The following is a 72,089-nucleotide window of genomic DNA, read 5'->3' on the forward strand; positions in this document are numbered from 1 at the left end:
GAAAATTAAATTTTATCATTGTCATCATCAACACAATAATACAAATTTTCCAAAAGTTTACCAACAAAATACATGTATTATAAATAGTTATGCCCCCTATTAGCCCTAACATTTTTGCTAAATATAATTATGTGACAGGCAAAAAAAAAAGGATTATTAGATTTAACATTGAACAAATTTATGTTATACCAAACATTTTGATTACATTTTTATATTCAATATTGTACATAAACATCATTAACATGTACATCGTACGATGCATGTCAGATATAATGAAATTGTAAGAGGTATTATTTTGTTAGTTTCAGGGGATACATGTATAAGCTTTCAAATGGGTGGGTGATTGGTTAATTTCGTTTTGTAAATTTCTCTGATAAATTTCAGAGATATGAATTCAGAGGATGGCTATTTAATTTGATTTATTTGATTTATTTTTTTTTTTGGGGGGGGGGGGGGGGGGGGGGGTCACGGGGTATTAGGGTAATGCATATTCTGGTCTGGTACATGTAATCATAGTAATAACTGAACATAATCTAAACATTGCTCAAGAGTGCTGATACAGGACGAAATGAATATTCTGTCCAATAAAATGCAGGAAATAATTGTCTAATTTGTGTACGGATTGAAAATAAATGTACGTGTAGCCAGGCGAACTTAATAAGCCATACTAGCAATATCAGAAAATGAATAGCATGTCCCCTTGAATTCGAAGGTTTTGACCACCTAAAATTTCAAAGGACTAACATAATTATGGAAATTTGCAATAGAAATAATAGTGAAGACCAGAAGACTTTCATCAAGGACCAACAGGGAAAAAATTATTTTGAGAACTCTGCCTGCCCCAACCCCAGAAATCCCTTAGTTATCTCTTTCCCTTTGTATTTTATATCAAGTTTAATTTTTAATTTAACTTTTCTATTGCCTTTATGGAAGTTTTTATAAATTTTGGGGTATACATGTATGAACTGGGACAAATATATTTATATTAGACCAGGTATAAAGAGGTCAACAGTTAAAGTGAATAGGTTTTACATTCTCATGAATTGGTACATGGTTCGAGTTGAACCTGAGACGTTCAGCAAATTAAAAAGTAACAAATCGCCTGTGGTCATTATATTTAGGGCAAAATGCCCCTCCCCCTTTTGGAGAACTTACATGTCTGCCTGAGACGTGAACACTCATGCATTCAAATTTGATTCATTTTGGTCGGTATTTGCTGTTTGATGTTTACAAGAATGTACTATTACCTGAGCACAAAGTGATAGCGGTCAGGGAGAATGTGAAAAACAATTTGAACTGTTTGAAAACGGATGTTGACAACTTGTGTGGGTATAATATTTCCGGAGACAATGGCGGATATCTCAGGCCGAAATCCGAATTTAATTAACCAACGTTGGGTGTAAATAGTGGATTCACTATATGAATGGGAAATGATGATGAATGGTATTTCATATTTAAAATAAATTTACACTTTATTTTTGCCGTTTAAATAATTTCCTGAAAGCACACTTATTTGAAAATAATTATCTGAATATCTGAAATGTGCCTTTACCTTGTATGTTGTGTAGCATAAAGATAAAGCATCCAAGAATGTCATAAATCCAACTTTACATCGTGATATACTAAAACCGACGTCAAACAATGGCCGCCATTACGTGTTGACAACGTCGTCTAGTGAACCGTATCACTGAGTACCGAAATCCTGACTTAGACGCTTCCGGTTGTCCTACTGAATTGAGAATACGTAGAAAAAGATATATAACTCTTTTCATTTTCTACTTTATTTCCATTTAAAGTCCATGGTCAATGAAATATAAAGAATAACTAACCCGAGAATTCAAATATTCATCTTGTGACCGAACAACACCGATAATTAACTCATAAATTTTTAGGTTGTTCGGTCACTCGTTGGATATTTTTCAATATTTAAATCTTGGACTAGTTATTCTAATGTGAAGTGCCGTCACAGTTGGTATAAAGAAAATAGGGATATTATATTATTTAAATTTTCTTATAAATTTTGAAAATAATCTTAAACTAAGAATTTTTTCTCCCTTATACAAAGCTTTGATTTCTTGTCCGAGTTTAACTTTACATTTGTACCTTTCTGTGTTTGATAGCGCTACAACGTTTTTTATAAGGTTTTTGGAGTTTCTGTTATTTTGACAACTAGCATCAATGACGAGACATTAATTGTCGAAATGCTAATCTTTTACCGTTAATGTTATAAAATAATTTTGCAGATATAGGTCTTGTGTTTTAACTGAAATAGTTTAGTTTTACCTCCTTATGATACGTCATCCTGATAATAAAAGAGTGTACAACATTATGCTTTATTTTACTGAAGATAACATAAAAAATTACAAAGATGTAACTAATGTTTATTTTTGAACTAATTTGTCTTTTGTGTCTTTGTTAGCTGTTTTTTCTTTTATGTGTAGCTTTGTATTGAAAACCACTGCAAGCACTAAGTTCAACACTTAGTATATGCCTCTCCCAATCTAAGAGAGCTGAGGACAATTGTTTGAAATATATTGTTGGATACAAAACTAAAACCAATTAGCAAATACATTTGTTTGTGCAGCTCAATGATTATTCGTTTATGTTGAATTTTTTCTGTATGATTCTGTTTTATCTTATCAATAAGAAGCGTTTAAATAGCTCATTCTAAATTTGGAAGCGCTATCTTGCCTTCAACAAAAGTATACGTACGACGTCAAATGACGTCAAATGACGTCAAATTGTATATATCGCAATGATGACGTTTTATGAAAAAGAAGAGTAAAGGGAAAAAAATAGCAAAAAATAATAAGCAAATTATGATTCAAATATATGAAATGTGCATAATGAATGAAGGAATGGGTATTTTTTAGAAATATTAAGAAAGGATAAAAAAAAAACTATTTTGTTACACAAATGACATATATGGCATTTCCGCAGTTAGCCAGGGGAAGACACAAATGTCCCTCCCACAGTAAGAGGGTTAACCCGCTTAAGAAGATTTGAAATTGTACAGCATTCACTTCAACGCAGATTTGATTTTTCTAACGATATTACCCGTATTAAATGGAGAAAAAAAACGTAACTTCTTTTGAAACACAAATGAAAAACTTTTGAAACACAAATGATAAAAAAACTCATCAAAGATATCAGGCTTATAATTTTGTGCATGCACGACAGACGCGCATTTCGTCTACTAACGCTCGAATGAAGATAGTGAAAAGGCCTAATGAAGTACGATGTATAAAGGATTTAACAGGTATAAAATTTGTATTTGAAACATTTAAGTCGCAACGAAATTATTCCACGTTTTAATTATTGGAACCTGACACATATTGATATGGATAAAAGTTTGTGATATCTACATAGATATTATTATCGTCGTCTATCCCTATTCATAGGAGACCCAATTCCAACTATGGCTTCTAAAGAAGATAGAAAAAGCTAGCATCATCACTCACCTTTACTTAAATTATTGATGCTCTTTTTACTGAATAATTAGATAGATGTGGTAGCTAACAAACTCATCAAAGATACCAGGATTAAAATTGTGCACGCCAGACGCGCGTTTTGTCTACAGAAGACCAATCAGCGACGCTCCGATCAAAAAAGTTAAAACAGCAAAAAATAAAGTACGAATTTGAAGAGCATGCTAATCTATGCGATGATATATTTTCAAATAGTCCTCATTTCATATTTATTTTCATATTTTTATAGAAATTCTCAAGCAAAACCGTTATTAAACAGTATATATTCCAGATTTGACAAGCTTTTTCAGAGCATGCAATTCCTTTCAGGATTTATTTAGGCTTGATCTTTACAAGAAAATTGCTGAACCAAGCATTCTTCAATGTAAGTTGAAGTCCTTTCTTCGAAAATTTCACTTTGCTAATCGTAGTCACAATTGCATCATCCGATCCTCGTTTTTGAACATGCCGCCTTAATTTATAATATACAAGAATATAACTATTTTTGTTTATCTCATGACAAACACCAGGGTTGCCTCTTGAAGATCCGTACTTGGTTAAACCTCTTTTGTTTGGTATTATTCATGTTGCTAAATTAATAGTCTTTTTAATTTGTAGTCTTTTATGGAATATTGTTTCGTATCTTTGATGAGGTTTTGACGTATGGCCATGGTTTTGTCATTTATTCTTGGATTATGAGTTTTATTGCCCAGATGTATCTCCTTAGTACTTTTTGTTAAATAGTTTTTATATGGAATTATGGAATATTTGATATTGTATATATACAATGACAATGCCCTTTCAACTCAAAATATGGATGCAATGTATACATGTGTTTTGTTTTCTTTTATTCTAAATATTTAAATAAATACCTAAATAAAATGGAAAGAGATAAGGACGATTTCAATAAACAAATACAAAATAGAATTATTTCAAAACCGGCGTTATTGTCTAAGGTGACCAGTTCTCAGCATCTTTGAATTGTATTAAACAGATAAGTTATAATGTATTTTAAATTATTGGGTAATGATATGTTATACAAAATTGTGCATTTGTATCATCTCATCAATCAGGTAATTATATCCCTTTGTATTGTTCTTTTGTGCTTGTTTTATTGTGTTATTGTTTATGGTATGTTGTCCCATGTGTGCGTATCGAATTGAAATATAATAGCCTTCTTCTTCTTGTTGACGCATTCTCGTAAAGATTTTGAATGTGATAAATATATTCCGTTCTTACTGTATTGTAGATTTTTTTAAAGGTTATCAGATCTTAATTAGGGCTTTAATGTTAACATAATATGTAATGCAAGATGATATGACTTTTTTTATTTCATGGACGACGAAGACATCAACGTGCCAAAATTTCAAAAAGAAGTATGGCTAGGACAGTTTTACATTATAAGAACGAAATATATTGGTCACATGAAATGGAATAAAAAAACTCAACCTTACAAAACTTTACAACTGATTTCTGTTTGACATTAAGTGACCCTCTTATTACTATAACTGTTTAAATGCGCACTTTATTAATTTTATTATTTTTATCTTCATAGTGATCACAATGTCTTCAATTTCTTCAGAATTTTAGCCTCGTCTAACAAACAAACCTATTTACGAACTTGATTGTCCCGAAAGTAGCGTGCTCTCCTTGATAGCTGGTGGTCGGTCGATTATAAACTCTGACTATTTATCCAGAATGTTTGTAAATCAATAATAAGCAAAGTGGATATAACATATCTATATTAATATTTATTTTATAATCCGTCATTTACAAACAAAGAATTTATCATAATCACAACATCCTTTCATTTGTCATTAACAGTACCACTCATTAAAACGCAAATGATAGACATGGCCTCCTTTTAACATCTAAATCATATTGGAAAGAATGGTGAACCAACAACCTGACCTGCGGTTCCCTCTCTCTATAACCTTTTGTTTACCCAGTTAATCATTTTTCTAATATGATACCTAATTCATTGAGAGTATGAAAAAACTTGTACGTATTCTGAATTACCAAAATACTCTCCAAAATAAACAGGTTTTTCAAAAAAATCTCATTTTTATCATGTATTTTTGAAGATTTATGTAACTCTAACGGACTATGATGGTTACTTAACATTACTACAGTTATTTTTTTACATTATTATTTTAGAAGGTGATCATATCAAAATGGTTACTTAAGACAACGGTTTGTTTATCAGAGTGAAATTGCTATTCTAATGTAAACTGTGCCATGCATTTGTTTCCCGATGCAGCTTCTATCACAGTCAAACTAAGTTCAGTGTTTCCAAAAATAAACCCAACTTCTAAAACTTGGCATCTCGACGAATCCGATACATCAATGCCAATATTACCAAGAGAAAAGCAATCATCATCAGATGTATGAACTGGATTATGATGTTCGCTTGCAAATACTTTAAGCCATATTTTATTCACATTAATTTTTGTGTTATACTTTCTCTGTATTACAGTTCCAATTGGAATTACCGAATCCTTTTCTAATATTTTATCAAAAGCATGTTTACATCGCCAAACCCCATCTGATAAATAACGATATTTTTCATCATGAATAGCTGTGTCAAATTTTGGATTAAACGAAATTCCATATGTAAATCTACTAATCCTAGATGAAATGACGTCTGATTTATGACCAAACAGAACAGCACCTTGTAAGACAGACAAACCCGGATCGAACGGTATTATTACTCTACAGTTTGGAAATGCTCGTCTCACAGCTTCTTGAACAAGAACGCAGTTCGAAAATCCACCAACAAGGATTATTTTATTTAAGGATCGCGCACTTTCCATTTGAAATATTTCTTTAATAAGCAATATAATATTTGCAATTGTTTTGTCGAACAGTTTCCTTAAAACATTAGCATCTATACGCACTTTATCGCCATAAATAACAATGGAATCTGAATATGGTGATGATGCTATGACGCTTCGAAAACTTTCTTCTAGTTGTTTCTCACAAAGTGTGTTCAGTGTTGAAAATGGTATAGCCATGGTGACCTTTTTTGTGTCTGGATTAATTGTTCTCTTTTTTGTTTCAAAATCTCGTATTAAGTCTAGGTATGATTCAAGATATTTTTGCTTCATAATTTTAAGGACAGGTGCACCTACAATCTTTATCATTAATTGAATGTATTCTGCATCAACACAAGTTCCGCCACAGTTGCCACCAGTAGCTCGACATAATTCCTTCAAACGGCCACCCAACATTTTTTCGTGTACCGTGATGTCTGCTGTTCCACCTAAAATTATTAAGGTTTATTAAAAATCGGTTTAGTTATTATCACTCATACATGTAATTGAAACAAAAAATCTTGTTGTTCGGAAACATTGACAAATTTATTTTTCGAATTGTTATTAACAGTGATGTATAAATTTAATCAAAGTATTCGGTGTAGAGGCTTCTGTTTAAAGTTTTAAAGTATCAATTAGATCATTCTAACAACATGGAGTAGTGTAAGATATTAAGAACAGCAACTAACTTTAGTGTAAAAATAAAAATTAAATGTATTTCTTTTAAGGGTTTGGTACATGGATATAAAGAAGTGTTTGCAGTACTACTGTTGTCTAAGCTGATGTCATCGTTACTCGGTTGATCAAAATGAATTGATGGCCACTTGTCGTAGCCACAATGCTGTTACAGGTGTATATAAAAACACCGAAAGCTACGTCGAACTGACTTTGTTCTTGCCCTCAGCAAGACGGTTGACAGTAGGGTTGCAGGAGCTTCTTACTCTTATTGATCTTCTGCGTTCATCGTTTTGGTGTGTTCACTTGTTCATTATTCAATCTTGTTTGTAGTGTTGTAGTGTTGTTTTGTTAGTTTGGGGTTTTTTTTTTTTGCAATGGCTTTGTCTTTCGGTTTCCAATATTACACTTGGTATCTTGTTTACTTTTTAAAATCTTGCTTTCAGAAATGTTTGTTCTTCCCTCAACGGGATTCGAACCCTTGCTTCTGTGACATCGTGGCAACTCCGCCTGCGCTGTGTTCAGCGCAAATCTCAAGATCTAACATTGTCACTAACTAGAAATTATGGTTTGTTATGCATTTTTGGTAGACAATACACAGTCGGGACCTTGAAATAATCAAAGCAGGCCTTAAACTTTCTGACATGTACGGTTAAGAAATGTAGCATAAGACCCTGTACCTGATCCGCAGGAAATTGTTAACCCTTTACAACACTGTCAAAGGTTTAATCAGTGAACTCTAGCATTGGTGAACCTTATAGTCAAATTCACATTGGTTTTAATGATGTGTCATAACTTTATTGGAAAGAATAACGGAGAATTTAATGGAGTCTTAGGCCATTTAGATCAACCACATATAGCTTGTATAAAAACAAATAGTGAAATATAATAAGTACCTCCAAGATCTACAATCATATACTTAGTCCCTGGTTTTGCCATTGTGAATCCCGTTTCTATACCAACCAGTTTGTCTGTAGGTAGGTATTGGCAATATATGGAAGCAGCTTCTGGTTCTAAGCACAGGAGAAGATTATTCTTTGATATACCAACCTGTCAAAAAAAATCAATATTTGCTTTATAATATCCTTTTACTTCAATATAAAGAAATATCATTCAGAAACTGTACAGTTATTTGTAATATAAGATGATATGATAAGAGCAAATTCCTAGATCCGGAAATTCACAAACCAGTAGCATTCCAACATCCTTTCATAATCATTCGAATTTTATGCATACCACTTGATATCAAATCTCGTTATTTAATTTCATTAATATGTTGAAATTATGCAACTCGAGTTGATATCAAATATCTCACGAGTTATGAATCCTACGTTTATCTATAACCAGTGGTGTAGGAGTGGACTGAAGAGTGGGGTCAAAGTTTGAAAGTAACAAGCAAAAAAATAAGATTTGTATAGTCTAATAGTCTAGGAATTAGTCTGTTAAATTTTTAATATTTTTTTATTTTTCTAAAATTTTGTGATGGCTCCTACGCCAGTGTATATAACGAATGGTCATTATACTTGAATAAACATAAGAACATTGCATAGTTATATGCTTATTATAAGTAAAACATATACATAATTACATACTGTTTTACCTTTACTGCACTTTCTCTCATAAATTGTTTTGAAATATCTGTCCAAATTGCAAGGACAGACAAAACCCATCTAATATCTTTCAATTCTACTTCGGTGCCTTGCGTTTTCAAATATGACATCAGATGATTCTTCAGGGCCTTTATAGATAATGCAAACACATCAATTGTTGGCATTGATTTCCCTGTTATGTCCTCTATTAACAGTTCCATTGAGACATCCTAAAACCAAAAAAATGAAACTCCAAAGAAAATTTAAAAAGGGGGGAGTCCACAAAATCAAACATTATCAATCAATGGAACGAGGGAAAACAATTTTCATATCCATGACTTTGTGCCGGTATTTTCTTAAGGAAACCACATATATATATTTGATTTTCTTATAAATTTGAAAGCAAGTTCTTGTAAAATAAATAATTTAACTAATATAGATTAAATTAAAAAGAATTGAATATAATACAAATACTACATACATGTATTCAAGTACAGTAATGAAATAATCCCACAATTACTAGTACGTATGAATTCATACAATCAGAAAAGAATAAAATATTTTTAATTTTAATTCAATTTGCTTTTACCCCATTTGCCTATCATCGACGTGCATAATTTCTTGCTTCATGAAATTGATCCCTATTTGAAGTTTAAAATTAATAAATGCCGGATAAAAAATGACGAATCAACTAAATGGTGTTATGTTGAATCACGAAAAAATCACTTTCGTGTTAATAATTTTTATAAAGACATGTTTTTTTTTCTATATAACAATTCAGGTTGTTTGTAGATCATTAAGGTTGAAATTATTTCATAGAGTGTCAATTTCTCATATGAATCATTCTGTCTATATTATGAGAAATTGTAAGTCTTGATTGTCTGACAGAAATAAGAAAAAAATCCTTCGTAATGTCTAGCACTGACGACAGAAATTTAATCGAGTAACGCTAGAGAAAAAGCCAGTAAGCAATGTAGATGACTACTCCATCTGAGATATCTTCAGACAACAAATTCTTTGAGTATGTCTGATGGATGAATACTTATATTTCCAAACCAACACCTAGACCACCTTAGGTATGGTTGATCTTTAGATTCAATATATTTTGTAGGTCCATTAACCTCTGAAATTTTTACAGGATCTTGTTTGCACATGCAAAGGCAAAAATATATTTGTACCAAATCTTGCGTTGGCCACGATCAGAATTTGTCATGTACAAACATTCAGTTTCCTCAGGGGTATATTGAAAGTAGAAAAACAGCTAACTCGTATCGAATATTGTATAAGCATCTCATACCATAATATCAAAACCGATGCAAAATAAATTCAGTTTTCCGTTTCATTTTCAAATTGATGATCAAGTGTTAGGAATATAAACATAGACAGCTACAGTTAACGATATTTTTAAATTTAAATTTAATTGAAACTTGGATAGGGTGTTTGTATAACTTTACCCTTTCCTTTTTTTCTTTGTTATGCATTGGATGTTACCAAACTTTTCTGAGAATATCTATATATGTTGTCAAATATTATTGCATATCTAAGCCGAAATTTGAATATTTTAATAGGGTGAAAGTTTCCATTAATGAAGAAAGATGTCATTATCTCACATGTTTGAAACGGTTGTATAAGTCACCAATCTAAGGCAATCACGTATCTAATGTAACAAACTGAATTAAAACAACAAGTCAAGAGCACGATTTCATGGAAGTCTTAAATTTATCATGAATAATCTGAAGCATTGTCCAAAATGTTAAAAAGTCTTACCTTTGACCACATTTTAAAAAGATTCGCACAACCATAGAAATTTACAACAGATTTTCGTGCAATGACATCGTAATTATCTTCAAAATAAGGTCAAAATCAGCCTAGAGGTAGGTCAGTCCATTATTTATTTTCTTTATTTACGCTGCTTGTCATCGTACCATATGTTCATTCACTCATATGTCTATCTTTTACACAATGAACATTTTCCTATACATTGACTATTATAAAGTACATGTAACTTAGTTCTCTAATCTCCTCATCGTCTAATACATTTTACATTTACCTTATTTTTGTGCAAACACATCTTAAATCTGTGGAAATAATAATAATCGTCTTGTTCGTTATCCATCACAATATCTGCATACTTGTTTTCAGCTTCGTATCCAAATGAAAGAAACTGTTTGTTAGAATCTAATAACAAACATGTTGGTGTTTTTAAGGACAGCAGTTGTTTTGACCCAGCATTCCAACACTGATTGGCATGAATTGTCATTGGTTGATTTTTAAACTCGTGTCTCATCGAAAATGCATAGCCAGAATACGTTGTACCAAAGTCAATAGCGGCTACAAGAAGGTAATTTTGATTCATGGCCATTTTCATTGGATTATCTGATAAATAGAAATATAAAACGGATAGTATATTAAATGCCAATAGTATCGAAAGAAGTAATATGGCAGTGTATATATATGTTTGTGTCAAAATACTGGGAACTAAAATCAGGAAAATATTGTGTGAGTGTTACAATACACACAAGACGCCGTTGAACAAATTCCTTGATTCATAATTTTAGAAATAATTTAGAAATGACAAACGTTCACGATTTTCCTTTCGAAACAGTTATTTATATAGAGTCTAGTGTGTGTTTGTTGACTTAAAAGGATAGAAACACGATAAAAAGTATAACTTGGTTAATTAATGGAATGTTCGAATATGCACCTTATGAGAGCTGCCAGTTTATATATGTTTCCTTGTTATCTAAATAATATCTGTGTCAATGCATCGTAAGCCAAAAGAATTAGAAACCCGCTAAGACGTTTCTTAACAATACTTACAGAATATTTATCGTCAATCCTTCCTAAACATAAATTTAATAAAATAAAAACAGTCACTGTTGTCCTTAATTTAAACATTGGCAAATTTAAATTTAATTAAAAAAAGCATCGAAGCGAATACATCATTCAGAAAATCTAAAACGTGTTTGTAAATAATCCTATCAAAAGGCATAGACAAAATATATTTTTTAATTATCTGTCACTTTTGTCTTATTTATTTAGTGGGACATATCTATATAGGAGAAACATTTATTACTATAATTATCTTGATTTTTTATGTTTGTTTACGCAGTATATTTTTGGATGACACTGACTAATATCATTTTTGTCGTGCGGTATCGTACTATAGTTTTGGCAGAGCCAGCAATTTGTGATATTCGATAATGAGTCAAATCCAATTTAGAAGATTAGAGATAAAAGAGAAATATTATCTCATTTATTTTGGCATTTTCATCTTTTCATGGTCAACAAATCTTTAAATTATACCATAAAACGTCTTCATATATTATCGTTATGTTCACTGAAAAACAATCAGCATTGAAAAAAGTCACAAAGAATTGATTTAAAATTATGCTAGTTCATCTTAATTTGTTTTTGTTTTTCAAAGACCAACTTTAAAGTGCACCGAAGCTGCATTGATAGAGAGATAGGAACACCATACATTTTTTCTTATTCTTTTAATGACTTGACTTATTAATCAATTGAACCAAGATGATCTTTAAAAAACTTTGTTATAAGCTGCTAATGATTTGAAATAATGAAAAGAATTACAGATTAAATTTGAAATCATCTTTTTCGAAAAATATATGTTTTACCTGTATGAACATTTACTTGAAGAAAAGGAGCTGTAGGGTATACGTTGATGTGTTCGTCCAATGAGTGCATACATTTTATTGACCGAGAAAAAGCCAATAAATCCACAAAAGATGAATAGTCTTTGCCTTTGAAAGGACTTCTAAAAATGCTGTCATTGTAAGCATTCAATGTCTCTTTTGCAAGAAACAGTAACATTCATGTATTTTTTTAAAGTTTTATATTAACATCAATAATTTTCATACAACAACGTCATAAACGATAGGAGTAACGATCGTTTGCAATTCCAAAACTTAATCTGTGCACAAATATATCAAATATTTGAAGAAAACATTAGAACACCATGTGATGCTACATCACTATCTTAATTAGATTTCTCACCAAAGTTTTACTTACGATGAGCAATACGATGGATGCCACATGTGAAGTTGAATCTGTCTATTATGCCAGAGCATATGAAAACAACCCTAGTTTTGGTTGGGTTAGTGTTGGTCAGTCTTTAGATGATTATGTTGTAGACTTAACTTTCTGTGTTTTCGCTGTTTTCCTGGTTTATTTGTCATGGGCTTGTCGGTTTCTCTTCGACTTTTAATTTTTTAATTGTCCGTTGGTATATTCTGTCTCTTTTGTATCAAATTAATTAACTCATCATAGATGTTTATAGTAAATGTAAAAAAACATACAAAAAGTCCTAGCTTGTGAACTTTAGTTGAAGTTCGGAGCAAAAATGTGTTATCGTATATCGAAACAGATTGACAAGGGTAAAACAATAAGTGAAAACGATTTTAGTTTTTTAGCATTATACATGTAGTTCATGGTTCTAAACAATTTAATAAGAATTGAATCTTTCACTACAATTGATACTAGCATTAGCTGTCTGATTGTTTTCTATTTAGAATTCTGGTTATATCATTTCTATTGTCTCCTCGCATTTTTTATGAGTTGCTGTTTCCTTGATTTTAACTCTAATTTCAGTTTCTCCGAAAATCAATTCGACTTTGATTTTGTCAGCTGTACCAGTGCCTGTAAGCTGCACTGTTATTGTTCCTAAGACCGAACAACCATCTTCGTCGGTGTACATTGGATTATCCTTTTCTGTTTGATAGATACGAAGTGTAAACAATCCATTGTCCTCTTGTTTACATTTTGCTACGGAAGTAACTTTTTTGCCTAACGGTAGTATTTCATTGCGTTTCACTATTGGATCGAATACACGACTGCATTTCTCTTCTCCGTTTACTATTTCTAAATGGCTACTGTCATACTTCAGTGGATCAAACTTTTTACGTTTACTGAATCCATAGGTATACTTAGCAATTCTTTCAGAAATGGCATTGGGCTGATGACCAAATATTACGGCTCCTTTCAAAACCGCCATCTCACTATCTGTTGGAACAATTACATTTTGATCGGGAAAAGTAGATTGTACTGCTTTTTGAAGAAGGACACATTCTGCAAAACCTCCGACAAGAATAATTTGTGAAAGTCCATCAACACCTTCTCTTTTCAAAATTTCATCAATTATTTCGATTACGCCGGCAATAGTTGGCTGGAATGAGGAAAGAAAAGTGTCTTCCCTTATACGTATCTTGTCAGAAATTATCGAAATATCTGAATTAAACCTGGACGACTCGATAGCGGATTCAAAATTTTTATTCAAGTGTTCTTTACAAAGATCGTCCAAAACTGTAAACGGGATCGTCATGTTAATTGTCCCAGATTTTCCAACACGAAGACTTCTTTTTCTGCTTTCAAACTCTCTGGATAAGTCGAGGTATGAGTCCAGACTTTCTCTTTTGAAAGCTTTCATCGCTTCGGTACCAGTGATGTTCTCTATCATTTTCATGAACTCCCGGTCAACACTTGTTCCACCATAATCACCACCTGAGGCACGACAAATCTCTTTTAGGCTTTCGTCGTTTCTTTTTTCGTGAACTGTAATATCGACCGTCCCTCCTGAAATAGTATCGTAATATAATCATTTTGTTTTTAAATTGGACGTTTTTTTCCTTCTAAATCTATATAAATGGAACATATATCTTAAGTATCAATTTCAATGTTCAAAGTGTATTTAAGCTTTTGATTTTGCCATTTGTTAAGGGACTTTTCGTTTTGAATTTTCCTTGGAGTTTGTTATTTTTGTTATTTTACTTTTTTCAACAATTTCGACAATTTATAGTGCCAAAAAGCATAACGATTTTAACAAAAAGTCATTGTAAGACTATTAGATCTTTGATATGATAATGTTTTTTTTTGGAATAACATAGTCCATTCAACCACAGAGTTCCCTAGATAGAAATACTGATTAATTATTAAGAGTTGGTTGACCCTTATGGGATATCTGTTTTACAGATAACAACGGATATGTTCCAATTGTCGCAACCACAATCACATCCCCTTTTCTTTGAATGTGACCTACCAAATTAGACTTATCACCGGGTTTGTTACACATATGAGCAACACGACGGGTGCCAGATGTTGAGCAAGACCTTTTTACCTACCCTTCCGGAGCACCTGAGATCACCCCCGGTTTTTGATGGGGTTCATGTTGTTCAGTCTTTAGTTTTTTATGTTGTGTTTTGTGTACTGTTGTTTGTCTTTTCATCATTTTTCGTTTTTTTGCCATGGCATTGTCATTTTGTGTTGGACCTTTTGAGTTTGAATATTCCTTCGATATCTTTCTCCTCTCTTTTACAAAGTGTTGGCCATTAGTGTGTAATACTAAATAGAAGAAGATTAATACGCCAGATATATCTGTAATGAGTTATATTTTCTTTAAAATCACCATTGCCAAAGAATCACACATGAACTTTTATATATAAAGATCCTAAAAGTCATACATGTACATATTTTAGGACGGAGTGACATAATGTTTTCATCAAACATTAATCACAGGGAGATTACTATAACAAAACTCCTTCACATATGGACAAAAAAAAGGTAATCAATATAACCAAATGAAATCTACATTTTGCAATAGACAAGGAACTAAATGAACGATAAGCTAGCCCATGTACCATCATGAACCAATATCCATACCCAAGCCCATTTCTTTATTATTCGAGGAGCCAGGAACCCTATCATTGGAGCCTTGACCTGTTTTATTTAAGCCTGTTTCCTAATGCGAAGTGGACTTTTAATTGGGAGCTTGGAGATCAACAATAATATTTGGATGGCGATATTTATAATCTGTATAATTATTCGCATATGCATCATACTAATGAATATGAAGGATAGCTCTTTCAAGTGCAATTATAAAATCACTAAAGTGGTTAATTCATTGAAATGCACTTTCAAGAAACGGTAACTAAAACACTGAGAATGAACAAATATAAAATACAAAATGAATAAACATGGTAACTGTGACAAATATTGCATAATTACAATAAACTGAACACCCTTCAAGTTTAACCATTATATCCACTGTTTAATTCCGAAAAAATACAATTATTTCTACACGAGTTACCTCCTAAATCAACAACCATATATTTTGTTCCAACGGTAGCGACTGCAAATCCTTTTGCTCCTTCCAATTTTTCTGTAGGCAAATGTTGACAGTATATTGATGCTGCTTCGGGTTCAAGGGCTATTCGTAATTTATTCGATGATATCCCCGCCTGCAAATTTATTTAATAGTATATATAGTTAGCATCCTTATAAATATAATTATGATCATATTTTCGATTAGGAATCTTTGCTTTACAAGCTGCACAAATCCAACGAAATATAATTTCACACATAGATCTTTCTTTTAAAATTTTATTTAAGTGAAGAATTATCATGATAGTAAAAAGCTTTTTATAACCTAAATACAATTATAAAAAAAAAACACCACCAGTTTTTGGTTGGATTCGTTTTGCTCAGTCTTTAGTATTCTATTAAGTGCGTTGTGAACGTATTGTCTTTTCGTCGCCTTTCGGGTTTTTTTTTTACCATTACGTTGTCAGTTTCTCTCGACTGATATCCCCTTGGTATCCTCTGCCTTTCGTTTTTTAAAAATCAAACATCAAATTATATGACTTTTAAAATGTGATATTCGTGAACAAATACCAGAATTATAATGTTACAATTTAACTTCATATATCTGTTTACCATAAAAGTGAGGTAATTGTTCATGATAATAAAAAGAAAGAGGACATCTTAAAAAAAATAAATCTGCTTTGTGCTACTTTTGGAATTATACAATATTTGATTTAAGCATGATACAAGCAGCCAAAGAACATAATTATTCTACAGGCAACGTCAAATAACTTTGTCTGCCAAATGCTCCAGTAAACCTCTTAACCTATTATTTACATCTAGTCCATCATTTAACAACAATTGCCATCACAAGTAAATTCATCTGAATGTGAAATTAAAGGATTTTGCTTGATGCTTTTTCTTCTGGTCTTTTCCATTGATTTCTGCTTTATATTAGTACACAAACAAGTCGGCGACCATGATAGCGTACTTAGTTCTCATTGGAATACCAAATATCAGTTTGATATCAATACTTTCAACATATATGTAACTTACAATCTTTGTAAACAACAGCTTACATTTTTTTAATGTATTAATGAAGCTTAACGAATCAATCAAAAGATTTCCAACTTAGTTAATATAATAAAACACTTTAACAAAACATTACTGTCATATCATTAGTCTAGTTTTTAGTTTTCTATGTCTTTAGCTCAGTCTTTAGTTTTCAATGTTGTGTTTTGTGTACTGTTTTTTGTCTGTTTCTCTTTTTCTTTTTTTAGCCATGGCTTGTCTGTTTATTTTCGACTTATGAGTTTGAATATCTCTTAGGAATCCTTTGCCTCTCTTATAATCGACTTATATGCTCGTGCATAAGCAAAAATTAAAAAAACACACAAACCTGATATAAAATGTGTTTATGTAAAAACCTTAATAGTTATACTTAAACAAATATGATATTCATAATACCATTTCAGCGCTCCTTCTCATGAACTGCTTAGCACCATCAGACCATATGGCGGGAACAGTAAGAACCCAACGAATATCATCAATTTGTATATCAACAAGTTGTTGTCTAATAGAATTTAGTAAATGGTCTTTTAGAGCTTTTATAGACAAAGAGAATATGTCTAATGCTGAGGCGCTCTTTCCAGTTATATCTTCTATGATCAATTCCTTGCTTACTTTCTGTCAAATATAAAAATATATATTATATGAATATAAATCAAAGTAAGTATGAAAGATTACGAGTAGTCTATTTTGTTTGACCATCATTTTTACGACAACAATAAAAGGAAAATACCTTCAGAACTTTGATGACTTGGTACAGGCATTTCATTATCTAGTAAGAGTATTAAGGAATATTCGACAGTGAACAAACATTGCTCATTGTTTAGTGGTGATTTCATAGCGTTTTTTTTCTTATTTTGTAAGAGTAACTTTTAGATGGTTAAAATACTGACTGTATTCCTTCCTGTAATAAAGTGTTAATTGCTATCACAACACCTATTGTATTTTGTTTGCAGTCATAAGTAACATACAAACTTCTAATGTTGGCATATGCTGAAGACATGTCTATCTTAATAAGTTGTTCCTCATCAGTGTGTCATATCATATTAACGATAAATATCAACTTATTGATTGCCATTATCATTTATAAATAAGATACTATCAGAGTATCAAATGTCGTTGTACAGTTAACTTATATACTGAGTAAAATATGTTTAGCAACATATTTTTTAATTAAAAAATAGCAAGTTTCCGAAGTAAAGGACATAAAATGATAGGAATAATTCTTTTCGAGTGAGAATTACTTATTTCTTTGTCACAATGGTTTAACTATTTTTGTTTTGTTTAGTTTCTTTTAATATATAATTTAAAGTAACCGTTTCTACACTTTTATTTAACTAACTCTATATTTAATTTGTTCACGTGTGTGTGTATATTGCATCAAATTACGTTATAATTTTGGTTTCAGGTTTACAATTAGTAAGGTAAATTACTTTAACTTCCAAATACCTTTGCATTGTAAAGTCTCATCTTGAATCTGTGGAAATAATAATAATCATGATGCTCTTCATCCATTACAAGTTCGGCATATTTATTTTCTGCTTCATATCCAAATGCTACCATATTCTTATCCGAATCTAGCAAAAGACAAGTTGGTGCTTTTAACGACATGAGTTGTCTGCTTCCGGCATTCCACGCATGATTAGCTTGTATCTGTAGAGGATTTTTCTTGAAGTCACTTCGAGTCGAAAAGGCATACCCAGAATAGGTAGTTCCAAAGTCTATTGCAGCTACAATTAGGTAGTTGTCGTCTTCAGTAGTATTTTGCGCCATATTGTTGTGTGTTATATATCTCTTAGTATAACAGTTTTGCTAATATCACAAAATCCCATTAAAGTTGAATTTGAATTTTCCGCTTTATCTATATTACTGTGTTTTCGATATTTCTTCTATGCTGACAAAGACAAAAAATAATGCATACTATTTTACTTTCGGTTTAAATTCAAAGGAATTTGTCTGATGACACCGCTACTGCGACGCTTTAAATCAACGTTATTTACCTATAAATTTAAATAGATATAAATATCTATATTTAGAACTGGGTCGAAAGAAAAGAACAGGTTTTACCTGTACACTCCATAGTTTTCCCAGGAATACAATGTTTTCAAGGATTCATATGAATATATTATTTAATCCGTTTCAGATCTTGGTCCAAATAGTATTGGCGACAATAAGTTTGAAGTTAATGAGATCATCCCCATTTTGTTTTTTTTTTTTTTAGGGGGGTGGGGGAGGGGGTTGTGTTGCTCAGTCGTTAGTTTTATTTGACGTGTTTGTAGCCTCGTTTTTTTTTCCGTACATCTTTGTTTTTTTGTTGTGTTTATTTTTTGCCATGGCGTTGTCAGTTTTCCTTCGACTTATCATCTCTGATGTTCCCTTGGTATCTTTCGACTCTTTTTTTTCAATTTAAGATTTTATAACCACCAAAATGCAAATGGCGTATATTACACTCGGGGAAGGGGGCACTTCCTATATACAAGGTGATAGGACGTGCCGCTGTAATAGGTTACATTTTCCAGCTTGAAAATATGTGAATAGGTGGGGAAAAATATCAGAAATATATGATAAGATCAATAAAGATCCCATTACTTGATATATGAAAAGCCCTGTATTTTTTTTTTTGACAGCCGAAAGTCTCGCCTTAATTAAACATTACATGAGGAATCTGAGCCTCAGATCTGAGCTTCGAGCAAAGGTGATATTTTCTCGATTTCACAAAATCATACCAATATGGGGAAAGGTGATATTTTTACCTACGCAATATACACCCTCTATCAATTAAGTATTGAAGTGCCCCTCTCCCACCCCACCCATTCCACGAGATATTACAGTATGGAAATGCTAATACTTAAACACAACCACTATATTTAAACCTTATCACATCATCATGTAACTCATCAATATTTTAACAGGAGTTACATTGAGGGTGTTACTAGTCCAACAACAAATACTGATCCTTCTGTAGTACCTGAGTTCACCCTCGGTTTTGGTGAGATTATTAGGTTGTCTATTTAACTTCAATTAATGCTTCTTAACCCCTTATTATCTTCTCCCAATTTTTATTATATCAGATGTTCCACTAAAAATATAATTAAGAGTTGTTTTCAATAAAACAAAACACGATTTTGGAATAATGCAATGGCATTATGCTTTAAATCATTTTGTTCCAATTTACCATTAAACATTTAGATAGCTTTACTGTTTTACTGTTTCTGCAAAGCTCATATGGATTTTGGACCATTGTCAACCAGAGCACTCAATGCCCCTATTAAAGTATATTCAATCTCTTTAAGTTCAGAGGCAATTAACCATTTCGAAATTGATCGGAATTGAGAAGTACCTCTTGCTTTATTATGAGTGCCGTGTGTTTAATCTGACTTAATGAAATCAGTATCATAAATGTATTATTTATTTAAATTATGTAGCTTCTCCACATGTTATTTTAGATTTTCTTTTTAAAGTTTCATTGGTTGTTAGCATGAGTTACCAACAACCACTGAAACATAATTGTAATGAAGATGATAATACAATTAACCAAAATTTATAATAAGGCGATCCTGCATTCTATTTGTCAAGGTAGAAGTTCATGCCATTTGAATTCGAAAGTCAAAAAGTATAAGAAGACATTAGTCTATCAAACATCCGTATAAATATTTGAATTTTCATATTTGCATTAGAGATAAACTTTTTGCATCTGGTTGAAAACTTTAGAAAGTGCAAAAACAGTCTCATTTTTAGATATTGTCGTTCAGACTTAGCTTTAGGACAAGACAATACCCATTATAAATTTTTACAACATATTTTTCACAAAAATGTTATATATTAGTAATTAACGTGTAAAATATCGGTTTTGTTTGGTAAGGCCTTCGTTTATATCTATTTTTTCCCTAACCTACGCGTTAAATTATCATTTTAGTTCAAATAGATCAATTTAGACACATAATAGGAACAGCACAAGTAATACTTTTACAACAACTCCAGTGATTTCCAAGGAGAATTATTGATTGATTTATTGTTGGTGTTTAACTCCTCTTTTATCACTATTTGCTATATCTTGGTGGTCAGCTTTTATTGGTGGAGGAACCCCAGAGACCCATCGATCTTCGGTAGGAAAACTGACCATCCTAGTCTATCAAGATTAGAGTCGATCGCACCTGCTACGTGCTTGGTTCGAACTCACTATCCTGGTGTTGACAGGCTAGTGATACAGCAGATGAACTACTTATACCTCTCGGTCACCAATCCCCTCTTTCCAAATAGAAGGTTACCGAAAAGAATACGACAGACGATAGACAACAAGTGATGATATGCTTGAATTGAGCTTAAAAGGGAAAATATTTACAAAGAAAATGGATAAATGCTAGTATCTTTAAGAATAATGATTAAAAACCTAAAGTATTTACAACATGAAAGTGGCGGCATTTAGATATATGAATTTTCCTCACAAAATGAAATAAAGATCTGATAAATCCAACAGAGCATACATTTTAAACAGACGTCAGAAAAGGGATAGTTAGGGCGGATGAACTATCCTGTAATTTATACATGTTATATAACACAAACAGAGATCCTTTAATCAAATAACATAATGGTGATTCTCATAAAAATACATATTTAGAAAGCGATGTATTCCAACGATAACGTCTGTGAAAAATTTGCTCTTATAAAGTTGGGTTGATGATTAGAAGGCATGTGAGGCGCTCTGGAAATTATGAAGCTATAATGTATGTGTACATTTATTTGGTCTGTGAGTTTAATTAAGGTGCTTCTTGTTTACACAAATCTCTAGATGATTCATAACAATTGTAGGTCAAAACCATTTATGAATCCAATCGCACACCTTTCATACCAAACTGAAGTATTGATTCTTTCTGACAGTTTTCTTTAACAACCATAACACGAGAGAAAAATATTACATACTGGTAGCTTAACTTTGTGAAAATTTAGAAAGATATCTCACTGTTTGCAAATGGTACTGATATAACCAAAATGTTATGGACTATACGTTTTTAAGTAACACAACGGTGTCACATGGGAACCATAGATCATACCCGGTTTTTGGTGGGGTTTCATGTTTTTCAGTCTTAGTTTACTATGTAATGTTATGTGAATTTGATTGTTTTTTCGTCGTTTATCTTTTTTTGCCATAACACTGTCAGTTATTCTTTATCTTATTGGAATTAAACAAATCTTAGTATCTTTTTTTTATTTTTCTGTTGGGCTATATTATAATAGAAAACTAGTCCTCTCTTTAAAGGGAACAGTATATGCATAATTTTTCTAATTTTTAAATATTTGCATTTATTCTTTGTATTCAAAGAATTTGTTGACAAGAATTGCTCTACGAGATCTTCTCTCAGACTAGTTGAGTATCAAGGCGACAGTAGTTAACCGATGTTCAACTCTCGGAAATCGATAAGGAAGATTCAAATCAAGGTACCCAACAGAAACTTAGGAAATCGCATGAACTCCTAAAAAGGACGCGATTAGTCGCGTCGACAGGTTTAGTGTCTCCTTTTTTCCATGCATTGAGTATAACATTATAAATAGAAGAATAAAAATTCAAATAAGGTCAAACAAAAGTCTTAATTTTTTTTAACTGTAATACTTTTAAAGCGTACTATTTGTTTTTAAGTCAGGATGCTTACAATCAAGATTTGTAAAATAATTAATCATATCTACAGAATAAATCTTTTAATCAAATATCTTCTTCCATTTGGTACCGCAAAATATACAATACCTCAGAGAACAATTTTTAGTCAGCACTTGGTAATGTAAACTCGTAAGAACCTCTAACAATGACGCGTTTTCTCTTGACCTAATGTCTAATCAAAATGAATTCTAGATTCATCATGAAATTTGACGTGCACTTGAAAGTGAACAATACATAATAACCATAAGGAACCAATTTAAAATACAAGATGTTCAAAGCAATGTTAACATTTAACTTTTCCCTTGTGTATAAACTAATTATAGATACCAGGATTAATTTATGTACGCCAGACGCGCCATTCGTGTTCAAAAGACTCATCAGCGCGCTCAAATAAAAAAAATACAAAGTCCAAATAAAGGTTGAAAAGAATATGAAATTACAGTGGTGGATCCAGAACTTTTTGTAAGGGGGGAGGGGGGCACTGACTGACCTAAGGGGACCGCTCCAGTCATGTTTCAGTGATTCCCTATATAATCAACCAAATTTTTCCCACAAAAGGCCCCCCCCCCCCCCCCCTTGATCCGCCTATCCGCCTATGTGAAAACCTTAAATTCCGAAAAGTTTTGCCAAATACAGCTAAGGTTATATATTCCTGGGATAGAAAATGTGTGTGTGACATCACTTTCTGTTAATAAAATGCACTTTAAAACAATGTTCAATTTTCTTTTTGGTACTTTTGTATAAAAAACTATATAGATAATTTGTATTTAATTATTAATATTATTATAATTATTATTATTATTTTCATTATTATTATTATTATTATTATTATTATTATTTACATTTCCTTACATTTTACTACAATTCATCTTCGTTATGATCAGTCCTCTTCTGTATGATCAGTTATCTTTGTTATTATCAGTAATATCGTTTAAGAATTTCCTGTATACTGAAATCGTTTCAGAAAACTAGATTCAGGTTGATAGTTAACTTATGTAGATTAAATGTAAATCACAAGTAAACTAACTGTGAACTTCAATGGTAATTTTGATCTGAGCTGATCTTGAAAAAGATCTTGAAAAAGACTTGAAAGACTGAACAAACATTATAAATTATGCTTAGCCTTTCATAAAATTTTAAATTATATCCACTGTGGTAAATTCAGTAATGATCAAACATTTGCGTTCCATTATGGCTATTTCGGTCTATTTTAAGAATTTATATAAGCTGTTTTTTAATAAGCAAATCATTGAGCTTTTAATCGTCTCAAAAGTGACTGAGCAGTACTGAATTTATTGCAAGTCTGAACATTGGTGGATTAACCACCAGGAAAATATCTCAAGAAGCTAATGCTCTTAACGACTGATAAATGTTAATTTTAATCCATTTCAAGTGATATTGAGATTAAAATTGCTGTTTTAGAGAAATATTTATTTAACTAACGTCAAAGTACTTAAATTAATGTAAACTGTGCATCACATGTGATTGCCGTTGCAGATTGTATCACAGTCAAACTAAGTTCAGTGTTTCCGAAGGTAAATCCCAGTTCTAAAACTTGGCGACTCGACGAATCAGAAATATCAATGACAATGTCACCAAGGAAAGAACAACCATCATCGGTTGTATGAACTGGATTATAATTTTCGCTTGCAAAAACCCTAAATCATATTCTACTTACATTTGTTTGTGTTGTATAATTTCTTCTTATTGTAGTTCCAATTGGAATGACCGAATCTTTTTCTTATATTTTATCAAATGCATCTTAACATCGCCAAACGCCATCTGATAATCGACGGTGTATTTTGTCGTGAACTGCTGGATCGAATTTAGGATTAAATGAAATTCCATACGTAAATCTGCTAACGCGAGAAGAAATGACGTCTGATTTATGACCAAATAAAACAGCTCCTTTCAAAACTGACAAGCCTGGATCAAATGGGATTATAACTTGGCATGTGGGAAACTCCCGTCGCACAGCTTCTTGAACAAGAACGCAGTTCGAAAATCCACCAACAAGAAGAATTTGATTGATTGAGCGTGCGATTTCCATTTGAAAAATGTCTTGAATAAGCTGTAGAATATTTGCAACTGTGTTTTCAAACATTTTCTTGAAGACATTAACATCTATACGTACTTTATCACCCCGAATAACTATGGAATCTGAATACGGTGATGATGCAATAGTGGTTTTGAAGTCTTCTTTCAGATGTGTTTTACAAAGGGCGTTTAGTGTGGTAAATGGTATAATCATGTTGACTTTTTTAGTGTCCGAAGGTTTGTTTCGTTTTGCTGTTTCAAATTCTCTCATAAAGTCAAGGTATGATTCAGGATTTTCTCGTTTCATGATTTCAATGAAAGGTGCACCAACTATCTTAATTAAAACTTGTATGTACTCTGCATCAACACCAGTTCCTCCACAGTCTCCACCTGTAGCTCGATATAATTCTTTCAAACAACCATCTGACAATTCCTCATGTACTGTGATGTCTGCTGTTCCACCTACAAGTTATTGAGATCCTTGAGTTTTTATCAATATCACTCATTAGTAAAACATATATACGTAACCCTCTTTTTATAAAATATAAAACACAACAGGACATCCTCAAAGAAAATAGTCATCAGAATCAATTTAATTCACCCCGGTTTTGGGATGAATTGTAGTTTCTCGGTATTTTCTGTGTGATGATTTGTGGACTGTCGCTTGCCGGTTTGGATTTTCATTTGTCTGCTGCTGCCTGTCATTATATGACTTATGCTGTTTCTTGGTATCTTATTCCCACTTTTTATTATTGTAGGACCTTTTGTTCGACAATCAATTATTCTTATAAATAAAAATATTTCGTATTGTCCGTTATGCTTTCAACAACCATTTAAAAATAACCGCAACTCAGATAATTTAGGAATAATGCCTTTTTTAGCTCACCTGGCCCAAAGGGCCAAGTGAGCTATTCTCATCACTTGGCGTCCGTCGTCCGTCGTCCGTCGTCGTCGTCCGTTAACTTTTACAAAAATCTTCTCCTCTGAAACTACTAAGCCAAATTTAACCAAATTTGGCCACAATCATCATTAGGGTATCTTGTTTAAAAATGTGTCCGATGACCCCGCCAACTAACCAAGATGGCCGCCATGGCTAAAAATAAAACATAGGGGTAAAATGTAGATTTTGGCTTATATCTCTGAAACCAAAGCATTTAGAGTAAATCGATTATCAGGTCAAGATCTATCTGCCCTGAAATTTTCAGACAAATCTGACAATCTGTTGTTAGGTTGCTGCCCCTGAATTGGTAATTTTAAGGAAATTTTGCAGTTTTTGGTTATTATCTTGAATATTATTATAGATAGAGATAAACTGTTGTAAACAGCAATAATGTTCAGCAAAGTAAGATCTACAAATAAGTTGTCATGACCAAAATTGTCCGTTGACCCCTTTAGGAGTTATTGCCCTTAATAGTCAATTAATAACAATGTTTTGTAAATTTTTGTAATCTTTTACAAAAAATCTTCTTCTCTGAAACTACTGAGACAAATTTAACCATACTTGGCCATAATCATTATAAGGGTATCTAGTTTAAAATATTTGTCCGATGACCCCGCCTTCCAACCATCATGGCCGACTTGGTTAAGAACAGAACATAGGGGTAAAATGCAGTTTTTGGTTTATATCTCTGAAACTAAAGCATTTAGAGCAAATCGGACAGGTGGCAAAAATGTTCATCAGATTTAGATTTATCTGCCCTGAAATTTGGGTTGCTGCCCCTGAGTTAGTAATTTTACAAAAATTTTGCAGATTTTTGTTATTATCTTAGATATCATTATAATATCTAATATCTAATACTATTAATTATGATTTTAACCTAATTTTACATGATTTCCAAAGCATCAGTAAATACAGGTGAGCGACACAGGCTCTTGAGAGCCTCTAGTTTCTTTTTTTTTTCTGGATTTGTTTTATTTATAATTAACGAAATATGTTTCGATTGAAAGCAATAACGATAAATACAACGGAGTTGCCTGGAACTTCATTCATTTTATACAATGGTAAATTGGTTACAAAGTGAAACATGAAACGAAATATATACCTCCCAGATCTACAATCATATACTTTGTCCCCGGTTCTGACATTGTAAAACGTGGTTCTATACCAGCTAGTTTGTCTGTAGGTAGGTATTGGCAATATATGGAAGCAGCTTCGGGTTCTACGGCGAGCTTGAGATTATCCCTCCGTATACCAGCCTTCCATGGAAAACAATATTTACAGTTCAATATTATTTTACTGAAATTGCTAATGACTCATGTCGATTATTTTTGTTACTCGATTCGAATAAAATGATTCCTTAGCTCATCAACATTTACATAAATATATATAATTTCGATTTTCTTTTACAAAATTATGTTATGGGCCATTACCTGGAAAATCCAAAGGGGTATAGTTTTGACAATATTGTTCAAAATTTATTGAATTTTGTTGTTAAATAAAGGAGATATTGATATTGCTTGCAATGAAATCTAAAATAACTTATGTGAAACATATCCTGTGATTTTCACGCATCTAACGGTCAACTATGCTACACACAAATATAGCTTTCGTTACTCGAGTTATGTGTTTCTTCGTCAGCTTGGTCTAGGGTTGTAACACATTACATAAGTATGCATCTTCATGCTAATTCTTGCATATACGGATACATCCACCTTAAGTTGAACAGTTATGGATCAACGTACAGCCTTCAACGACAAGCAAATCTGATACCATATAATACACTTGTTTTGAAATGTTGTTGTTAGTTTATCTTCGACTAATGAGTTTGCATATCCCTTTGGCCTCTCTTTTAAAATGTCACGTGATGATAAGCTCTTAATAAATTCAACAGAAAAAAATTGAATTTTTAAAAAATAGCCAATTCCAATGTTGGTCAATTTGCCTGAGGGAGTTTGAACCTTCGTTTCTTGATAATATCTCATTTTTATCAACGGTGCTTTTATGAAAGGTATGTTATAATCATGTAAGTACCAAAGCACTGACTTTTTAGCATATGATACGCTCTGGGACTGACAGTCCACCAGCTGCGGTATCGATTCAATGCTCAAAATGATAATAACACTTTTTGAATTTGCAGCTAATGACCAAAATGGCCCATAATAGAATGCATAATACATGCTTCGTCAATGCAGTCCAAACAAAACTATGCATAATCATTGAATAGATAGAGCTTACTATTTGCGTACTTTCAATGATATATGTAATATATTTATGTAAAACTATAACGATGGATAATATTAAGTCATACAAATATACAAATGATTCTGTAGTACTAATGTTCAAATTGTATTACCTTTTCTGCACTTTCTCTCATAAATTGTTTTGCATTATCTGTCCAAATTGCAGGAACAGTCAAAACCCATCTAATATCCCCCAACTCTACTCCTGTACCTTGCGTTTCCGGTTATGCTATTAAGTGATTCTTCAGTGCCATTATAGACAATGCGAAAACATCAATTGCTGGCATAGATTTCCCTGTTATGTCCTCTAGTAACATTTCCTTTGAGACATTCTGAAACATACAATCTGGGCATCTGTTTTATCATTACCAAAATAAAAGTAGCTTCACAGTCATTGTACTCTCTTGAATACAAACGCACATTTAACGCACTATACCTAGTAAATATATGTATGAATGGATAACAGAAAATAATTAAATACTATCTGAATTTTCATTTCTTCTTGATTTCTTTCACTCGGTCTTTTTTAGATCAGGTTTATTTAAGGTTTAATTTTTGGCACTGCAGATGCAAATTTAAACACTTGTCACTAAAGGTGAAAAGTTTAGCACTGTTGGGGAGTATTGTGCTTGAAATGAAACTTATGCAGTAAACGTAAAGTCTTGCAATAAAGATATAAGGTCATGTGCCGGTAACATGAATGCTTACTCTAGTGGTGTAATTGTAAAGTCGTAGGCTAGAGAAATTAATTTTTGCACTAAGAGGTGTAAGATATACGACTATGTGGATGCTTTTTGATATTTGTCTATAGCACATAATGTATTTGCAAATTGAATGCACCTTCGAAGAAAGACTTTACTTGTGCAAGGGCTACACTTAACAATGTAATTTTTCAGATATTTTTTTGTTGTGAATTCAATACATTTCATATAGTTGGCTTGTAGTTAACCCAGAACTGTGCAGACGCTTTTCAGACATTTCATTACGTTGTTTAATTTTACAGGTAAATAACATAAATACTGAACAGATCTTAAGTGGCTGTGAGCAAATTGTATGAACTGTACTGAATTTACCCCTGTTGATAAGTCTTAAAACTTACTGAAAGACTGAACATGACTAAAAAAAGTCATTGTTCGGTCTTTTAAGAGATTTGTATATCAAAATGATCTTTTCAGTTCAAAATTGGTTCACTAGTGATTATACGTAGTACGATCAGTCATTACCACTACAAGAAAAGCTTTTATTTTCATTGCTAGACTAAATATCGCCAGACTTTGCAATCGGGATTTAGCTCGTTCTTTGTGAGACGATCATGACTTAGAGAAGCGTAGTGTTCTGTCCGTCATTATTTTCTATCGCTTACATAATAAATATATACTAAATATTATCTGTTCATTAGAAATTATTAAGACACTTAGGCACCAACTCCCTCGGGAAATGTTGACCTAAGATGAATTTAGCTATTCTATTTATATCCTTTTTGGTCATATAGTTCCTAACCTTGCAGCGTATTTACGCATCCTTGGCTTACAAATGTTTTCGTTTGAGTGTTCCCGATGCCGGTTAATCCAGAAAAGCGCTTGGGACGCACGACATTTATAAAGTTTTTTATTTCATTGACAAAAATTTTAGCATTATCACTTTTGCAGTTAGATGAATTAATATACTACAGTTACCTTATTATTGTGTAAGAACATCTTAAATCTGTGGAAATAATAATAATTGTCTTGGTCTGTATCCATCACAATTTCTGCATACTTCTCTTCTGCTTCGTATCCAAACGAGTCAAGCTGTTTATTAGAATCTAACAGCAAACATGTTGGTGTTTTTAACGATAGTAGTTGTTTTCCTCCTGCATTCCAGGCCTGATTTGCATGAATTGTCATTGGTTCATTATTGAATGTGTCTTTCATCGAAAATGCATAACCAGAATATGTTGTCCCAAAATCAATAGCAGCTACGAGAAGGTAGTTTGAACTATCGGCCATTCTCTTTAATATTGTATCCTAAATAAAAGAAGAGACATTTTGGATATGCAAGATGCCAGTACTATGCTTGCTATTGAAAGAACTGATGTAACGAAGTATCAATTATTTGTGATAATTTTTCAAATGGTGGCAGTAAAAATCAAAGAGACGTAGTGTAAGTGTATTTCTATAAGTTGGCTTTTAATAAATGATTGGTTCCTTACTTTTATAGTGTAGTCAAATAAAAATGTGTTTAAAACAAAAATCGACCATTTTTTTTTTCAGGTGGAGCTAAATCATTACAAAAAGCAAGACATGTAAACACCTACTGATTAAAAAGTTTACAAAACGAAAGCAAATGACCCACTTTCAGCGCTTATAATATTGAAAAAAATTTTAAAGATTTTTGAAGATTGTAAAACAATAATAGTTAAGACAGGTAATAGACCTGGGGAATCATCCAATATATTATTCAATTCTTTTTGACACAAGAAACAACAGATAACGGGTTTATGGATAGGAATCTCTTTCAAAATTAGAAGGAAGGGGCGAGTATTACTCCGATGGATATCCTTATTATTATTTAATTCGTCTTAATATGAGAAACAAGAACAATCATATGGTTAAGAGTGGGATCAAACCATTGGTTATGATTTTTGAACAACATCAAATGACGGGACAGGGATAACCTGGTGGCCATATCCTTTATATCTTTCAGACGCAAAAAAAAAGTTAAAGTTTCACTCCCAATGACTCATTTGATTTGTCTTGTCGTGTGGAACATTTTCCACTTTATAGATTCTCCCTATCTTTTACGGTATCTGTGTAGTTTTTTTAAGGTTAAATTGAACTATCAACCTTTCGTGTCTCTATGACTTTTTGCTCTAAAGTTAAAAGAACTAAAAGTAACCGTATCTTTTTTTTAGTTTTTCTGAAGTGTCAAAGCGTTTAAAAAACACATCTGTCATTACCTGTAATTTGTAATATTCTGGATCTAGGCAAACCCAACGTTAGCGTAAAATTTGTGTCAATTTTGACTTTAGGGTCAGGATCAGGTGACATCTATAGGAAGTAGGTCGCCACTGATTTTTTAAACATGGTCAGACAATTCATGATGGTGACCATAAAAGGTTCTTCGACACCGATATTGTATAAAATTCCATTGTATTCTTTACAAAAGACAATAAATATCTTTTATAATGATTTTTCCTGAACGACTATCATTGTATCTTATAATGTACTTGCATAAATATATGGATTTTGTGTTATTCAAATTTGCTGTTACAAAATTTTGGAACTTGTTTAAAATTAAGGAATATATCTCCCTCATGCAAAGCTCTGATTCTTTGCCCGGCGTTGGCTATACTTTTTTTTCCTTTTTGGTTTATAGCTCTTCATCTTTTTAATAAGCTTTGGATTTTCAAATATTTTGGCCTCGAGCATTACTGAAGAGACATTAATTGTCGAAATGCGAATCTGGTGCAAAAACATTGTTACCGTTAATGTTATCATCAAACAATGTAACATTAATTTCAAAACAATTGAACATGCAAATTTTCCATGAGTTTTACTTTCGTTTTAGTATGTTATCCTACCATTTCTCACACAAATTTTTTGGTTTATGTTGAATTAGTATTGCAAATTTTTCTGTAGTATTAACAAAATATCAAGAACAAAACACTCCTACCTATCACTTTTTTCCAAATACCATTCAGTCATAATCTAGCACCAAACGGAAGTTAAAAGAACATTACATTAAAGTATCATTTAGGTTCCGAGTAATCATTTAAATTACGCACTACATCTTTAAATGGTCTTTATAGAAAAAATAGTATTTCCATATTACCTGTGTAAAAAGATCATTAAATATGTATATACTGCACAACTAAAGAAACGCACAACCACCAATAACACATTTGTATTTTAAAATGTGTCTATATCTATTGAATCAATCAGTAGTTTGGTCGGAAGTGAAAGGATCACTATATTTTGACATTGAGGATTTTAATAATTATAACTTTGAAATCTGAGGAAATACTGAAAGTCAATTCTTCAAAACAAATTTGTATATATTAAAATATTAAAAATATAACGCCTCGTATTTCAACCAAAACTCATTTTGAAAAAAAGTATTAAATCTCTGGCTTGATTTTCGACTTGGTAGCAATATTTAAAGCTTTTCTGAGATTTATTTCCAACAAATTCTGAACCTATTTTCTTTAGAGTTCATCAAAAATTTTAACATGAAAATAAAAGCTTTTCTTGAGTTGCCTTGTATATTTTTGTAAATGATAGTGACTACTAAGATAATAAAGTTCATAGATATTAATTTGCATTGAAGGTATTGTAGGTAAATGTTTTTCATTCTACAGACACTGATCATGATGTATGAAAACATAATCAAAATCAGTCTTGGTTGAAAAAAAAAGTTAAGATATTATCTACGTCATTTGGACTCAGTTGAACAGTTGTCTCATTGGCAATACTTCCACATCTCCTTATTTTAAATTTATATAGGCATTTCGTCATAATCACTGTCCAATCAACGTTCTGTTGTTAAAACGTCATAGATGAACACTTTCCATAACATTCCATGTTAAACTGAAATTATTTTAATGGATGTTCTTTTTTCGAAATATTGGTTGATGATATCAGATCGTAAATCTAAATTTGAAAATCATAGATATCTTCAGTCAATAGCTATGTACTAGCAATTCAATTGAAGTCTTACTGTGACTTGACTGTTAGTGTTGCTCTCCACCTATTGTAACTTATTCTGCTGACAAGGAAGCTATTAAACCAAGAGTTCCAAATGGTGAATTTGAAATCATCCCTTCGTAAATTTTACGGACGCCATCACGAGTTGGTTGACCGTTATGGAATAACCGTTTCACAGATGATATCGGATATGTTCCTTGTGTCGTAACTATAACACCCTTCCCGTTTCACGAATGATACCTACCGAATTAGACTATTTACCGGATTTGTAATAACATGAGCAACACGACGGGTGCCACATGTGGAGCAGGATCTGCTTACCCTTCCGGAGCACCTGAGATCACCCCCAGTTTTTGGTGGGGTTCGTGTTGCTTAGTCTTTAGTTTTCTATGTTGTGTCATCTGTACTATTATTTGTATGTTTGTCTTTTTATTTTTGGCCATGGCGTTGTCAGGTTGTTTTCGATCTATGAGTTTGACTGTCCCTCTGGTATCTTTCGTCCCTCCTTTATTCAAAATTCTGGCCAAATTGCAATTTGTTTTATAAAACCAAACTGTTCAACTGGTCAGAAATTTGAACAAACTGCTGTAGAAAACCACAGTCAAGTCGTGAATGTGCAAAGTGATAAAATAAAGCATACTTACAATCCTATAAGACTCTAATTCCACTTCAATGTTATTATGAAAAATCAGTCTAACAGTTTGTATAGAAATTTTATTGTTATTGTCATGCTAAAGGTGATAGATAGAAATTTTGAATTGCTATAAAAATGTCCAAACTAAGGTTTCATACAATTTTTCTTTCGAAAAGTCTTCTTTATTCATAAGAATCAGACATCATTTGAATTAAAACATTTTATATTCAGTAAAATATGTGTGAAATTACAATACGTTGTTAGAAAGTTTCCATGGGAGATAATCATTTTTTCTTTCGAAAAGTCTTCTATTTTCATAAGAATAATGTTTTAGGTTATCTCCCATGGAAACTTATTAACAACATATTGTAATTTTACATATATTTTACTGAATATAAGATGTTTTAATTCGAAGGTCGGTGGTTCTCTCCGGGCACTCCGGCTTCCTCGAAATAGCACATAGTGTTGAAAGGGGCGTTAAACACAAATCAATCAATCAATCAATATGTTTATGTAGAAACATTCATGAAATAATATGGAACAAAATGACTCCTCTATTTTCAGTTCTAATGACAATGACCGCTTTTGAAGGATCCCGTGATTTTTATTGTACCTTATAAGACTGCGAGATCATGGTAAATTATGTTCAGAACAGAAAATAATAACCAAAGTAAAAAAAAACAATTTTCATCAACTAAGTTATGTGGGTTTTTTTATGAAGATGTGTTATTGTCAGTTCAAACGTTTCTAAAATTGTGCGTTTATAATCTTGAAATTATAAAGAAACTAAAGGTTTCAACTCCCTCAGGCAAAGTTGACCTGTGATATATTTGGCCATTTTTTAGGTCCATTTTGGTCATATAGCTCTTCAAATGTTTCGGTTCTCATGCATCCTTGGATTTCAAATATTCGGCTTTCAGCATTCCTCATGAAGGTAAATCCAGAAAAGCGCTTCGGACGCATGATATTTATAACGTGTTGTTATTATTTTTTACAGCTTGGTCTGCTGGTGGACTCTCTGTCCGCGAGATTATCATCAGTCCAGTAGTCAGTACTTTAAAAAAAGGTATACTCGATATACTCTGATCAATTCATGCGGAAAAAACACACGATCAGTATACACTCATTGCAACAGTTATGTTTCCCCTTTGATGCTGGTAATAATTGGTTTTCAAGAAAGGAAAACTAACTAGATGAAAACTCTAATGTTACGTTTACACAAATAGCCAATTTAAATTGGCGATAATTTTCTGTCGGATTTTTTTGTTGCAGTATAATGAAATTGATAGAAACTAAATGTCATACCCACAAGTTTTCTCTTTGGCTAAAAGAAGAAGTTGAATAGCAAAAAGGTGATATTTTTTACTATCATATAATATATTCATCTCGTACATGATGTCTCTTTAAAAATAGTGAACTAAAGTTATTTTCTCCACAAATGTATTTAGGTCCTTTTTGGTCATATAGCTCTTTAACTGTTTCGTTTCTCATATAACCTTGGCTTTCAAATGTTCGGCTTTGACCGTTTCTGGTGAAGGTAAACCCAGAAAAGCGATTCGGAAGCATGCAATTGATACAGTGTTGTTTTCAATTTTTGTAAAATATTGAAGTATTGTTCAAACGATCCGGATCTCCTTCTCTCAATCCAATTATATATTAATTACTATATGAATCATTATCGTAATCTGTCAGATTTTAAAAATTGCACCACAATTTCTCCCCCATGTACCTTAAGTCGCACAATTTCTTGTTGAAAAGAGACTTTTACATTTAATTTCAGGAACATACTTAAATATTTACAATTAAAAAAAAATTATCTGAAATTACAAATGTTGACCAATCTCCATATGCTTTATCACTCACTCCATAAGACTTTTCACAGAAATTATTCATACAATCTTTAAAAATTTAGCTGCATTCTTTGATAAAAATGGCAGTTAACAAAAAGTGCAAGAAAAAAGTTGAAGAAGGAACTACATAATCGAACCAATGTAAAATAACTGACTATACATGTGATTTAAAAACTTCCTCGTACTTTTAATTGATGTATCAACTGACACGGGTTAGTGACTAGATTTTTAAAAGATAAGTACATATACTAAATGCACTTACTGTATTTAGTTTATATATATATATATTTGTGTTAAATGTCATCTCGTTCCTGTGGCAACTGACTGGTAAAAGGATTGAAGTTAACTGTGACATCTTCCAAACAACTTTTTAAAACTGTAAATATTTGTTAATCGATACTATTAGATTGTGATAACTTGACAATTTATTGCACATTAATAGACATTAGTAGACAGGTATGAACGATTTATATAATTATTTATATTACAATTTGTGTGAAAATAAGATTAAAAAGTTAACGTACTAAACATTTTATTTATTTTCATATTTTGTTCTTTGTTAAGGTTTGTTTTGAGATCTTTTCTGTGTCTGTCATAATTGATTATGCGGTCATATCATAGCATGTTTATTCAGTGAAAACATTACTGGTTAGTATTGTTTCGAAATTTCAAATGTGAACATATGGAAATGTGGTATGACGGCCAAAAAATATCCACCAAAAGGACAATGCTGTTTAAATATATGAGCTAAACTGAAAGATTAATCCAATGTCGTATAATAATTTGTTATTTGGTATCATGCTTTTCAGGTACGAGACGAGCTAAAAAGATTGTATATATATTTGAAAATACTAATTTATTGTATATAGTGACGAACAGAATGACGATAAAATTTGACAATGTCTACCCTTTTGGTAGAAATTCTATAATAAGATGTTTAAGTCATAAATGTAACCATAAAGTTTGATTTTTCTTCTTCAAAGAATCAATGAAAGTATAATTCATGTTAATTTAAGTGGAAATTTCTGTCTAGGATCTGTAAATAGAACTTCCGCAATCACGTAGACAGTATATTTATCAGCAGTAATAGGGTGAGTATCTAGGTCTGGTTGTAATATACATTTTACTGACTGGTGTTATTTATCTTTGAACTAAGTGGTTAAGGCAAAAGTTAAAACTGAGACTGTTATTGTATAAATACAAAAAGTATAAACGTTCACTCAATCGGGTGATTTAAAGTGATACGTATGTGTCTGTCCATTACATCCGCAACTCCTATTAACCCAGAGATCATATTTCAATAAATTCATAAAATTGGGTATGACCTATTTTTGAACACCCCTTTATAAATGTCAATACTTATTCAGTCAAAGAGTAGGGTCAAAACATATGTTTTTATTTTCTCTTCAACCACGTGCTTGATTTCAATAAGGCTTTTACAAAATGTTTGTTTACAAATTCAATGTGCACCTCTGGTTTACATCTAATTGTTTGAACTTGTAAAAGATATTGTTGTATCTGCAGTTCCCCCTACCTGGATTCAATAATTGTTTTGCCTTTTGTTTTCCTCCAAAAATGTTTTTAAGTTTCCCTTTGAATAAAAATGACTTATATATATATATATAGATCAGATAGTGTAGCTGGACATGTCAACATATGTATTGCCGGATTGTAGCATATTAAGATAAACAAGCATTAAATAGTTTTGATATACTTTTAATGGATGAGTATTATTTTTGTTACAGAAAGGCAAAGAAAGTTAAAGAACATAAAAGGATGAGTCGGCCATTTAGACCTCAAAACAAAGATGCAGTTATTGCTTGGTTTCGTGATGAAGAAAAAGAACGGAGTGCTGTTTTAGATCCCCAAACTAATGAACCTGCAGAATGGTTTCATGGTAAACAGAACAAGTTCACTTTAAACATATAAAAGATTGCATTTAGTTCCTAATTAAGTGTACTGTAAATATTAGAAGTTTTGCAAAAAATAAAAACCTCATTTTAAAAATTCTATAGCATAATTTGTATGCACCATTTCCTAAAATTGCAATAATTAATCTAATTTTTTTTAACATTGCATTAATAAATGTACACACATATTTCGGAATTTACAATAATCTGTTTATCCCTATCCACGTGCAGGATTTGTATAATTTTCAATAGTTTGCAATATGAACTTTTTTCTTCTGTAACCATTGATATGATCTGTAAATCATTAAGTGAAGATGGGTTAATTTGTTAGAAAAATGTGCATCCAGCTAATATTTTCTAATAACTTAGTCATATCCACATGTTCAAAACTATAAAAACGAGGAGAAATAGGTTTAAACTAAGATTGGTTGGTTTGTTACACATCTACTTAAGCTGGTTCTCTGCCTTGCAACATACAGGTATCTGAGAAAAACAGATAAAGGACAGGGAACCAGTCTACACCTCTACTTAAATGTTTACTCATTTTTGATATGGTCATCTGGATTACTACCTTAAGCAGTAAGACCCATGCTGAGGTTCTGTCTATCTTGTCTGTGCGATATAGGTACAGTGGCTCTCTTTCTGCACAGTTAAAAACATCTGTAACAACCACTTTAGGGGTCAGTTGATGGATTATTGAATGGCAAAATTGCTGCCTACATCCATCATCACTCATTTTAAGTGGCAGTCAAAATTTCCCATTTTCAACAGAATCATACCACTTTGCAGAATCTGCCTGTTTGAGTATTTCACCTTGAATATGCATAACATATTTGTAACTGGCTGCTAAGCAACCAACAGTCGGTTACACAAATCTCTTTTAAGTTTGCTTATATTTTCTAGCTAGCAGGTTCTAAAAATATAAAGAATATTCTACTGACAGAATGAATTCCACATGGCTGTGACAAACTGAAATATTTTTTGTCTATATACTTTCAGGTATTGTTCCTAGAAAGGACGCTGAGAATATGTTAACTAGTGAACCTATAGGAAGTTACTTGGTCAGACTTAGTGATAAAGTTTGGGGTTATGTAATATCGTATAGAGCACCAGATGGATTTAGCCACTACATGGTTGATAGAATAGAGAACGGATACCAGTTCCTCTCTGATCCATATGAATTCAAACATGCAACTTTAGCAGATCTTATCTTATACCATGTGGTGAGTAAAGTAAAATACAATAAATAGAATTCATTATTTTATCTGACTTAAAATACTTGCACGTGTATAAAAAATAATCTACTAGCGGGTGGATATGTGTATCCATAAAAAATTTAAAAAGAATTTATATAACCTAATGTTTAAGCTTTAATGTGTCACAATCTTGTCTAAATCATGCAAATTGAAGATATATTGTGCTAATTATATCCACATGACATATTTTTTCATAATTCTTTAGAGCATCCTCATATTTTTTTTTAATTATTTTTTTCTGGACACGAAATTGTTTTGTGTCAGTCTTTTGTGGAGTGTGGTGTAAAAATATTCATTGTTCCTGATGAACGATGAAAACTTGTTCGTTGTAATGACACCCACAGGAATACATTAAGATAAGCGTCTCTATGCTTATACAGATTTGAGGTCTAGTGTTGCACAGAACTTTGCTAACGGACACTGCAAACATAGCAACACAATATTATGTCTGTGTTTTTTTTAATTTGGTTACATCAGATATCGATTCATTTGAATGGCCTGCTCTAGAAAAGTGTCGTGATTCAGACATCAAAATATTCCCAGAGTCAAAAGCAAGCAATGATATCACTTAAATTCTATAACTCTATTTAATAAAACAAAAATATTGGCCATAGAATGTGAATGCCTCTGAACTGTTATTCCAGTTGTAGCAAGTGCGTTACAATGTTATTTAATGGCACACTAGCGTGTGTTTGTGGGCAATTACAACGTTCGAAAAGAGGAATTTCAAGCATTCCTACATTCTGAAATAATAAGATATTTAATTGAATAAAAAGCAAAAGAAATACAGTTGATGTTTAAAACATTTGTCATTTATTGAAAAATGCACAGTTTCTCATTTTTTGCGCTAGAATATAAAAAAGAGAGCTAAAATAAATAAATTAGTTTTGCCACACATATACAGTCAAAATTATTTGTTTCATAATTTTATGAAAAAGTAGATTAAATTAAAACTCTGAAACTTCACATATAGACATAAATTGGTGTAAATGAAAGAACTATTAGTGTTGACCTGTAAATGTCTTAAGGTTAGTGTGTAATTGGGTTTTCTCATTGACAAAAACCGCACATCTCTTTTAATTCACATTTATTTTTCTTTAATTTATAACTTCAGAAAGTATTTTCTGCTTTCAGAATAACCCCATAGCAAGAGAAAGTACAAAGAAGCTTATCAAACCAATAGGACAGATTAAATCACCACCGGATTATCATTATCTGTTCAACTCATGACATGTAATATATTTTTGTTGAAAAAGCAGAATACAACATGCAAGAACTTTATTTAGAATTAGATGACAGAAGATTTTAGTATTTGAGCCAATTTTTAAATGGAAGAAAAGTAATTTTACAAGGAACCAGTAAATCATTTTAGGTAACCAATTTTAAACATCAGAATGATAATTTAAAGATCTACTAATTTACTTAATTTGTTTGTTATGTTCGAAAACTTATTTTAGCTTTACATTTCCCATTATAGAACGTTTTTCATATAAAAAGTAAAATAACAAAAATACCAAACTCCAAGGAAAATTCCAAACGGAAAGTCCCTTATCAGATGGCAAAATCAAAAGCTCAAACAAATCAAATGAATGGAAAACAACTGTCATATTCCTGATTTGGTACAGGCATTTCCTTATGTAGAAAAATTGTGGATTAAACCTGTTTTTTTTTATCTAGCTTAACCTCTCACTTGTATGACAGTCGCATAGAATTCCACTATATTGACAACAATGTGTGAGAGATAGTTGAACAAGTAATTTGTCTTAAATCTATAAAAAATATTTATGAATTAATAGTTTCTTTAAATTGTCTTTATCTGTGTTTTTCTGTTTGTTCTTTTTCTTTTTTAGTCATGGCGTTGTCAGTTTATTTTCGACTTATGAGTTTGAATGTCCCTTTGGTATCCTTTGCCTCTCTTTTTCTTTATCAAGGTTTATCTTTATGTAAAATTAATTTATGCATTAAATGCAGTATCGTTACAAGCCTATATTTTTATTTAAACCACAACACTTTGTCAGATAACATTACCAGGCCACAAATTAAAAGGGAGATTATTTTCATAATCGAAACCAATCAGGGATGGAGTAATCGTAATCGGTAATCGCAATCGATTGTAATTGATAAAATCTTCACGAGTAATCGATTATATTCCTTAGCAATCTATTCTTCTCTTGGTTTGACGATACAACAGAAGAGAAACCGGAAGAAATCATAAGAGATTTTATTAATGGCAAACTTAAAAATGAAAAGGAAATTAAAATTGGAAATATCCATCGTTATGAATGAAAGGAAGTAGTGATAGAAAACAAAAACATCGACGAATAGTCGTCACATTTATATATTATAAAGACCTTTAAATGTTGCAAGATGGTGGACCAAAATTGAAAGGGACAGCTTATTGAATAAATCAGCAATATTCTCTTGAAGAAGAAGAAAGAAGACGAAAATTGTATCCTGAGCTTAAACGAGCAAAGCAACAAAAAAAAAGGCAGTTATGGTGCATGGTAAACTCATTATAGACGGTAAACACTTAGGACAAATTCAGAAAGGAATCGAACATCACCATCAAGTAGCCGGGAAAAAATCAACAGACCAAACAAAAGAGCACGAATCAATTCTTCCAGGAATTCAGGGAAATAGTACAGGAAAGAGGGGCCGTCAATCAATTCAAAAGAACAGTCATCTTTTAATTACACTTTCTTTAACAGTCTATCACTAAATTTGTGTGGCATAAAATGTTGTAACCAGTATCCATAATTTATAGACCTCGTTTACAGATATGATATTGTTTGTTTTCAGGAAACCAAAACCGATAATTGTGATGAAATCTCTGTGCCAGGTTTTATTTTTGAAATGAAAAATAGATCCACATTGGTAAATAGAAAATCTGGGGGAATAGTTGAAGGTTATACAGAAAAAGTACGAAACCATATAGATTTACAAAAATTGGATTGTAACTATGTCGTCTGGTTTAAAATTTCTTCAAAAGCAGATGGGGACGTTCTGTTCGGTTCAATTTATATCCCACTGGAAAACTCTAAGTATAGTACCCGGACACTTTTCGCGAAATCTAAAGTGAACTTCTCGACATATTCCTTAATTGCATCTGCCTTACAGGAGATTTTAATAGCCGCATAGGAACAAACCGTGATTTGGCAGTTTTTTATCCCGAAAATACAGAAGTAAATGAAACTTCAAATATCTATAAATGAAAAAAAAATACTTTAACTGATGCAAATATCCAACAAACAGAAATAAAACCAGAAAATAAAGGCAACAGTAGTATACCGCTATTCGAAATTCATAAATCGATTGAGAAAAAAAGAAATCCGGGTTACAAACTAAAACTGAGGGAAACACATCAAATATAAGAGGAGAATAACGACACAACAGAAACTCGACACTAAAATGCAACACACACAGAAACGAACTATAATATAATAATGGCCATTTTCCTGACTTGGTACAGGACATTTTAAGAAAAAATGGTGGGTTGAACCTGGTAAAACACACATTTTTACGGTAGACTACTTGTATATCTATGTAAATTTTATAACCTCTTTATTGTAAACGGACGTATAGGAGATAATGTGTTAGGATAACTTACATGTCATTATGCTTCGGTGGTTGATTACTTTGTCAGTAATGCGAATTTTCTAAAACTGATAACAGCTCTAATGTACTCGATTTCAGCTGCTTATACTACGACAGCCACTGTCCTATAGAAGTTACATTAGCATTTATACATGGGTAAAATGTTACAAGTATTTGCAAAAATAACACTGAAAATAAAGCTAAACAAGAAATAAAAATAAAGAAATGGGATAAAGATAGAAAAGTTGAATTCACTGATTACATTGACTCCGAAAAATTATCTGAAAAAAGAGGAAAATCTTCAAAATGTGCAAATAAATGCAATAGAATCAAATTTTGTAGATTCTACTGTCCTTGCTAAAAAAGAATTGTTAACTCAAGCTACAAAGCAAACATTTGGGACCGTCCCTGAATTCCCAAAAAGTAAACATAAACGTGACAATCCGTTTAACAAAGAATGGTACAATGCCGAATGTAGATTACCAAAACGTAAACTTAGTAAATGTAAACAACTCTTTCGCAACCATCAAACTGTTTAAAATTTTGAAAGTAAGAAAGAAAGTGAGAAATCAGATAAAAGAACACTTAGGAATCTGATGTTCAGTAGTTGTCGTTTGTTGATGTGGTTCATAAGTGTTTCTCGTTTCTCGTTTTTTATATAGATTAGACCGTTGGTTTTCCCGTTTGAATTGTTTTTCATAGCTTGCTGTTCGGTGTGAGCCAAGGCTTCGTGTTGAAGACCGTACTTTGACCTATAATGGTTTACTTTTATAAATTTTGACTTAGATGGAGAGTTGTCTCATTGGCACTCATACCACATCTTCTTATATCTACTTAGCAAAAGTATCGCTGAATACAGAAAATTACAAGAGAGAAATTGAAATCCCTCAAAACAAATAAAATCGGAAAGAGTACTGAAAAATCTTATACAGGGGAACAAAGTCGCCATTCGCAGATATTCCAAATCACATATGACTACTTTAAAAATTTAAACTCGTGTAATAAAAACAATGAAATCGAAGATGACTTTCCGTTAAGTGAACAAGACATTGATATGAACAATATATCAAATTCTGAAATAACCGCGAATGAAATACAGAAATGTATCTTAAAACTAAAAAAAAGTGATAAAGCAAGCGGAGACGACAAAATATTCAACTAGTATTATCAAGGCGTCATCAGATCGGTTGTTACACGTACTTGCGCGGCTTCTCAGTATGATATTTGACTCGGATCATATACCGGACACGGGGGTCTCATGAAATATATATCCTACAATGTATATACAAACAAAAAGGAGATAAACTTGATCCAAATAATTACAGACCGATAACAGCACTTAGCTGCTTCGGAAAATTATTCACTTCAATATTGAATGAGAGACTTAACAAATTATCCGATGAGTTTTCTATTATTTACCCGGCCAAATCAATGTGAATTCCGTTAAAACTTTTCAAATATGGATAACTAATTTACGCTACACTGTCTGTACTGTTCGAATTACTAAGAAACAGAAAGAAGAATCTGTTCTGTGCCTTCATTGACTTTGTTAAGGCCTTTGCTACTGTCTAGAGATGCGGTCTATGGCAAAGTTTAACTATTGACAATGTAAAATCTAAAATGCTAAATATAAATAGAATAATATATTACGGACAGCCATCAGATTATTTTCCGTGTACAATAGGAGTGCGACAGAAGAAAATCTGTCGCCTCTTTTATTTTCAATATATATTAACGACGTAGTGGATTTCATATCAAGGCAGGAAATAAATGGCCTTAAAAGTATCTCAGATGACCTCGAAAACTGTCCATCCACATACCTAAAATTGTTTGTTTTGCTATATGCAGACGATACTGTTTTACATGCGGAGTCAAAAGATGATCTTCAAAAACAACTCAATCATTTTCACACATACTGTAAAGTGTGGAAGCTTAAAGTAAACGTAGCTAAAATAAAAATTCTCGATTCCTCAAAGGGACGACAACAAGTAATTTGCATTTAATTTTAATAACAAATAAGTCAAAATAGTAAAAGATTTTAACTATTTGGGAGTGGTTCTGAACATGTCAGGCTCCTTCGCGCAAACCAAGAAAAACTAGCCGAAAATGCAACTTAAACTATGTACAGTGTACTAAAGAAAGGCAGAATACATAATCTGTCAATTAAATGTCAAATAGATCTTTTTGATAAAATTGTGAAGCCCGTCCTCCTTTACGGGTGCGAAGTATGGGCTATGGGGAAAATGATATAATTGAAAAAGTCCATTTGATATTCTTGAAACATCTTCTCCATATGAAAACAAGTACTCCGAACCTAATTGTTCATGGGGAAACGGGACGTCACCCATATAACATTTCAATTAAAGCTAGATTGATTTATTATTGGTGTCACCTATTTTCTAACACTGATAAGCTGTCCAGCATAACTTACAGTTCAGCACTTCACTATTACACGACTAACAACCAAGAAACAAATTGGGTGAAAAATGTAAATGGCATATTAAATAAATACGGTTTCTCAAATATTTTCTTGCCTCAGAATGGTAATTACCAAAAATGGTTAATTGCAGAGGTAAAACTTCGACTCACAGATCAATTCAAGCAAACATGCCTTTCGGAAATTCAAATCACCCCAAAATGTTTTGAATTATCAAATCGCCAAGAAAGATTATTTACAAATACTTCCTAATAAAGATGTTATAACACCAAATCACAATTTATCAATCGAAAGAGGTCGACGGACAAATGTAGAAAGATCAGAGAGAAAATGCACACTTTGCGACAGATCAGCGATAGGAGACGAATCTCATTATATTTTATCATGTCCTGCACTGAAAAACGAAAAAATATATATTTACCCCCATATTTTTCATGTCACTCAAATGTAAAAAAAAATTTCAGAAAATTTTTTGACACAAAGAAAATATCTCATCTGAAAAGACTGTATAGACAAATTAAAATGATTAACGAGAAAATGGGTCCTCCTGGCTTGACCACATTACCATGTTGTTTTTTTTTTTTTTTTTTTTTTTTAAATTTTCATATTGTATCACATACTGTACCAATGTTAACTCACCTCTACCATACTATGTATTATTTGTATATTATTTTTGCATGTCATTACATGAAAACGTAATTTAATCGATTACAACAACAAAATTTGATGTTATTTTCGATTACTATTTTTATTACATGTCGATTAATTTTAATCTAATAGAATAGTTTGATGAGATAGAACCAACGATAAAGAAAATAGACAACTGCGTGCATTTTTCGTTTTATGGTACAGATAAAATAAAATGTATAAATATGACTTGATAGTTTAATCAAAGGCCTTTTCCAGATCTGTTGTTGTCTCAAAACTGGCTCGTGTTCAGCCAGATTTCCTTTCATATCTTTTCTGTATTTCCAGCTTTTGAAACAAATGACTTTCAATGTTTGGCTTTACTTAAAGACCCTTTATATCATAAAAAAAGGAAACAAATAGTCAAAGTTAAGTTCTGTACTAATTGAAGTAAAAGTCTTAATCGTATCAAAATTTCTGAAAATATAATTATTAGTAAGAGCTTAGAAAAGATAAATCTTTGATGCATCGTTATATTATGATATATAGCTTTAGATAGGATACAAAGTCCTCTTGACAATGATACTTCTGATTTTATTGTTGGGCAATGGAACTAAAGTTTTAAGGCAAATATTCGTGAAACTTCCATGCCTTATATAATATAAAAAATACAGTTAATAATATCTGAATTTAATATGTGGTTCTTATTTTTGGTAACGACCTTTATTACATTTTTAACTGAGACCCATTTAGGATTTTCTTATTTTGATGAGAAAAATACCTTTCACAACCCCCTCCACACCCTTTTATGTACGCAAAAAGCAATAAACAAAAAATAGTTTTGTTTTGCTGAGACTTTATTTAACAATGATTTAGATCAATGAGGCCAGTTTTGATTCTACAATGGCATGTACATCAAATACAATTTTTCCTCAAGACTTGTCAGGCCCAATCAATATTATCCTTTATTTAAGATTCAATATTGATATTTAAAAAATGATTCATTTCAGTTGTAGAAAATAGATACATTGTATTTTATATTTGTATTGTTAAAAGCATTTTATTAATTTGTAATGTACCTTATAATTTTGTATGATATTGTTTACTGTCCAATATAAAACTGAGTTAGTACTGGATAAAATTGAGAATGGAAATTGGGAATATGTCAAAGAGACAACAACCCGACCGAAGAGCAGATAACAGCCGAAGGCCACCAATGGGTTTTCAACGCAGCGAGAAAATCCCGCACCCGGAGGTGGTCCTCAGCTGACCCTAAATAAAATTGTGTACTGGTTCAGTGAAAATGGACGTCACACTAAACTCCAAAACATATAAAGGAACTAAAATTTAAAAAAAACATACAAGGCTAACAAAGGCCAGAGGCCCCTGACTTGGGACAGGTACAAAAATGCGGCGGGGTTAAACATGTTTTGTGAGATCTCAACCCTCCCCTATACCTCTAGCCAATGTAGAATAAAGAAACACATAGCAATACGCACAGTAAAACTCAGTTTAAAAGAAGTCAGTATTTTTTTTATATGTTTGTCATGTTTTTAAAAGATGTTATCCACCTATATTTTATCATAGATTGTATATGATAAACAGATTGACTTAAAGTCTGATTTTTTAGATATTCGTAAGTTTGAATAATTATTGTGTATTGTCAACTACAAGTTTTGACCTTGGTTGGAGAAATTATGTAGCCTCTCTTAAAAGATTAAATTACTAAAATCTCATAACAAATTACAAAATTTTAATATTCAGCGTCCCTTTTCCATTTGTGATAATCGGCCATATACAAAATAAAATCCTTACCGAGGATTGAATTAATCCGATTTGATACTAACTATAGTGAAAAGAAGAAGCTTGATGCCTGACGCTAAAGACCATTGCCACTCTCCTGAGTATCACATAATTCCATGACCTAAATGAAAAAGATCAACTTTCTTTCGTTACTATTTTGTGTAAATATATCCCTGACGGAACAGATAATGCGACAGTGTATATGTCACTAAAGTACCTGCTTTAAAAAACAAAATATGAAAAGCGGCCCAAATATATACAAATAAACTCATCATAAATTGTGTACGCCAGACGCGCGTTTCGTCTACAAAAGCCTCATCAGTGACGCTCGAATCAAAAAAGTTAAAAAGGCCAAATAAAGTACGAAGTTGAAGAGCATTGAAGACCCAAAATTCCTTGAAGTTTTGCCAAATACAACTAAGTTATTCTAGTCCTAGGGTAGATATCCTTAGTATTTTGGAATTCCAAAGTTTTGTAATCAATTAATTTATAATTTTGACAATATCAATGATAATTCATATAAACACAGAAGTGCTGACTACTGGGCTGCGGTGATACCCTCGGGGGAAAAACTCCACCAGCAGTGGCATCGACCCAGTGGTTGTAAATAAACTCATCATAGATAAAAGGATTGAAATTTTGTACGCCAGACGCGCGTTTCGTCTACAAAAGCCTCATCAGTGACGCTCGAATCAAAAAAGTTAAAAAGGCCAAATAAAGTACGAAGTTGCAGAGCATTGAGAACCCAAAATTCCCAAAAGTTTTGCTAAATACAGCTAAGTTATTCTATTCCTAGAGTAGAAAATCCTTAGTATTTCGGAAATCCAAAGTTTTGTAAACAAATAATTTATAATATTGAAAAAGGTGGACTTCACTATTCAAAAAATTGAATAATTAAATAATTACAATGTAAAAATTGTTTGTCTTCAAAGAGGAAAAACTACATTTAAAGTTTGAGTATTAATGATATTCCACTACTATGCCATGTAAAGCCAACATTTATTATAGTTTAAACTTAAAGATTTAAAACAACACGGTGTAAGTGTATCCTTTATTACAAACTGTTATTATTTTGTGAGTTTTATACTAATATTTGCATGAGCAAACACATTTTTAAAGTTACGGATAATCACTAGAAAGGAATGTAACCATAACGTTGTCATAAAAAAATTCAACAAATGAAATACTTACAGTATAAAGATCATAAGTGTTTCTCGTTTCTAGTTTTTTATATAGATTAGACCATTGGTTTTCCTGTTTGAATTGTTTTACACTAGTCATTTTGGGGCCCTTTATAGCTTGCTGTTCGGTGTGAGCCAAGGCTCCGTGTTGAAGGCCGTACTTTGATCTATAATTGTTAACTTTTAATACATTGTGACTTGGATGGAGAGTTATCTCATTGGCACTCATACCACATCTTCGTATTTATGTCAACAACTGTTTTCATAGTAAGAAAATAAATCAAAGTACAACTTATATGGAAGGGAATGCAAATTATCTTTTTTTTGTACAGAAATAATTTAAAAATCATCACAACCTTTGACCAAGGGTAATACTTATACCTGTTTGTTAACTGGCACACTTTACTCATTTTGGAGGCAAAGTTATCTCCCTTAATTGTCCAGATATTTTACTTTAAGGAAAACAATTACATTTCCTTCTCTTAAATTAATTGATTGTTTGTCTTTAATAGCTGTCTTTTATAATATTAATCGAATTAAAAATCTAATGTTTCTGTAATTTTCAAAATACTGCCTGGGAGCAATTTTTTAGGCCTTCGACATAATATCCAATTCCAAGTTATGACATTCTCCTTTGAACGTATTACATCTAAATATGTTGGTTATTCTAGCGCCATGGCCTCTGTATGTACTCCCTGGAACGCTTAATTCGTGTATTAATCCTTAACAGGATGTGACTAATAAAACATGCGAAGCAGGAGAAACTTACTCTGTAGAAGCAACTGAAATCCCGCCAAGTTTATAGTTCGGAGTTCTATTTATCAAGGCATTAGTTTTCACTGTTGTATTATGTTTTGGTTATGCACATGTGTTTTAAGTGAGTTTTTTGCTTTTTGTTTTGGGGGGGATGAAAACGAGCTTGCACTCATTGGTACCTCCGGTATTTTCCAAGTATTTATGCAAATAAATTACTAAGTAAATACCTACTTACTGAACATATTTTCAAGAAATCTGATTTTTATCTAAGAAATCGTGCTTTCAACAAATTCGTCTCATTGATTATTTGTGTACCTTTCTGTGTTTATCCATATCTGTCTACGACATGGGAGTATATTGGAACAGAAAAGCAAATTATGACGTTGCCGATCAGCTGACATTCAATATACATTTATTTTATCAAAAGCGTTTGAAGGGAGTCATGGAAAATACATTGCATAGTAAGAATCGTAAACATCAATCATAGTTCAAAACCATTGTTTTTAAATCATTAGAGCTGGTATGATCATTTCAAATTAAGAAGAAATTTCAAAAATTATACTTATAGCTAAAAATGATAACAAAACCATCAGAAAATTAATAAGTTTAATACATGATATAAATGATATATAGGTTTTCTGACTAAATGATTCTTTTTATATAAAAACATATATTTGTTTATTTCATTGTTGATAGTAATTTAATTTAGCTGTAATTAAAACTAATATCTAATATGATGATGTTTATAACCAGAAGAAACCCTGTATTTTTGCTATTTAACAAACAGACTACAGGGACCATTCACTAGCTATAGAACTAGTGAAATAAATTGTTGAAGAAAAAAAATCATAATCGTACATAAAAGTTAAGTTGTCAGAAGTTATGCAATGTACGAAACTGCAACGGGAGGATCGTCATACGATTTTTTAACACCGCTGATCACAGCAGTCCAGAATATTTTTTTTCCGAGTCCTTTTGTTTGCGATAAATAAGGCGTTGTATAAAGTAATGTACGAAGAGCACTTGTCATATGTTTTGAATTGATTTGCTTAAGCATTATCAGAACCATCGCATTTTTCCCTCGACGGCGTCTTCTTTCTTGGACAAGGTTAACTTCCCACTGGCACCATTCACTTTTAGCAAAGTTATTCGACATAATGACTACAATTTTCCAACTTTTATTCATAAACCTTTCAATGTTATCAACAATACCTTCGCCCAACTCGAAATCTCGATAATGAATACAGACTTTCAATCCTTCATCTTCTAGGCGTTTCAAAAGAACCTCATGGACCCATTTACGATCATCCGCGCAGTAAACAACATATACATCGAATTCGTAAGTTTCCGGTAAGTCCGAGCGAACAGATCTATGCTGGCGACGTCGATGAAGGTGATAGAGGTATACCGCATTACGAATATTGTTTTGACATTTCAAAAACAGCCCTACTATCAGAATAATCAGAAAGGCACCGAATAAAACAGATCCAATGATGATGTTAGTAGGATCTGAGTCACTGCAAGTCTCTTCTGTTGGCATGTAGTCTATTAATTTAACACGTTTGAGTTTCTCTGGAAAAGAACATTGGTATTGTCCCGGCCAATTTTTCAGTTTTGATGATAATTTGGAAGTACGTAGATAATCCACAAACCATTTATGGTTGCAAATACACCAAAACGGATTGAGTGATAAGTCTAATTTTTCCAATGATGCAAGCATACTTTCGGGAAATGAAGTTTCATTGATAAGGTTTATTGAATTGCCATTGACGTTAAATATTTTTAGAGATGTCACATTATGGAAAAGAGTTGAATTCCATCTACTTATGCTATTTCCTTGTAATGTTAAAGTATGAAGAAAGGGTTTGTCTTTGAAAAAATCGTCTGGCAATGTAGACAAAGATGTCTTTTGCAATGTTAATTTCTGTAAATTGTTCAACGGTGATAACATTTCAAGAAGAATATGGTCATCTTTTGGTAAATATTCCTTGTCATGTCGAGGGTTGTGAGATTAGGCAAAAATCGAAAAATTGATTTTGCGTCAAATCTGTCGTAGTCATGAAACCTGAAATCATTTTGTATAAACTCCAACTTTCGCAAAGAAACACAATTAAAAGCACGACTTTCAATTTTTGTAAGTTTCATATGACTTACTGAAAGCCTTTTTAAACTTGTCAATGGTAAAAATATATCATTTTCGATTGTCTTTATTCTATTACTGTTTAGTTTTAATTCCCGCAATTTGCCCAAACACATGAAGGATCTGTAAGTAAGCGACCTAATAGCATTATCAGTTAAAGTCAATATTTTCAGTCTTGGAGTAGCAGTTGAGCCATTTTTAGAGCAAAAGTTCGGAAGTAGCACTATTTGATTCGAAGTCATATCTAATTCTTTCACTGTTTGTAAACCGTTCGTGATAATCAACTTTTCAATTGTATTATTTTTACATGTGATCTTTTTCACTTGATGAAAGAGCTCGACTGAAGTGGCATCAAAAGTAGAAAGATGGTTAGAGTCCAACGAAAGTGTAGAAATATTAGCTCCAGCTAAATTCCTAAAAAGAGTGTTTGGGACATTTTCCCATCCATTGTTTTCGAATTTTAATATTTCAATGATAGACGAATTAACGCTGCGAAGGGATGTTTCAAGAGTTGATAGATTTAATTTCTCTTCGTATGAAATTTCCAGTGTTTTCATGATATTCAGAAATTTAAACGTGTCGTTCGATAAGGTTAGAATACCATTGTCTTGCAATAATAAATGTCTGATATTGATGTCTGTTACATTATAAAACGTATTTCTGTCCAGATGTAAGAAAGTATTCGATTTTAGCAGTAGCGTAAAAGAATATTCTGGGATTTTTGGAATGAACGTTAATGAAAAACACGACGTCCTATTGCAATTTTGAATACACTGACAGAAATTCTTGTAACAACTTGTCGATCCATTGACTAAACAAATCACAAAATAGAATATAATCCAACAAAGCATTGTGTGCTCCTCTGTAAACTGATAAAAACTGTGTGCAACAAAATTATGTATTAGACATAACATAAATATATGCTTCCGCAACCTATTTGAATTGAAATTGTACACAGTTAAATAGATAATCTTTCATATGATTTATGTCAATAAAGAATACAATGTTTACCTTTCTTTAAAATCATATGACAAGAGTTTAGGATGATTATGATGTTAAGGAAATTATTGAACCAATGCATAGATATATACTAAACTTAGTAGTCTGTGCACATTTTTTACATTTATTACGAATCATGCAATATAACGAATTATAAAAAAATATCTCGTTCGGTTAATGTTGATCGGAAGCGTTGGCTGCTAATTAACTTTTTGGTGTTAGTGCCGAAGTTTTTCGATCTTGACCTTGATAATCAATCAGCACAAAAGCATGGCGCACTTGAAAAATGAGTGAGATGATAAGGCGATAATTGTGGTTTTTTTTAATTTGTCATATGATTCAATTTGTTAATGAAACTTTGTCATCACAGATGTTAAATGATCTGGTATATTAAAATGTTTCTTATATAATTGGTTAATAACGTCCTCTTTCCACATTTGTTTACTTTTTCTTTCATTACTTGCGTTGTGTGATAGCCGAATGTCTAACAAGAGGTGTCGTGGTAAAGGTCACTGCATATGGAAAAGATGTCGGCTAATCAAAGTACGGGAAGAAATAAATTCAATAGCAACTACATTTCTGAAGATTTTGATAAAATAAAGAATTTTCTTTGAAAAGAAAGCCTATGTACACATGTTTTATAGTAAACCTTGGCCATTCAAGTTTATTCATTTTGTTTTACATTTGAAGAATCACATGACTTTAAATGTTGGAGATAAAACTACTTGTATTTTTATCTTTATACAAATTTACCATTAAGTAATCTTTCGGTCATGGAAATACCCATATTATTTTCCGGTTTATTATAATTGAATACGAATTATTTGTTTAAATCTTTCATTCATAGAAAAGTAATTATTCGCCATTTGTCAGTGAAAGTAAGAAAACTTTCTTTCTTTTTTCTGAACTTAATTACAGTATGTAAATAAACAAATATTTTTGTTTTATAAAATATGATAGTATTTGTTAGATTTGTGTGTCTGCTATTTGTTTACTGATATTATTCCCACATCTATGTTATTCAATCAAAAAATGAAGCGTTTTCGAAATGTAGCACAGATTCTGCTCAAACCAATGCTAGCGGTCGTCTTGAACTAGGAAGACGTTATTACTGTTGAAAAGTCTTTCATAATAATTTGCGCTCAACAAATTGGTGCCGTGACGGAAACGAGTAGAAGATGAGTTCGAAACAGTGAACCGGTGAACGTTGATAAAGCTACTTTTGACGGAAACCTATTCTGGTGATCACCCTTTCGGGATTCATACAATTCTGTCGTAACTTAGGGACCTATACATATTTAATTATATTGAAATCGCCGGTAACTTTACGAAAAAGCTAACCTGCGTATTACGGAATTACAAATTACTAGTGCAGATAATAACCAGGCAATAAACATCCTACATGCTAGATTATTACCAACTACATACATGTGTCAACGCGTACATGCAAAACTTGCTTTATTTACCTGCACCATTACCGGAAGTTAAGGACTAGAATCGTTCAGTGACACCATAGAAAGGTGCATACCAGGGTAGGAAGGAAATGGCTGATATTAGGAATCGTACGAAAACCTATTTTTTTAAATAGCATTAGTTTTCAACAATTTTTTAAAGTAAATTAAATGAAAACAATTACTCAAGACCACGTTAATGATGATTATTGGAAATAGTTTAATTCAATGGAAAGCAATCACTTCGATTTTGTAAAATTCACATTACCTAAATGAATGTATTAAGATAGCAGATATAAATGTCTGTATGAAAATCGTCAAGGAGAAAAGAGATTGGTTGTTTCGGTGACCCATTGGTGGCCTTGGGCTGTTTTCTGCACTTTGGTTGGGTTGTTGACTCTTTGACACATTCCCCATTTCCATTCTCAATTTCATTATAATGTTTCTGAAAAAAAAAATCATCAATGATACCAGGCTTATAATTTGATACGCCAGACGCGCGGTTCGTCAACATAAGACTCATCATTGACGCTCGAATTAAAAACTTAAAATCCAAAATAAAGTACAAAGTCAAAATATTGCTGCTGAAATTGCAATAAGAAACATTAAAGCAGCATTTGCTGTGGTAGTTTGCAGGATAAAAATTCAACTGCGAATGACGATAAATTCATACCAAAACCTGCCGATGGAAATTTACTCAATACTACATAAACAAAGTTGTTCTCATGTGCTCCGGAAGGGTACTCGTCATATTGCCCAAAGTAAGTACAAATATGGTGATATGTCTCATTCAGTAATGTCACAACCGTATTGTGGTAACGACTATTGAAAAAATGAAAACAACACGTTATAAATTTCATGGGTCCGAAGCGCTTTTCTGGATTTATCTTCATCAGGAACGCTCAAAGCCGAATATTTGAAATTCAAAGATGAACGAGAACCGAAACAGATTAAGAGCTCTTTGACCAAAAGGACCTAAAAATAATAGCCAAATCAATCTAAGGTCAATTTTTCCTGAGGGAGTTAAATCGTTAGTTTCTGAATTTCTAAATAAAGAAATGTATAAAAAAAATCATGTCAGTGCCGAATGAACATATCCGTGGTCATTTGTAATACAGATATTCTATAACGGTCAACCAACTCATGATGAGGTTCGTAAAGGGACGACTTCAACTTTACCACTTTGAACCCTTGGTGCTATAGCTTTCTTATAAGAAGCAACACTACAATCTACATACTTTTCGGGGCGAACGTGCTCTCTGTTCACGTTAAATGCAACTTTGATGAAACATATATATCCATGTACCCGAGCGAAATATCTACAATTCTATGAAGAAACGTATATGTGGATTATGTATCAACCTGCATGGAATCCATGGAGTCTGCAGTAAGGCACATCAAGGTATCGAGACATAAACTTAACAGGGAGGTTTCACCTTATCGTCATGGATATCAAATAGGGACAAACTGATATATGAGTCCCAGTCCGATAAAGTATATAATGCAGACAAGGCATCGATAATTTTGGAAATGCTCTACATTCCAGACTGCCATACTTAGCCTTGTCGAAAGGAGACAATAACAATTGGATACACTTTGCCAAGCGAAAACTTTTGCGACAGTCTTCTGCTATTATGATCTGTTTTTACTACTAGGACCGATCATCATTAGAGCAAAAGTTCTCTTACAAGGAATTTGCGTCGGAAACTTCAGCTTATTCTTTTTATAGAACTTTAAAAGTTTTCATTAACTATAATTTGTTTTTTCATCTCTTTGCAGTTTTCATGCCCAGTGATTTCGTGAATATGGAATAAGAGACTTTAATGAACGTATCATTTCTCGGACTTTCACGCATAGTGTAACTGAAATATGTCCCGTCAAAATTCTGTACAATAACTTCATTAGATTTAATGTTTTAATTAATATTTTTCTTTCTATCCTCAATCATTTTGTTAAACAAGAGGTCCTCTATTGTAATATATCTTGCATATATGTGAAATGTGTGTTTTATTTTTACTATGCTATTTTTCTTTTTTAGCTTATTTGGATAAAGAAAACAACAGCACTTAAACCTCCTATCAACATTTCGGAAAACGATTGAAGTATAATGGTGGGTTTTTTTTCTTCTTCTTCTTTTCTTTAGACTCTTGACTTCGGTTAATGTTTTCCTTTCGATAATAATGATATTAAGAATAATCATAAGTTTGATTGAATACCTGTTGTGACTGACGGAACGGTTGTATGTATATTTTTTTTCATGTAATTAATGTTAGTTTATAAATATACATTCCCAAGGTCCAGTGTTTAGGAATACAGATATTTGCGTTGATCCCTTTTTCTGCATTGATCTAAAAATGAACTTTTGTAAAAATGTTGAAATGATTTAAAATTTTGCGCTTTACTAAATTGATAATAAAACTACTTATGAATTAGTTTATACTTTCTTTAAAGTGATAAAATTGACAAAAACAAACATTAATTTATTCATACCACTATATAATTATGATAATGAATGGTCAAATTATTCGTCTTACGCCACTTAATGATACTGACCTGAAGTATTTTACTTGTGTAAATGTAGGCGATTCAAGATAAAATTACATTTAAAATGTGAGAATTTAAAACTATCTTCAATGATGATTTCATATTTAGTGAAACTAGTTTGTAACTCTGGGAACATGTACAAACGCCATCCAACGAACCGGAAAATGACCTTTTTCTATTCAATTTAGTCAATTGATGTTTCACACTTTATAGATGGCACAGGTGATCGTCCGATGACCCTTAGGCTTGTAAACATTAAAAAAAAAGTTTGTAAACTTTAAAAAGTGTATGTCATTTCACACGGTCAAAATTAACTCTTAATATAATTTATGTATGGCAAGAATAATTGTGATATATACTTTCCTTAAGACTGTGATTGTTTTCTGCACTGCTAATGTAACAGATCAGAACTATCGTGAGTATAATTTTAACTTATATTGTATACTACATGTACTCTTCTTTTTATTTTAATTTAGTTAGCATTTTTTTTAAAGTACCAGGGTAGATACAACTTCAACGACATTGGCCATAATTCTTATTTCTAGCCGTGCAAATAATGGCTTGGGTCCATTTAGCTACTTGATTCGTTTACGGCTTTCAGAAACGTTCTGATTTTTGTTATTTTAAAAAAGTTTCATACAAAGAAATATAAAAATAAGAAGATGTAGTATGATTGCCACTGAGACAACTCTCTACCAGAGACCAAATGACATAGAAGTTAACAACCATAGGGTACCGTACGTAAAGCTAATGGCGTCTTTACACTTAATCATCTGGATATATCCTATTTGGAAATGTTTATTTTTGATAAGACAGACATTTTGTATTCTACCATCGATCCATCAGAGCATGGCTCGCCATAGCCTAAGTCCTTTCCAATTTTGTTTACACATTGTTAGATTCCATGATAACTAGCTACCTGTCGATTTTTGTGGTTTTCAAATTAGCCGTTCTAGAGTTACTGGACTTTAATTGTGAAAAACTGGCCCAAGAGCACAGATATTGTGTAGTGCATTTCTTTTGGATTGATTTAGGATACTTAACGTCCAATTTCTTTTAGAAGGTAAACGAAATTCAATAAAACACACCTGGGCTTTTTCGATTAGATTTTACAGTGTAGAGTTCTACTTTTAAGGCAATTTATTAGAATTATAGAAACTTCATCGACGCTAACTCAAAATCTGAATAATTTTATGTTAACGGGGTCTTGCATTCAGCTTGAAAGCTTCAGACGTATTAATTCTTTTTTACCTTTTTTCAACGGGACCAAATCACTACTTTACCTTGAAATTCATTTTTATGTGTTAATTCTCATCCTTCTTGCTTTTTATGCATAAAACATAGAGAAATTTAATGAGGAGGTGTATACAAAAAAATTTGCAAGTGATACACTCTCCATACTGTTCCCGGACCAGCTAGGCAATTGTTCATATATCTGGTTATAACTGAAGTCTGCTTTCAACGAATCACATGAAACATGTAACATGTAAAAGTAAGATCCTTTTCGATTATGACAATTTTCAGATTAACAAATTCAGCGTTATGGGAATCTTAAATGCCTTTGCCGCAAAAAAAAACCAAAGTTGTGCTCCCTTATTTCTCGCATATGCTTTCGTGAGTCCTTTTTAAAATTTAACACACTGTTTCGTTCAGTCAAAAACACATTTTAAAACAGTTCTCACTGCTAATTTGTCGACGAGCTTATCGTGTGCTCCAGACGCAACTGGTATTTCCTTTTTGAACGAGGATGTTAAAAACTTATATATACTGAGCATAATTTTTTTAATTAAGAGGAATACAGCAGGTAAAGAATTAAATTTTATACTTCACAACGTATTACCAATATTTATGGACTGCATGGGTTTTAATGAACAAATATGGAACAGATACTTCCGTATATGATATAATATAATATTATGTACTTTTTGCTTTTAGCGTGCTCTGGAGAACATCAAATCAATATTCAGTTAGAAGAAGCCGGTCTTGAAGGTATTGTTTTATATTTATATAGAACCAACATCCAAGGTTTAGGCATACTAAACTTTTTGAATTATTTGGATGATTCATTAACGTTGTCAGTTTTTCTTCGACGTATGAGTTTTGAATATACCCTTGCTATCTGCCGCACCCTATTTGTACTTAGAACAAGGACACATATTCGGTTTTTAGATATTTGTTTATTGCGACATAAAATAACAATCAAAATAATGACGTACTGTTTGCTCTGCTGGATCCAAAGTCTGATGATCTTGGAATTAATAATTTCCATCTTACCATAGAGTACCTCGAAGCAAATTTTAAAGCATAACTGCATAATTGTTTTTATTGTTAAACGCTCATTGTGAAATAAATAAAGCATATTTAGGATGATTATCAATTAAACATGCATTTATTAAGTGAGTATTATTCCCAATCAGGGTCCACGGGAATTTAGGATGAGTAAAACAGATATTAACTGTGGCTGTATTCCATTTAAAATTCTATACTCAAATTTACGACAAAAGAGACGATTTTTCGTTTTCTGCTATTATCTTCTCTTTGGCCCATTCTTAAGGTGTGTATATTTCCAACTCGTTCGCTATGCCATTGCCTGTAGTGACGTTTTAGATTTTATTGAATAACTGGTTAATTGTTTAGTCAGGAATTTTGTTACTATAAATTACTTTAAACCTTTACTGAAATCTTTAAAAAAAATCTGATTTGTGAAGTTTTTCTTTACTTGTATTTTTAAAGATTATTTGAAACGGGATATCTCTTATGATTTTTACGTTGATGTTGTTTATAAAGCCGGTAAATTTAGATATTATCCATGTAAATTTATTGATCATTTGAATGCACTTATTCTAGAAGAGTTTTATAGTTTGTTCTTATATTGTACTGCTACACCAACTCTCTCTGGTTAGAGGTAGGGTTAAGCGAACACACAAACACATGTTTAACCCCCTCACAATATCTATGTACCTGTCCCAAGTCAAGAGACTGTAGTTTAGTAGATGTCGGTGGTTGCAGTCTGCTTTTTTGGATTTTTTTTTTTTTTTTGATTAATCAGGCATTCGGCTTTCTCCTTTGATTTGTTTCACAGTTTGTCATGTAGGGAGGGGTCATTCAAAGCTTACTGAACGGTATGTGTATTGCTCATTGTTGAAGATAATTTTTATATATCAACTTGCAGGATACGCAAAAGGAATTGTTTTCTAACAAAGGGTTATCTGAGGACCCGAGCAGTTATTACAAGAGTTCGTTTCTATTCAAAACGCATGACACTTTCCTAACACAGGTATAGGAGTTAATATTCATTCCAATACCAACCGGTCGTAACTTTGTATCAAAGCAGCAAAAACAGACGCTCTCGCCCTCGCTGTATGAGTCTTTCTGTATGACTGAAGAAGCGTTGTCCTGGTAATATATGATAGATGCTACAAGTGGGTGCGTAAGTAAAGCAATGCGATGAGTGAAAAGTGCAGAGATCTTAGAAATAGTTACTCGAACGGCAATTCTCCTAGAACGTTTAGTAGCCAAGCATTTGTTTCATTAATTACAAAATAAAAAAATATCACAATCATCACAAATATATTTTTATTATCAAATTTCATAAATTTATTCATGTTAATCCAATTTCGGTTTATTTAAATATATTACAGATATATCATCTTATCCAGACAAATATACAGCAGACACTCATATCAATGGTATTCTGAATGGAACAGATTCTGCAACAGGAATTCTATTACAGATACAAAGAAATACTGGTTCACAGATCGATGTTACTAGTCTGTTTGTGTTGGAATCAAAACCAATTCCCACCTCCCAGAATGGATATACAAGAAGAACATTTATTAGACTGAATGCACCACTAGACAGAGACGTAGGAGACTTTTATTTTCGTACAACAAACAAAACATATGACAAAAAGTATCCAAACAAAAAATTGATGTGTTCATGGATAGATTCAAGGGGAAACCAGATAAACGCCCTCTAAATGTAGCTGACACATTTAAATTCAGTGCTGCACTGGATCCGCGTTGGGTCTTATACCGACCGACTGCCAAGAAGACAATTATCCTGCAGACATTTTATTTTTTTTAATTTTTAAATCTAACTCACTCCTTTTTTATTTCCATAAAGGCCCTCACAAAAAGTATTTTCAACCAACAAACACTATAAAATGTACAGGAAAATCGATTCACTGTAGTAAAATAAGATTGAAAAAAGACTAAAAAACAAACAAGCACTTACATATCAATAAAAAAATATATAATAAACAAACCAAACGTTTACAAAGTTCAAATCAACACAAAGAATATTTTATAATATAATAAACTTGTTGTCCATAACTGACTTCTTGTATATAAAAATAGCAGTCAACTATTCCAACATGCGACATCATTCGACCTATGTAGTTTATTTTGTTTATTTAAAAAATCATTTCTTACGTTTTCATAGATTGAAAATGAAAAAAATATTTACGTTGCGTTAGTCCGATAACTTTAAAAGAGAGGCAAAAGATACCAAAGGATCATTCAAACTCATAAGTCAAAAACAAACTGACAATTCCATGGTCAAAACCAAAAAAACGATCAAAAGACAAACAACATTAACAAAATACAACACAGAAAACAAAAAACTAAGCAATACAAAAAACAACAAAAAAAAGGAGTTGATATCATGTGTTCCGGAAGGGTAAGCAGAAAAAAGCAAATTGAAGAACTAGCAACATTTGGTTTCCTTAGCAAAATTAATGTCAAAATTTGTATATTTCAGGGGCGTTCATATGAGCCTTACGATGATCTAAACAGCATACAATTTACGCTGAAGTGTACACGCCTGGTGAGTAAAAAATAATGTCAGGGTTCCAAAAGCATTGAATTATTTATGAAAGGTTAAAGATGAATTATATTCTAATTCATGATCGTATTCATAAAAATAGACGAAAATGCATTTCAATTTAGAAAAAAAAACTTCTTTTCTAATTTAGGATCTTGGATTTGCAAAATAATGATCACATCTCGTCAGAAAGTTAAAATACAAACTCCCACAAGATGGTTTTGTTTGCAATTTCGTGCTGCAATTCTCATGTCAATGAATATAAGTACTTTATTAGACCAAAGGGTAAACTTTGTCAGTTAACAAGCAACTTGAATTCCTTACTTTTAGTCCTATGCGTATCTTAGAATAATAATTATTCATTAAAAAGTACCAAAACGCCTTCTTTGGGATACTTATTTTTATAATGATAAACAATGATGTATTAATATAAAAGTAAGGAGATATGGTATGATTGCCAATTAGACAACTATCCACCAAAGTTCAAATGAAGTGGATGTAAGCAATTATAGGCAACCGTACGGCCTTCAACAATGAGAAAAACCAATACCGTAATTATGGTCGACTTTAAAAGGCCCCGACATGAAAAATATGAAACAATTCAATTGAAAAAACTAACGGCCTAATTCATAACAAAACAGTTTACGAAAATCAAATATGACAGACATGAACCAACAACAACCACTAAACTACAGTCTATTCCAATCGAGACAAAACTGCATTTTTTACTGAGATGCAAGTTATTAGTAGTCCTTCACTTTTTTACAATTTTACTATAGAAAATAACTTATTTCAAAAAGGAGAAATAGTTATGGTGGGGGTAATTGGCTCACACAATTCATCTCGTTTTATTCATACAGATAATATGTTTCATTTGTCTTCAGGTTGACTCCGTAACAAAGTATTTTACCGTGAACGTTGATATCATTGACGTGAATGATAACTATCCTCAGATATTAGGGAGTCCTCGACCCATATCAGTAAACGAGGTAAGTGCCATGTCAATAACGTTATTTTGAAATCTTTTATTCTTATCTTTTCATGGTTAACTTAGGCTCTTTGAAAATGTCAAAATCGTCAAATAAATTCAATAAACAATGACTTTACCTTCTTCTATTATCTGGAACCCGAGTTAGTTCAAAATTACTTTGGCTTTTGGCATTCAAATCCAACTGACAGTCAATACTTTTAAATAGAACTTATGGTAAAATAATTGTGACCTTTTCTATTTGACTTCTCTGGTTCTAAAACGATTGTGATAATAAATTTGAAACACCACATGATACCGATATTTTAACAATGCTCGTAGATATATATACCATATATTCACGGTAAACAATCCAGATTTGTTTAAATATACAAATAAAGTTCATCCATCTCGACTTATTCTTAGTAAGACCAACGTTAATAGTGATCACTTTCTTTATAGACATTTATGTTAAAATTTCGCATAGTATATTGTAATGTTCGTATACTTAAATTAATGATAACAGAACGGTTTTCTCTTCCCTATTGTTAGGAATCCTTTTCTTGATTGACATGATTCGTTTGGAAACAGGTCTTTCTTTTTAGTGAACATTTTCCAGTTTGTTCGAGATGCCCAAGAACAAAAAGGCAAAAATAAATGCTTAACCCCTCTATCATGAACATGTTAAAAATATTAGCTCCTTTATAAAACAGTCATTAGAACTGAGGGCAAAAGTCTTATGATGTTTTTCCATGTGTTCATTCATTATAGAATTGTTATTTCTTTGCTATATTATATTTGTTTTTGTTTTTTGTCACAAACTTTATATGTTTATATGACAATAAAGTATTTGTTTGCAGTAACGTTTTCCGCCTTCTATCTTACAATCGTTTTCCCTTTGTGTTGTATGCATGCATGTAGCAAAAGATGTTTCCATTGTTGTAAGATTGAATGCGGAAAACGTCCAAGTTATATTCTTTAATAAATTCAAAAATATATCGATTATCGATAACTTAAATAACAACGCTAAGGGTCGTCTTGTTATCAACGAAGCTGCGATCTGTCAAGTTTATCCTTAAAGACCTTCCAACAACAATGAATTAAAAAAAGTAAATATAAGCAATTATAGGTCACCGTACGTCCTTCAACAATGAGAAAAACCCATACCGTATAGTCGGCTATAAAAGGCCCGACATAATTAAAATGGGAGCCAATTTAGCGAGAAAACTAAACGCCAAATTCAAAATAAAACAATTTAAGAAAAACAAATATGACAGACATGAACCAACGACAACCACTGAACTACAGGCTCCTGAATTGGAACAGGAACATTAAGAATGTGGCGGGGTTAAACGTGTGTAAGCCCTTAACGTACAGTTGATTTATTTCAAAAATTAAACAACGATGTTCACTTTCAACATCAAGGATCACTGAGAGCCGTTGAATATTCAAATTGTTATAAATTTAGAAATCGTATGACGGCTTCAATAGTTAAAAGTTTGAAATTTTCATAAATACAATATTAATTTATAATTCATTTACCAAAGTTATACTTGCATGCTATTAGAATCATCTTTCGTTCCAAGAATGCATTCCACAAAGAAATCAAACTACTTGTGCAGCGCATTTGGCTTTCTCGATTCGCGATTTGCAAGTATCTTTTGCATGGTGTATTTTTCTAACCAGATGTTTTTGGAATGTTTACAGTTGACTCCAGTGGGCGTTGTAATTGGTGAAATGGTGCAATTGGTTACAGTCATGGACAAAGATACTGGTTTGAATAGTGAATATGAATTTGCGATAGGTCAATCTGATAGTTCGGTAATTAACGTTTCATTTTAAATTATATGAAAATTTACTAAAGGCATGGGTTTCCTATTGGCTACACAGTTACAATATTGTAACGTGCTGGAACTATACGCTTTATATACAAACACAGTTAGAAGTTTGACGCACGTGCTGAACAACAAGTAGGTTAATTTCTTTGGAAAACTAATTCCATAAAATGATAAAAGCTTCATCACCACATTTTAAAGCCTGTGTTTTACTAAACGATTTAAATTGAAAATTGTTCTAACTTTCAACCATAAAAAGATGTTAATGATAGTTAGGTTGAGAAATCTTCAGATAACACCTTGGAAAGCAACATGTTACACGGACTTTTTTTTCTGCGTTATTTTTCTTCTTTCATTTGGTAGGTTTCGATAGACACAATTTGGTCAGTAGTTACTACCCTTTTGTCGCCATATTCAACTTGTTTTGCTAGACTTTATAAAGACGTTGTTTTATGTACAATTTAAATTTCTTTTGTTAATGATTGATTCGTTACTACGATCGAGAAAAGGTTTTTTTCAGACTTGTTTGTACATCATGTGTCAATTTGGATAGTCAAATAAGAAACTCAACCATTTACCCCTCCAAAATGGCGGCCAAGGGAAATAATTCAAATACAAATTACGTCATATCGAAACCTATGCATATTTCATATTTTTTATTCCTGTCACGTAATGTTTTAGTTTTAGCGGGATTTTTAACATTGCCATATAAGCGGGAGGTTTGGCTAGCCATAAAACCAGGTTCAACCCACCATTTGTTCATAAAATGTCCTGTACCAAGTCAGGAATATGCCAGTTGTTATCAAATAGTCCGTTTCTATGTTTGTTGGCGTTTGTTTTTGTAGCAGTTCAGTGTTTCTGTTGTTCCGTTGTTTTCCTCTTATAGTTGATGTGTTCCCTCGGTTTTGGTTTGCGACCCGGATTTGTTTCAGTTAAATCTATTTATGACTATTGAACAGCGGTATACTACTATTGCCTTTTTTAAACAACGGATGAAACATGATTTTGTGTCATTCCACAATTTCAAAGTATTATTACATTTCATTCCTCAAGCGGTCATTTTGACAAATTTCGATTATATAGAATATTTATTTTAAATTTTAGGGGCAACCTATTTCTTCTTTTACTTTACATGATGCAGCAGAGAAATTTACAATCATATCGCCGCGAAGTGGATCTATTGCGATAAAGTCTACGTTGGATTTTGAAAGAGTAAACAAATATTTTCTTCCAATTTCTGTGACAGTAAGTATATGTTAAAGTATTTCTACAGGTATTTTGCAAACTATTATAGGAGGGTCTAGATGTGGTTAACAGCATAGAGAATAATTGACAAATAGTGAAGAATAAAGAGCAAGACATATAAAGAAAAGAGAAAATAGGTTAAAAAAGAACGGTGAATACTTGGGTGTTAAAGAATAGGGAATAATGGGGGGGGGGGGGGGGGGGGGTCTAAAAGTCAAAATAATAAAGAAACGAAGGCCCCCTTCCAAGACCCTCTTATAGAACAATGTAATTTACACGTAACTGAAATAATTTTTATAGCATGAACATGATATTCGTACTTTTAAAGATTGGTCATATAAATGAATATATATTTTTTATTTATTATGTTATCAAACTAATTTTCGAATTTCTATGTTTTTGTGCTTTTGTGTTAGTCGATTATGTATATAATTTTGCAAAAAAAACTACATTAATTAGGACCTGGCACCAGTTATTTCTGAAAGAAGAACAAGTACTGTTACCATGACTATTGATGTGACAGATGGGGATGACCTTGGTCCAGTTTTTGACTACAAAGGCTGCTTCCGAGTGGATAATGTTTGCTTCAATCCAACATATACGACAGAAATACCCCCCTATTCAACTGCAAGTATTAGTACTTTAACTTATAAACGAAATTCAAAATCAAAATACACCACTTGTGATTAGAAATTGACAAAACTTTGAGAAATGAAATGCTAAGAAAGACTATTTTTTTTATCGTTTCAATCTAATGAAATGAGGAAAAAATCACTACAAAAAATGAAAACAACACGTTATAAATTTAATGCGTCCGAGGCGCTTTTCTGGATTTACCTTCATCAGGAACGTTCAAAGCCGAACATTTGAAAGCCAAGGATGTATAAAACCGAAACAGTTGAAGAGCTATATAATCAAAAATGGCCTAAAATATAAGCCAAATCCTTCTAAGGCCAACTTTGCCTGATGGAGTTGAAACCTTAGTTTCTTTATAATTTCAAAATTTATAAACGGGCAAATTTAGAAAGGTTTTTTATTAATCATGTCAGTACCGAAGTACTGACTTCTACTGAGCTGATGATACCAATTCGTTGATATTCAATAAAACTGTTTCTCACTATATAAAATTAGTTACTTGTGCAACTTTCAATCACTCAATATAAATGTTAACAAAAGTAATGAATTTTTACATTATTCAAAACGAAAGAGCCTTTATAATGTATCTTTCCTTTTGCCTAATTTTTATATTGATAAATTAAGGTGACAATATTTTACTGATGTTCAAATCTCGTCAATCGACAAGGAAGAGACAAATCAAGGCTACAAACTGAAAGTGAGGGAGTCGCATGAACTCCAAAAATGGCGAGACCTGGCTTTGCGGTCATAAAACTTTCGAATACGATAATTGTACTCAGACTCAGAAATCAACCAATCAAAATACTGGATTTATTGTTTCGAGCACAGATTTTGTACTCCAAGTACTGAGTAAGGTTTTATGACCGAGAGCGTAGGACTTACGGTCATAAAACTTTCGAGTACGATTATTGTACTCAGACTCAGAAACCAACCAATCAAAATACAGGATTTGTTGTTTCGAGCACGAATTTCGTACTCCGAGTACAGAGTAAAGTATTATGACCGCAAGGCCCGGGCTCTCGGTCATAAAACTTTACTCAGTTCTCTGAGTACAAAAATTGTGCTCGAAACACCAAATCCAGTACTTTGATTGGTTGATTTCTGAGTTTGAGTAGGAAAATTGTGCTCGAAATTTTCATGACCGCATGGCCAGGGCTCTCGGTAATTAAACTATATTCAGTACTCGGAGTACAAAATTTGTGCTAGAAACAACAAACCCGGTATTTTGATTGGTTGATTTCTGAGTCTGGGTACGATTATCGTCCTCGTAGATTGTATGACCGAGAGCATTGGTGTTTCGACCACAAATATTATATACGAGTACTGAGTAAAATTTTATGACCGAAAAGCCGGGTGCGTCGACAGGATAAGCGTCTCCTGCTATTCATGCATCACCCGCCATGCGACTTGACACTCAGTAAAATGTCACAAGCGGTCAAATAACAGATTAGACGACAACACTGATATCTAATGATCTATGAACGAAAAAACATTGTGAGTTGAAACACCGACACATCGAATCGGTCAACCAATTCTTGATGGTGACTGTAAAACTTATGTAGTGTCGAATACAGTCTTTCTTCCTCATAACTTTGTTGGAGCAGTGTTTGTGTAAGGACCACACTTCTGTTAATGAAATCCGTTATGTCAAAATTGGCTATGGAGTTGTCTTCCTTTGACTTATGATTTCTATATACCCTTGGACTAAAATGGTCTATTCTTGTAAGTATTTTATTGTTAGAATGTAGATTGGCATGGTCAGTGAGTTTTCATAGAGTTATTGTTCTTTGCATAGTTTCTTGCATAAGAAACAATTCCTAAAATTATGTGTATATTGTATTATTATATACTACCTGTAAAACTTTGAAATGTTGTTTTGTATATTATCATATGATTTGTAATGGAGAACACTAATGTAATATTAGTTATCTTTCATAAAGAATCTGAATCTGAAATCTGAATCTGCATAGTATGTTCAGGATACTGTTTTGTAATTAGAATTTAGAATTAGAATAGAAATTTGATGAGAAACGTTTGTTATTGTAGGGAAAACGGTACTATTTATTCTGCCATAGGCGACAATACTAACATTTTCTAAATTTACCACTTTTTATAATAAAAACCTGGACAAAACAGTTATGTGTGGTGTTAGTACTTTATTATTCTGTTTTAAAAATTAAAGCCAAATAGTATCATGACCAACTTCCAACGGAGCTTGTTTATGTTATCCATGCCCACCGTCATTTTTACACCAAATTTATGAAATTTTGGAAGTCTTTTCGAATGATTCTCTAGAAAATATTTCAATGGGTTTCAAAATTTATATTGTAAATATACACACTGCAGTTATTCATAGATAAATAAAAAAATATATTGTACCCTTACATCCAATCACAGTGCTCCTAAGTTGACTTCCTTCACCTGCCTTGGGTACACAAAAGGCCAACCTAATGCTGGGAAAATGTAATAGTACTATTTTCCCTGTATGTGCCTCTAAGCTTACCAAGAAAGATGCGAGGAAGCTTCCCTAGACTATTATGCGGTACAAGTTCAAAGAAATGCACGAAATCTAAGAAACCTAGCTTTACTTTCTATATCTGTCTTTATTAAATAGATGGCATGATTCGAAAAACATTCTTTTTAATAGAGCTTGGAACATGGACTTACTATCCTTCCCTTGAATAATTATCATAAAGATCATTATCTTTCAGACTTTTAATAACCCTAACAAAAAAAAGTTATCTTGTGGGGTTATATAGGAATCACATTATCAGTCCGTCTGTCTGTCTGTCCGTATACCTTGCCACATTGTCATCGCAAATCCTTATAAATGTGGTTGACAAATATTGTAGATACTTTACACGGTGTAGGAACACTTCCTTAAGATGTGCACAAGGGATATTAATCCCGGTCAAATATGTTAAATGATAGATAATCAAATCAACTTTCATCAATATCCTTAATTAGTGTGGTCGGGTTTGTCTTTTGTGAGTTCACTCATGGTTATAGATTCGTTCTTGTTTCAATCGACATTTTTTCTGATGATTTTTGATGACTGAAATTAATATGGACGGTCGGTATTGCAATGAGAACAAATTGTGTACACATAATAGCCGACATAACAGTCTTACAGTTGTATGAAGCAGAATTTTGTACAAAAACTTCTGAAATAGAAGATATAACATTATAATGCTTGTATTTAAAATTCAGATAAATACTGATGATCTTTTTTTAACTCAATAATCTTTTAATTACTTCCAAGAGTGACTCAGGTGACTTACTACAGACGTGTTAACTCTATGATAGACCAATCATGTACAAAATGGCCCATTCATTGTGTTGGTCAATGCACTTAACTTGCTACTGAATGTGTTACTCTGTCAAAGACTCAGCATGCACATTTTTCCCATCTTACACCATTACCAGTTTTATCGTGGTTCTGGTCGTTCCACTTGATTTGACTTTTGGTGGGGATGTTTTTAATCCCTTTGCTTAGTAGTATATCAGCGCAATGGTATCAGTGGCTTACATATGTGTGCTCCTTATACAAAAACTGCTACAAGAAAGTTATGAGACGAACGACTGTAATCGTCAATACGTGAGTTTTGTGGTCACTATCTTGAATTAATTGATCGATACGATATGACTGTTTCTGAACTCATTTGCGACATGTTTTCGCTCTCTTAAGCGCGTCTGGCGCAAATACAAAATTTCATTCCTGGTATCTATGATGAGTTTATTTACATCTTTAGATACCAGAAAAGTTGTCTGATCTGTAATTTTACCAAATTTTGTTCTATTACTGATTGTGACATTTTGATAGAGTGTGTAATCGCATGGCCGATGATGCATGTATAACATGAGACGCTTATACTATCCACGTATCCAGTCTTGCTCCTTTTGGAGTTCATGCGATTCCATCAGTTTTGTTTGTTACCTTGATTTGTATGTTAATAATCGATTTCTGAGATTTGAGATTTGAACATCGGTAACTGCTGTTGCATAAGTTTACTACTCAACTCATATATTGCACAAAAATAAAATATATCGATACATATAAGGTTAGTTGCTTTTGCCAACATATTATGTGGGTACAACAAAAAGAAAGTTACATAAAATACGACGATAAAGAAATATAATCAAATTAAATTTGTATATAGAAAATCACAAAATGCGGAAAATTCCACGTTACCTACAGGGAAGATTATCAAATCAAGCTGGAAATTCCATATGTACCCATGATTTTTATTCAAGTGATTTTCCTTAGGCATCACAGCTAATTTTAAGGGCAGCTGAATACCAGAGTATTATAGATTCCATAAAAGCTAGAGACCAAGACACATTAAATGCTCGTATACAATTGAGCATTGTAGAAAGTAAGTATAGAAGTGTATAAGACAAATACAAACTCGTGCTTATCCTCCATTATGCATTGCGGCTGCTGCATACATGTTACAACTGTTCCTGCATATGTCATGAACAGGTTGTAACGTATGTTCACAAACACGCCCCTTCTTTTTTCCTCTTTTCCTCTTTTCTTGTATTATAACGTTTAAAATTGTTAATAGATATTTGCATAATATATTGTATATAAGGAGAAGTCTTCTAAGTCTGATTAATTTGTCTCTTGTCCTTTTTCTTTTGGTTTCGTAATTAAATTAAACGAAAAACGAAACATTAAAATTCCTACACAGGCTATACCACCCTCAGTAAGTAGGCTGGGTGATAAATGATTTAAAACACGCAAAAGAACGGATGAAATGATTTCTTTACATGTCCAGTTTTATTTTAAGTTGTATTACTAAATAAGGAATTGTAACTCCTACGGCAGATATAGTTACATCCGGATTTATTTAAACAAAACTCCTAAATTATTCATAAAATAGAAAATATTTGGTTGCAAAGTTTAGGTTTTTAGTTTTGGCATAATAGTTAGAGATGATAGAGATGAAATAACTATCAAAGCAGATGAACTCAGAGATAAACCTACTCTCAAAGAAACGCAATTTATCCAAGACTTCAAAAGAAAAAAGTGAAAAAAATTAATCGAAACACCAACAGCCGGATTTATGACATATCAAAAAACGAAAAACAAATATTACAGACAGCAAATCAAGAATAATCATTGAATTACAGGCTCCTGACTCGGGACAGGTACTTACAGAATGTTGCGGGTTTTTTAAACATGTATGCGAGTGCTCAACCCTAGAATGTTTGACTTTTTCAAACACAACATGTGTTTGGAATATAATAATGACAAAATGCAGAGCTTTATATCAGTCATGTTCGGTCTATTAAAATCGGAAAAATTATGAACCCTGCTGATTTAGTTGAATATCTGCGCGCACATGGACTTTATCGCTAAAATTTAATTTAGTTTAGGATGAGCTGTGCATTTCTTTGTTCAAAGGTGTGACACTCAGCAGCTACATAAATGCAGAATAAGAACAACGGATAGAAAAGGTCGAATTGATTTAATTTTAAAATGTAGATCGTGAATATTATATTAGATTTGATATTGAAAAGATTTAAATCGGATCTGGGATTTGAAGGTAGGGGCGGCGAAATTGACAAAGATTTTAAGAACCGCTTACGGTCCTCAAGCGGGTCTAAGGAAGTTTCAAGTTATGGGGATGAAACGTCCCCTACAAACAAACGCCCTTGACATTTTCTTGATTATATTGTTTTTTTTCATTCAGCTTTGCCTCCTGGATTTAAAGACAAGTTTACACTGTTTAGTACGACAAATTCTGGAACATTTTCCACTGCTACTGTATCGCAAACTAAACCTATTGGTCGGATTGACGTTGATAGTTTGAAAATCATAATAAAGGTAAACAATAATAGTAGAATATCGACATATATAAATTAAAAAGGCGATTCTGAATCCTGACAATTAAGATGAATATGGCTTGTAAAATTTTAGAATTTGAACTGCCTAAAGTTTACCTTAATTGTACAAAAAGATTCTTCCCATTCCTCTTACTTCTATATTTCTTATGCAGCAATTACAAGCAATTAGAATACATGACAAAAATTGGATTCATCATCTATGATAAAATCACGTATTTAAAGCCGAATGAAATAACTTTTTTGTTAATATTTCGTTGCCTCCAGATTTTTTTTTGTATCGCAGCTGACTATTTTCATTTGCTATATCTTCCTCACACTCTCTGAACGGAGCAGCTGATTGCTGCTGTGAACTATCATACTGATGTATACTGACGTTATAGACCTTATCGTTATTTGGAAATCTGCGCCGCTTGACACGAGTATCTGCACCTCTTGAACTATTTACGTCATACAACAATCACTTTTCCATTTGTGGCGTCATATATTTTCTATTGTGAAGTCAAAAGTTTTTCGGGAACCTTTGTGATGTCCAGTAATGGCGGACAAATAGCGATAAGGTGTATTGTTAAATGTCTTTGTTGTTATTATTTTATTTTTTCTATCTTGCCTTGTCGTGTGCTATTTGGACGCCTCGATTCTCTCTTATTTTTTACAGGCTACTGAGTTGACAGACAATAGACGTTTCAACCGAGCTGTAATTGACGTACACATAAAACCGTCAAATATTTCTTGCCCAGAAAAAGGTAATTTATACTTTAGGTAAACTGCACCAAAAACTTACGATTCAGTATCAACCTCAGACTTTTTTTCCGTTTTGCAACTAATTTAAGTACATACATATTCGTGAAGCTACATCAAACATTGTTTAGTAAATGAATAGTAGCAAAACAAGTCTTATTCAAACATGCTTAATTTTTCTAATCTGCTTCATTTGGATTCTGTTTGAAAGTTGTCTCATTGGCAACCATGCCACATTTTCTTATTTCGTATTAATTGTAGTTATTTAAAGTAATTTCCTGATTAAATCTTCAAGTTTATGGAGATTAGAAAGCCAAAGATGAAGCGAGTCATAGAATGAATATTTTTCTTCACTTTTATAAAGCATCTCATTAATTCTGATACACAGAGAATTCAACAATGAAACAATGCAGTAATGCTGTCCCTATAGTTGGTGCTGTTTTAGGGATTCTGTTGGCAATTGTTGTCATCATTGTTGTGGTTCTCATAGTGAAGCTGAGAAAACAAGGTAAATTAATTAATATTGGTATTATTTTAGTAGAATCTTTTT

The 72,089-nt window shown here is 32.2% G+C and overlaps 5 protein-coding genes, 1 long non-coding RNA gene and 1 pseudogene across 8 annotated transcripts in view; 3 read left to right on the forward strand and 4 right to left on the reverse strand.

Moving 5' to 3' along the window:
• Nucleotides 1-5,198: 5,198 nt before the first annotated feature.
• On the reverse strand, nt 5,199-12,719 carry LOC127707612 (heat shock 70 kDa protein 12A-like). 2 transcript variants are annotated; one of them, XM_052212218.1, is made up of 5 exons: nt 12,574-12,719; nt 10,595-10,920; nt 8,556-8,774; nt 7,852-8,005; nt 5,199-6,729 (listed from the first exon to the last, which is right to left on the reverse strand). In XM_052212218.1, the coding sequence occupies exons 2-5, from the start codon at nt 10,910-10,912 to the stop codon at nt 5,684-5,686; spliced, it is 1,737 nt and encodes a 578-aa protein (XP_052068178.1). In that variant the 5' UTR covers nt 10,913-10,920; nt 12,574-12,719; the 3' UTR covers nt 5,199-5,683. The 2 variants fall into 2 exon arrangements, with proteins under 2 accessions (XP_052068178.1, XP_052068179.1); XM_052212219.1 differs by lacking the exon at nt 12,574-12,719 and adding an exon at nt 11,365-12,555.
• A 269-nt stretch (nt 12,720-12,988) lies between these two features.
• Nucleotides 12,989-18,692, reverse strand: LOC127707610 (heat shock 70 kDa protein 12A-like). The gene is made up of 4 exons (XM_052212214.1): nt 18,154-18,692; nt 17,104-17,322; nt 15,644-15,794; nt 12,989-14,133 (listed from the first exon to the last, which is right to left on the reverse strand). The coding sequence occupies exons 1-4, from the start codon at nt 18,475-18,477 to the stop codon at nt 13,082-13,084; spliced, it is 1,746 nt and encodes a 581-aa protein (XP_052068174.1). The 5' UTR covers nt 18,478-18,692; the 3' UTR covers nt 12,989-13,081.
• A 5,075-nt stretch (nt 18,693-23,767) lies between these two features.
• Nucleotides 23,768-31,375, reverse strand: LOC127707618 (heat shock 70 kDa protein 12A-like; annotated as a pseudogene).
• Nucleotides 31,376-34,922: 3,547 nt separating this feature from the next.
• Nucleotides 34,923-39,330, forward strand: LOC127707623 (SH2 domain-containing protein 4B-like). Of its 2 annotated transcripts, none has more exons than XM_052212238.1 (4): nt 34,923-35,199; nt 36,489-36,640; nt 37,653-37,876; nt 39,044-39,330. In XM_052212238.1, the coding sequence occupies exons 2-4, from the start codon at nt 36,520-36,522 to the stop codon at nt 39,137-39,139; spliced, it is 441 nt and encodes a 146-aa protein (XP_052068198.1). In that variant the 5' UTR covers nt 34,923-35,199; nt 36,489-36,519; the 3' UTR covers nt 39,140-39,330. The 2 variants fall into 2 exon arrangements, with proteins under 2 accessions (XP_052068198.1, XP_052068199.1); XM_052212239.1 differs by having other exon boundaries at nt 34,923-35,121.
• Nucleotides 39,331-49,141: 9,811 nt separating this feature from the next.
• Nucleotides 49,142-50,393, reverse strand: LOC127707620 (toll-like receptor 6). The gene has a single exon (XM_052212235.1). It carries the CDS (start codon nt 50,256-50,258, stop codon nt 49,188-49,190), a length of 1,071 nt encoding a protein of 356 aa, XP_052068195.1. The 5' UTR covers nt 50,259-50,393; the 3' UTR covers nt 49,142-49,187.
• A 9,809-nt stretch (nt 50,394-60,202) lies between these two features.
• LOC127707625 (uncharacterized) lies at nt 60,203-64,936 on the forward strand. The gene is made up of 5 exons (XR_007984971.1): nt 60,203-60,268; nt 61,150-61,254; nt 62,940-63,053; nt 64,172-64,312; nt 64,772-64,936. It is a non-coding gene; the product is annotated as an uncharacterized LOC127707625 (long non-coding RNA).
• A 1,912-nt stretch (nt 64,937-66,848) lies between these two features.
• The window catches only part of LOC127708519 (uncharacterized), a 10,036-nt gene continuing 4,795 nt past the window's right edge, over nt 66,849-72,089 (forward strand). The window contains exons 1-5 of the mRNA XM_052213419.1: nt 66,849-66,863; nt 69,216-69,324; nt 70,648-70,781; nt 71,457-71,544; nt 71,928-72,047. Coding sequence (XP_052069379.1) covers nt 66,849-66,863; nt 69,216-69,324; nt 70,648-70,781; nt 71,457-71,544; nt 71,928-72,047 — 466 coding nt within the window. The remainder of the gene's footprint in view (nt 66,864-69,215; nt 69,325-70,647; nt 70,782-71,456; nt 71,545-71,927; nt 72,048-72,089) is intronic.

The sequence above is a fragment of the Mytilus californianus genome, unplaced genomic scaffold, assembly GCF_021869535.1.
Source record: "Mytilus californianus isolate M0D057914Y unplaced genomic scaffold, xbMytCali1.0.p SCAF_7, whole genome shotgun sequence".
Classification (NCBI taxonomy): Eukaryota; Metazoa; Mollusca; class Bivalvia; order Mytilida; family Mytilidae; genus Mytilus; species Mytilus californianus.

Bases quoted from the DNA above. Each gene is read 5' to 3' on its own strand.
- LOC127707612 (XM_052212218.1), bottom strand. From the start codon at position 10,912: ATGAAAATGGCCATGAATCAAAATTACCTTCTTGTAGCCGCTATTGAC. The intron at 8,775-10,594 runs GTAAATGTAAAA...TTTTGGTTTTAG, and splicing joins TGTGTTTGCACAAAAATAAG to GATGTCTCAATGGAACTGTT. The intron at 6,730-7,851 runs GTACTTATTATA...TAATAATTTTAG, and splicing joins TATGATTGTAGATCTTGGAG to GTGGAACAGCAGACATCACG.
- LOC127707610 (XM_052212214.1), bottom strand. From the start codon at position 18,477: ATGGCGCAAAATACTACTGAAGACGACAACTACCTAATTGTAGCTGCA. The intron at 17,323-18,153 runs GTATTTGGAAGT...TATATTTGACAG, and splicing joins TGAGACTTTACAATGCAAAG to AAAGTAAGCAAGGAATTGAT. The intron at 14,134-15,643 runs GTAACTCGTGTA...ATACTATTTCAG, and splicing joins TATGGTTGTTGATTTAGGAG to GAGGGACGGTCGATATTACA.
- LOC127707623 (XM_052212238.1), top strand. From the start codon at position 36,520: ATGAGTCGGCCATTTAGACCTCAAAACAAAGATGCAGTTATTGCTTGG. The intron at 36,641-37,652 runs GTAAACAGAACA...ATATACTTTCAG, and splicing joins ACCTGCAGAATGGTTTCATG to GTATTGTTCCTAGAAAGGAC. The intron at 37,877-39,043 runs GTGAGTAAAGTA...TTCTGCTTTCAG, and splicing joins ATCTTATCTTATACCATGTG to AATAACCCCATAGCAAGAGA.
- LOC127707620 (XM_052212235.1), bottom strand. From the start codon at position 50,258: ATGTTATCACCGTTGAACAATTTACAGAAATTAACATTGCAAAAGACA.